The following is a 72,089-nucleotide window of genomic DNA, read 5'->3' on the forward strand; positions in this document are numbered from 1 at the left end:
AGAGGTGGACGGGCAATCCCTGGAGGTTCTTGAGCAGTCGGGAAGCACGGACTGAACATTTCTGTAGAAAAATGATCCAGGCAGCAGAGAAAAGTTTGGAGTGGAGTAGGGAAAGAGACAGGAAGCAGGGCAGTCAGCAAGAAGGCTGTTGCAGTAAACAAGGCAGGATAGGATAAGTGCTTGATTAATATGGTAGCAATTTGGATGGAAAAGAAAGGGCAGATTTTAGTGACGTGAAGACTGAACTGTCAGGATATGGTGACACGATGTGTGGGTTGAATGAGAGAGATGAATCGGGGGTAATGCCACAGGCCTGTGAGACAAGGAAGATGGTGGTGGTGTCTACAGTGACAGGAAAGTCAGGGACAAGACAGGGTTTGGGTAAGATAAGCGGGTCTGTTTTGAATATGTTAAATTTGAGGTATTGGTGAAACATCTAAGTAGAGATGTCCAGAAGGCAGGAGAAAATATGAGACTGTGGAGAAGGAGAGGGATAACGGCTGGAAGCAACAGATTTGGGAATCAACTGCATAGAGTTGGTAGTTGAAGCCCTAGGAGCGAATGAGTTCTCCAAGTGAGTGGTTGTAGATGGAGAATTGAAGGGGAGCCAAAACTGAGCCTTGAGGAACCCCTACTGTCAGAGGATGAGAGGCAGAGGAGGAGCCAGCAAAACAGATTGAGAATGAACACCAGAGATATGAGAAGAACCAAGAGAGGAAACTTGTCAGTGAGGGCAGTGTTGGATAATGTTTCCAGGAGAAGGGGGTGCTAGACAGTGCCAAAGACAGCTGAGAGGTCGAGAAGTATTAAGGTTAGGGTCGAAGAGGATTAGGAGTTGGCAAGAAAGTTATCTTTGAGAAGGCAAGTTATGTGGAATGAAGGGTGCAGAAGTCAGATTGGAGGGGGTCAAGGAGAGAATTGGAGGACAGGAACTGGAAACTGCAGGTGTAAGTAACTGACAAGAATTCTGAAGAAGAATGGTAGGAGAGATATATGGGTTAGGAAGCAGCATGGTGTAGTGGATAGAGCATGGGCTGGGAGTCAGAAGATCATGGGTTCTAATCCTGTCTCCACCACATGTCTGCTGTGTGGCCTTGGCCAAGTCACTGTGTGGCCACTGTGGCCAAGTCACTTAACTTCCCTGTACCTCAGTTACCTTATCTGTAAAATGGGGATTAAGACTGTGAGTCCCATGTGGAACATGGATTGTGTACACCCTGATTTGCTTGTATCCACCCCACCGCTTAGTACAGTGCCTGACACACAGTAAGTGCTTAACAAAATACAATAATAACTGGAGGGAGCCTTGTAGTTAAGGGAGGGTTTTTTTAAGAATAGGGGACACATGAGCATGTTCGACAGCAGTGAGGGAAAAGCCAATGGAAAATGAACAGCTGAAGATAGCAGTCAGGGATAGAAGAAGGGAGGGGGCAAGTGTTTTGATGTGGTGCATGATGATGGGGTCAGTCATTAGGGGGAGGGGCTAGATTTTGAGAGAAGGTAGAAGAACTGTTGAAGATACTGTTGAGAAAGATGGGAGAGTTGAAGAAGGAGGGAAGGGCTGGAGAGGAGCAGAGGAGATTGAAGGGAGATCATGCCTGATGGTTTCAATTCAGAGACAAAAAGAAGGCATGAAAAAACTCACTCCTAAGTTTTCTAGACTATTTTAGCCTTTTGAAGAGTCTGTAGAGGGAAATACTGATATAGATAAAAAATATGAAAATGATAATAGTAGTTATCCCCAATCATCAAGTAAGAATATGAGCACCCACAGAGATGTCATCTATCGTCCCGTAACTACACAGCAAGTCAGGAGCATTGTCTGCAAGAAAAGCCAATTGTAACCTGGATTTCCAACGTGATCAATGACTGACCAACATATTTATTGATACTGACAAACAGATGATAGTGTCTAATTTCAAATGAAGGCAGTTTACCAGTTGAGGAACTGGTGGAATAGCAAAAATAATCTGATGAACAAAAAACACAAATTTGAAACTAAGGGATAATAGGATAAGTATTCAGGACTTCACATTAACACTTTATATTTGAAATTGCTCTAAAAATAGAATATGATTTACACTAATAAACTTTCAAGCATTCTTCATTGGATCCCTTGCTGTTCTAATCAAGGGAGCCAGAGCTTAAAAAAAGAATAAAAATAAATCAAGGATCCAGGTATTCTGATTGTGGAATTAACAGAACCTCTGAAGGAAGTTCCACTGTCATTTGCTCTAATTATTCCCAGTAGTTTTGTGATCAAATTAAAAGTGTCCCTGAAGAAACAATCTTTAGCTTCACACCTTGTATTTTCCAAAATAAGGATAATAGACTATAATAAGGCACAACAACAAATATGACCATCTAAAAATCAACCTAATAATGTGTAGTCAGTGATGAACTTTCCTAGATTACCTGTTATCTAATAATGAGTGATAAATTGCTTTATATCTTACTTTACTCATTTTTCCTTTCATTTGTTCTTCTACCTTTGCAAAGAATATAGTCATTGAATCTGGAAAGTCTAAGATGATAACTAAAAATCAAAAAAAAGTGTCAATCTTGAAAAGTAGCAACTAAAATATTCTAGTAAAGGTCATTACTTACTATAAGGTATTAACCACGCTCCTCCTAACTTAAGACCTATTTGTAAAGCTGAAATAACTTTGAAAATCAGTCTAAAAAATGTCCCTTCCTTCGGTAGAGTCAAGAAAGGACTATTGAGCACTGAAACTATTGCCTTTGCAAGCAGATCTTCATTGACCTATTTATTTCCTTGTAGTTCTATTCATGAATGGGCTATGTAACTGAACAGGTAATGTAATGAACCCAATATTTACAATGTTAAAAGCCTTACAAAAGTAAATCTAGCCTTTTCAGAGTTAAATCCACTCTGGCCATTGGGGGATCTAAGATGGATAAAATGCATGATTTTTAGAAAGATGCTAAAATGCATTGTTAACTTTAAAAAAATCTTTAATGCTGTAAGTTGCCTTTAAAAAGTCCTACTTAAAAGGAGAAGATTAGTTACTTTTTGATCAATTATACCTTAAAGATGTTAAAGTGAATAGGAGGGATAACTTGGAATTATGGCAAATTTTTGAGAATATATTCGTGAAACCATTCTAGGCATTTTTAGGGCACCATACTAATATTAGGGGTCAAACCTATGAGTTCAATCTCAGGTCTCAGCTATTCACTGGGCACTGTGAATGCAAAGCCAAAGGGGTTGGCGAACCAAGTGGGACAGAGCTTGAGAGAGATAGATCATCTTCAAAGAGAACAGCCATCAATCTTATTTGCTCTAGAAATGTGTTTATTAATAATAATAATAATGATAGCATTTATTAAGCACTTATTATGTGCAAAGCACCGTTCTAAGCACTGGTGAGGTTACAAGGTGATCAGGTTGTCCCACGGGGGGCTCACAGTCTTAAACCCCATTTTATAGATGAGGTAACTGAGGCCCAGAGAAGTTAAGTGACTTGTCCAAAGTCACACAGCTGGCAATTGGCAGAGCCAGGACTTGAACCCATGACCTCTGACTCCAAAGCCCGTGCTCTTTCCACTGAGCCACCCTGCTTCTCCCACACTGTTTACCCAGAATAAACTTCTAACCTAAGAACAATTGTTTTTTTACATATTTATTACTCTATTTATTTTGTCCATATTTATTACTCTATTTATTTATTTTACTTGTACCTATCTATTCTATGTATTTTATTTTGTTAGTATGTTTGATTGTGTTCTCTGTCTCCCCCTTCTAGACTGTAAGCCCACTGTTGGGTAGGGACTGTCTCTATATGTTGCCAGCTTGTACATCCCAAGCGCTTAGTACAGTGCTCTGCACACAGTAAGCACTCAATAAATACGATTGATTGATTGATTGATTGAATCTGAAGGTAAAAAGGTGTAAGGAGGAATGAGAACAAAAGGGAAACATTCCAACTTGAATATTCCAGAATTTCTGAGGGAATTCAGTTATTTTGTATTCTCCCCTCTCTTCTCCTCTTCCTATCCACTAGTTCTCCTGTTTCAATGAAGTCAGTCATTAGTGTTTACTGAGTGATTATTATGTGCAGAGCACTGTATTGAGCACTTGGGGAGTAAAATATAACAATAAATGGACACAGTCCCTGCAACTTCCTCCCTGGGAGAGCCTGTATCTGTCATGATAGGGTATTCTCTGAACCTTTCTACCCTAGCATGCACTGCTATCCCTGTTTAAAAAAGTAATCTTTAATTTCCCCCTGAAAAATTGGTAAAGGACATAAATTATGCAATTTACAAATAGGCAATTATATAAGTATGGTATTCTGGGTGAGTGTGATTGTATCATTCATTCATTCATTCAATCGTATTTATTGAGCACTTACTGTGTGCAGAGCACTGTACTAAGCACTTGGGAAGTACAAGTTGACAACATATAGAGATGGTCCCTATCCAACAACTGGCTCACTTCAAAAATATCCTTGGTTTTTCTAGAGAATTGGAGATGTTTTGCTTTCAAAGAGTGCCATGGAATCTAGTTCAGTTTGTTTTGATAAATAACCAAACCACAATATTTTCTTTTGTCTATCAAAATGGTTCGGCTGAAGTACTCCCTCCCCCATAGCCAGGTCTTCCTCCATCTACACCTACCTACAACCCAAACCCCAACCAGAAGTATTCATTCACCTGTTCCAAGCCAAAATCCTTCTGAAAGAGCAGAACAGCAGTGGCCAGAGTAAGCGATCATCATCATCATCAATTGTATTTATTGAGCGCTTACTGTGTGCAGAGCACTGTACTAAGCGCTTGGGAAGTACAAGTTGGCAACATATAGAGACAGTCCCTACCCAACAGTGGGCTCACAGTCTAAAAGGGGGAGACAGAGAACAAAACCAAACATACTAACAAAATAAAATAAATGGAATAGATATGAACAAGTAAAATAAATAAATAAATAAATAAATAGGGTAACAAATATGTACAAACATATATACATATATACAGGTGCTGTGGGGAAGGGAAGGAGGTAAGATGGGGATGGAGAGGGGCACGAGGGGGAGAGGAAGGAAGAGACTCAGTCTGGGAAGGCCTCCTGGAGGAGGTGAGCTCTCAGTAGGGCCTTGAAGGGAGGAAGGGGGCCTTTCCCCCTCTGCCTGTCGCTTGGCAAAATGGGGCAACGATGTTTAATAATGATAATGGTATTTGTCAAGCACTTACTCTGTACTAAGAGCTGGGGTGGACACAAACAGATCAGGATCAGGATGCTGCCAACAGAACCAACCCTGTAGCTCACACCTTATCAGAACAATTTCTCATTTTTCTGCCCTTGCTACTTGGCTCCCAGTTTTCAGGTGCTGCCACAACTGGATCCCCAATGATCCTTTTAAGTGTCCTAAAAAAGTACACACCTACCTCTGGTTATGATTTCTAAAAATGAAATCTTCTCTACTTGCATCTGCTGTTTCTCTCGGATGTCAGTTTCAGTATAGGTCCTCTCCTCTGGATGATTCTAGTTTGGTCAGGTACATTCTACGCCTTTGTTTCCTTTGAGCCCTGGGGGAAGAGAGCATGTGGAACTCCCTTTCCCCCACAACTCCTACCACATTAGAGGGCCCAAGAACTTGGATCTCTTAGGAGGCATCTGAAATTTGTCCTCTAGTCACTAAGAGGCTCTGGGACTTACCTGCTTAGTTCACTGCAAATGAGTTCTTGTACTGATTGCTCAGAGACACAGTAGCACATGAGGTAATCTAGCTTCAATCAAAGGATCAGGAATGAGGGAAGAGGGAGCTGCCCCTCCCTTCTCAACTGCTCTCCAGGAGCTGCCCATCAGGGAATCAGGCTCAAGAAAGTTTAAGGTAATAACCAACAGCAAAAGTGCGTTTTTTTAGGAAGCAGCGCTCAAATGCAGGCTTCCTAACCTATGATTTATATTGTGATTCCATCTGTCTCAATTAGCTCAAATCTCCCTGAAGAAGTATGTAGTCTCCTTCTACCAGGGAAATTCTTTATTAGGTTTCTGGCATAAAATGTGGAGATTTTTGTAAAATGCAATATGCACTTTTTCATCTGAGTGAGGAATATGTACATTACCAAAAAGACTTGGTATGACAGTAGATAGAATATAGTTTTATACTTAGTGTATTCCAAAACACAAATATTGCTGGTTTACCTTGATGATAGCTCTTGCCCAGTAAAGGCCAGAAGATTATAATACTATTAATGCAAAGGATCCTCCTTAGTTCATGGTGTTCCTTGGCTTCTTGAAATATACAACTTGAAGAAAACCTTTTAAAGCAAATCTATTTTCCCCAAAAGAATTGATTTAAATATCAGTAGAGTTGGTCAGGACAAGATCTTATCTGAAGCAATGCTAGGATAAAGGTACCATTTACAATGAAGGCACAATGGAGACTGTTAGATGGCAGGCCATCCCAAAGCTTTGAAGCTAGGCAAAGTCACACAAAGGAATATGGTAACAAAGTGGACAACAGAGAGAAAGAACTCTTACCATTCATCTGGTGATGAGTTTCCAGAGCAGATTAGGAGCTACCACCCTTGTGGAAAGTTCTTGCTATAGGGAAAGAATTGTTTGCTAATAGATTTAAGCAAAGCAGAAAACTTTTTTATGGCATTTATTAAGCTCTTAATACGTGCAAAGCACTGTTCTAGGCACTGGGAAGGTTACAAGGTGATCAGTTTGTCCCACGGGGGGGCTAACAATCTTAATCCCCATTTTACAAATGAGGTAACTGAGGCACAGAGAGTTAAGTGACTTGCCCAAAGTCACACAGCTGACAATTGGCAGAGCTGGGATTTGAACCCATGACCTCTGCCTCCAATGGGCAAAGAAGCCTCCTAAGACTCCCATGGAAAATGTATACAGAACCGCCCTTAATAAGTCCTCACAAGTTGACTTGACTATGCCTGCAAAGGAGAGCTCAGTGTCAATAAATGAAAACTGGTTTGGGCTTTGCAAATAGCCTTTGGTGACGGAGGTAATGGCTCAACTGAATACAAAGTTACCTTTGCTGGGCTGGTGACATCAGTGCTCTGGACTCTGCTTGCATTGGGACAGCAGCCAAACCTTTTTAATAGAGATGATGTGCCTTTGAAATGGATTGTTGCTAATAGATCAGCACTTTAACAATAAAACAAATACACTGTGAAGTTGTTAAGTGAAAGATACCAGGGCATGGTCTATGGAGCCCCCACCAAATTTTAAAAGACTTGTGTTACAAATTAAAAAGGTGAATAGACTCAGTCAATCGACAGAGAAAAGTGATTGGCAGTGGTCCAAGTCTTGTAGTATAGTGCTCTGTTATCAGTAAGCACTCAAATACTTTAGGTCGATTGACTAGAAACCATCGGGGATCACAGGCAGTAAAAGATGTTAAACAATGGGATGCATTCCCGAGAAATTGTGGATTGCTCCCCTCCCCTCTGGAGATCTTTTTTTTTAAAGTTTCTCACTTCTCAGGTGTTTTAGAAACGTGTCTGTCTGGAGGCAAGTGGTGGGCTAGTTGACCTCTCAGGTCCCTTTGTCAATTTTTCTGCAAAGATGACTTTAAACATATTTCCTCCCTGTTTTTGACTCTGCCTCTTGCCATCTCAGATTCTGGGAACCTGTACTATTGCATTTCAGTGAGGCAAAGTTCTCCTACAGCAAAAGCGTAGAAGGTTGGTGATAGATGAAAAGCCCTATACCAATTCAATAAAGCAAACGGCTGCTGATTTTACTGAAGTTTTCACTGCACAATGGCACGAACCCCAGGAATCATCTCAACCCCTGTACTGCCACAAGAAATATGAGGCTCATTTCTCATAACCTTCATATAGAAATCTATGTTGTTTCAAATTGCTGCATAATAACCACAGCCTTTCCTTATTCACTCCTTTCTGAGCAATGACCCGTTGCAATAGGAGAGATGTGTGATCCCATTTTGGCTCTTCACTCAGTCTCTTGAGCTATGCAAAATACTCTTCAAATAAATTCAATTTTTATCATACTGCAATTCATTCTAACACAGGCCTTCAAGCTCAAGGTTGCTTAGATAAAGAGGAGGAATGGAGGAGAGATTTCAGCTTAAATCACCTCAAACCTACAAACCATTAAGAGCTTTTAAACTGTAATGGTGAAGTGGTATTTTTCTTAATATTAACCAAAATCAAATGCAAGGAAGAAAACCATAATTTTAGCATAATGCAAACCTAAAGTCTGAGAAGTTATATCCATTGGCTTGAATATATAACTCATTCATATGAATGATGAAACATTAGTGTGATAGTGAAGGGAATAAGAAAGCTGTTTGTATGACTTTCCTCAATAAAAGCCCTGAAATACTTCTGAATTCAAATCCTGTCCCTAATTTAAAGTGGTAAATATTCAGATCTCAATGAGGCCTATATGGTGTTACAGCTGCAAAGTATTTAGTCAAACAAAAAGTAGTCAATCAACTTTAGTAGTTCTGAACTGCTGAAAATTTCACTTAAGCTTCTTTCAAAAACACCCATAAGATAGAGAAGCAGCGTGGCTCATTGGAAAGAGCACGGGCTTTGGAGTCAGAGGTCCTGGGTTCAAATCCCAGCTCTGCCAATTGCCAGCTGTGTGACTTTGAGCAAGTCACTTAACTTCTCTGGGCCTCAGTTACCTCATCTGTAAAATGGGGATTAAGACTGTGAGCCCCAAGTGGGACAACCTGATCACCTTGTACCCTCCCCAGCGCTTAGAACAGTGCTTTGCACTTAGTAAGCGCTTAACAAATGCCATCATTATTTTTATTATTATTATAATTTTTCATATGGATCGTGGGTCCTAAATGGAGGAGATGTAAGGTGTATAAAAGGTACATGAGAAAACAACCAGAAACAGCAAGAAAAGAAAGTCAACATACAAACACGCAACAAAGTCTAACATGCAACAGCCCCAGAGAAAGTCATACACCCACCCTTACACAGCTGGATCAAGCTCTAGATGGTTTTACACTAATAACATTTTTGAGGCCCACCACATGGTGTGACATCATAGAACAGCATATTATGTTTTTGGGAGGTGGCCATATATAGAAAGAGGATATAGAGGGAAAAAGAAGTTCCCCTCATACTGAGAAACAACATGACCAATTGGAACCTAGGAGGGAGAGAACCTGGGCTCTAATCATAGCTCCACCACTTGGCTATGTGACCTTGGGCAAGTCACTTAAGTCCTTTGTGCCTCAGTTACCTCATCTGTAAAAGGAGAATTAAGACTGTGAGTCCAACCCGATTAGTTTAGAATCTACCTCAGCACTTAGAAAACATTGCCTGGCACACTGTAAGAACTTAACAAATACCATTAAGAAAAATGTCCTCCCAATCCTGCCTCCCAACAAGCAGGCTACACTGGGAACCAGAGCTGGTGGAAGAATGCTTGATTCCCAAGGATAAGTATTCTCCTAATGCATGTGGGTAAACATACACATTCAGCCAGCTAAAGTAACAGACCTAAAGCCAGAAAAGCAGTTGGGAGCAGAAAAATATGGGGAATGAAGAGTCAACCAACAGAGAGAGCTGAAAATCAGAGCAAACAGTACAGAGGGGCAGGAAAGGAAAGAGATTAGAAGCAGAGGAAAGGGTGACAGATAAAATGTAGAATGAAAGAGAGAAGAGGCTTACCTCTAAGGCAGTCCTCAGACAACATCTATTAGCAGAATGAGCTGTGTTGGGCTGATTCACTCCTGCTGGGTGAGTAAAACAGGGGTAGGGCTGCTAGTGTAAGACACCTGGGGAATGCTTGGGGCTTTACCTTGATCTATCAATTTAGCAAATTCTGAGTAACTTTACCTGTATATTTTAAGGAGAAAAAGTGCTCAAAATGTACCCCTAACTCCTCAGACTGATATGCCACTAATACTTCTCCATTAGTATGTAAGCTTCTTGAGGACAGGGATCTTGTCTACCAACTCTATTGTGTTCTCTCAAGTGCTTACTACAAATGCTCTTGACAGTCAGTGCTCAATTAATATCACTGATTGATTGTCAGCAGCAAACTGCAGGAATGAGAGTGTTTCCCTTGCTATTAGTGTGACAAAATTACTGCTGCCTCCTATTTCTAAGAGTTGACAACTTAAGGGTGAAGACCTTAGTATCGTCTCTTTAGCTGTTGATCATGTGGGCTATCAACTCTAAAGAGTTGGTGCCTTTGTGCCTGTATTCTCACAAATGTACAAACCGAAGTCAAGCACACACAGGAAATTTAGAATTGAACTATAAACTACAAAGAATCACGTAAATGCAAGATGCTGCCATGCTAAGAAAATAAACACTTGAAGTTAAATGCTATGGTATCAAATGACTCAACCAAGGAGTTCAAAGTAAAAGAGAGAAAAAGTGATGAAAACTACACCATCATTTTCATTCATTCATTCAATAATAGTTATTGAGCGCCTACTGTGTGCAGAGCACTGTACTAAGCGCTTGGGAAGTACAAGTTGGCAACATATAGAGACAGTCCCTATCCAATAACGGGTTCACAGTCTAGAAGGGGGCGACAGACAACAAAACAAAACATGTGGACAGGTGTCAAGTCATCAGAATAAATAGAAGTAAAGCTAGATGCACATCATAGTAAAGCTGGATGCACATCATAATCAATTTATCTTTATCATTTATTCTAATCAATTTCTTTCTCACAAAAGGGAAACCCTTAATGACATACAAATCTCTCCAAATGAAAATCATGTAAGCAAATCTGAGAATGTCATTGTGGATAACTTCAATGATAATAGCTCAAGAGCCTTGGAATTTTAACTGCTTTACGCTGTTCTCATCTTGCTTAGATTTTCCACAATATAATTGCCAATATTAAATTTAAATGGTGCTTTTCCTCTACAAATCTCAGGGTTTTGGAACAGATCTGTCAAAAATCCTCAGTCCGTTTGAAATGTATGTGTTTATTATCAGTTGTCCAGAATACGACATTCCAATTGCAGAATAATATCAGCCCGTTACTCAGATAGAGCTTGCATCAGTCCAGGGTGGACTATCCAGTCATCCCTGGGACTGCTCAAGGAGAAGGTTTAAGCATACAACCATCAAAACAAACGAATTCCCATATATTATCATCAAAAGAAGAAGGAACCAGAACTTTTTACATCACCAAAAAAATAATTCTGGAAAAAGCATTCCCATGTTCATCATCAAAAGCAGGATGAATTGCTCTTCTCCCACAACACTCTGTTCCTCTCAGGCCAACCTTCTCAAGTGTATCACTATTCCTCTCATCAACAGTCCTTTGATGATAACATCTTTTCTTCCTGGAATTCCCTCCCCCTTCACATCCGGCAAACCACTGAAACAATGTAAAAAACAAAAAGAAATCCAGGAACTGGGACACGGGTTAAAACAATGACTAAAAATGTATAATTATAGTAATGAGAATGATTGGAGTAGAAGGTAAATGAATCAGGACTGTTAACATCACCAGAAGAGAACTTCCCTTTTCCCAAATACCATTATCAAAACAAAGGAGGAACTTGCTCATTGTGCAGGACTGTTTGATGGACTGGGAACAAAGCGGAGGAGGAGTTTGGATAGCATTTGGGAGCTTGAATTTCTCAACATATAAAATGTGCAAGAGTATATTGAAACGTGGCTCAGTGGAAAGAGAACAGGCTTGGGAGTCAGAGGTCATGGATTCTAATTCTGGCTCCGCCACTTAGCTGTGTAACTTTGGGAAAGTCACTTAACTTCTTTGGGCCTCAGTTACCTCATCTGTAAAATGGGGATTAAGGCTGTGAGGCCTACATGGGACAACCTGATTACCTTGTATCACACCCAGTGCTTAGAACAGTGCTTGACACATAGTAAGCACCTAACAAATACCATTATCATTATTATTATTACTAGGTTATGCTGGAAGAGTACCCTCTGGCACCACTGGCCGTTCTAATAAAGACGATCTGTCATGAGTGTTTTATTCTATTTTGTTAGTATGTTTGGTTTTGTTCTCTGTCTCCCCCTTTTAGACTGTGAGTCCACTGTTGGGTAGGGACTGTCTCTATATGTTGCCAACTTGTACTTCCCAAGCGCTTAGTACAGTGCTGTGCACACAGTAAGCACTCAATAAATACGATTGATTGATTGATCCTGACCTGTGATCCCTTCAATAATTGTTACTAAGTGGGGTAGTTCTGTTACCTGAATACACTCAGGGTAACAGTTTTCACTAGGGATTTCTAATAGAAAGTGATCCAATGTTAAAAGAAACAGTTGTGCTTATCCATGCAGTTGTCCAGTATGGGTTTTCCTTAGTGTAAGGTTTGTTATGATCATAACCCCCAAATTAAATTGGAGATCTGAATGCATTAAACATTAAGCAATAACTTCCCTGCTTCCAGTTTTCAGTCTCCAAATACACAATTTGGAGTGCATTTGTAGACTTCAAATACAGCTGTGTGTTTATCTCACAGCTAAATATAGTGAAATTCAGGCTATACTTCACACTTCTAATAGGATCAGGTTTCTAAAACATTGTCCTTTACCTCTGCACAGAGTAAGCGCTCAATAAATATGATTGAATGAATGAACTAATGAGTTCCTACTTCTCGAAAAAACTCCAAAGGTTGGTCATTTCTCTCTGCATCAAGCATAATCAAATTGGCCATCAGCTTTAAAGCATGACTCAATCAGATCTTTCCCCAACCATTGTCCTTGCTCTTCTCCCACAACACTCTGTTCCTCTCAGGCCAACCTTCTCAAGTGTATCACTATTCCTCCCATCAACAGTCTCTTGATGATAACATCTTTTCTGCCTGGAATTCCCTCCCCCTTCACATCCCGCAAACCACTGAAACAATGCAAAAAACAAAAAGAAATCCAGGAACTGGGACACAGGTTAAAACAATGACTAAAAATGTATAATTGTATTAATGAGAGTGATTGGAGTGGAAGGTAAATCCATTAGTTTTTCTATTGGAGCCTCACTTTCCCCGGATGACAATAAGGGATCACTTCATTTATTTCCAGTTTTGAGGCTTTGAAGTCATGATCTATCACTTGCTTCAGCCAACGAGAAAGATACACTAGAGATATTATCTTTTTATAAGGATTATATTTAGAACTCAAATTGGTTTTGATCTTGGCAAAGTAATATAGAGAGGAAAGTATGTGAGAGCTGACCTTCAAAAATATGGGGGAATATTTTACCACAGGCCTTGACATTACAAAAATGGGGGCAATTAATTTCTAGCCCTGAAATGAGGTGGCAATAGAGCATAGAACTACTTTTGAGCGTCCCCAACTCTTATCATCAGAAACAGGGAAACAAAATGAATACAATTACAGCAGTGGAGGTATTTTAGTTTTGAATCACGTTTGGGAATCTATTTGGGGTGACTAAGTATAAAATAATTTACTAATATTTCTATGATTAAGGTGAGTATGCATGATGAGTTTTGTGAAACACAAATTAAATTCATGTTTTGCTTGATTCCTGATGGCAGACAAAATTCAAATCTTGAATTACCAGTGCAACACTGCTGTAGAAACTACAAGGTAAACACACACACACACACACACACACACACACACACACACACACACACACTCATATACCAGGCACTTTTATTCATCTCCTAAAAGTTCTCACTAATTTTTAATTACATATAAAATGAAGGGCATACAAATCCATAGCCCTACTGGATTATTTTTCATACATCTTGACATGTGCTTAAATAATGACTTTCATTTTTGGTACCTCATTCCTGAAATAGGGTATACAGGATGAAATTTAATGCATTTGGACTGCTACAACTTAAAATATACATTGCTATTAGAACATGTGTTGCTAATAGACACATTCTGAAGAAAAACATATCAGTAAAACTAGCAAAAGACCCAAGGAAAAAAAGAATTTATACTAGTTTACCTTGCAAGCAATTAAAAAATGGCAGTCAATAAACTCGTCAGATGGTAGGACAGTTAGAGTGTGAAATGGCAATCAGTTGGAACAGTACTGGATAACAAGAAATTCAATCATCATATCACATATCATGAATATGTAATATTCATAGTGTTTATTGAGCAACCATTTGTACAACACACTGTATTATGAACTTGTGAGGTACAAAAAGAATGTGCTGTGTTTCCTGTTGTACAAGGAGCTTATACTGTAGTGGAGAGACACACAGAAAACTATTTACAAAAATAGTCATCAAAATAAATAGTTGAGTAAACATTTATGCAAAATCAATCAATCAGTGGTATATATTAAAAATTACTGTGTACTAACTGCTTGTTGGAGTACAGTACAGCAGAGTTCGTGAACATGTTCACTGCTCAAAATGAGCTGAGAGTCTAGAGGAGGAGGCAGACAATAATATGAATAATTTATAATATGTAATTTATGTATGTGTTGTGGAGCTGAGGGGGAGCAGAGAATAACAAATGCCCATAGGTCACAGATCTAGGTGCATAGATGAGGCAGAAGGGAAAGGGAGTCAGGGAAAAGAGGAAAAAAGCAAGGGAGATTTTAGGGACAGCACACCTGATGGTTTCAATTTTGTTAATAAAGTATCTGGCCAGATCATTATGGGAAAGAGATGGTGGGGGCTGGGAGACAGGAGGTTTGAGGAGGGAGTTAAATTTGTGAAACAGCTCAAAGGGGTAATGGGTATGGGAGTGAACTAGGAAGAAGAAATGTTGTTGTTGGGTATAGGAGAGAGCAGAACTGAAGCACGTAAGAAATTAAGGTAGAAAAGATCAGACGGATGTCTGGATTTCTGCCAATAGCACTCCACAACTCTAGTACGGGAGCAGAGGGAGCATATGTGGAGGTGATCCAGGGTTTTGGTTTAGTGGTACAAGATCGGTGGAAGGTGTGATGAGCAAGAGTGAATCCATTTTGTAACGCAGAAGCCATTTTATAAAAGACTGTTCTTTGACCCTGTGAACAACCAACATCAAAGGAGGAATTTGAGGAGGAACTGAATTATCTTGCTGTCAGGCAGAAGAAAGACTGCCGGGTGTGTGCACTAGATAAGCTATCTTGCAAAAACAGCCTGTGGGGAAGGCATGGAGGAAAGAGTAGCTATCCCTAATGGCTTGAGAAATCGAAGCAGAGAACCAGGACCCACTGCACAGCGCAATCGCCATAAGCTAAGAACTGGACCCCAAATGGAGGCAAAACCACCAAAAACTTGCACCAAGATGCCTATAGCGTGGCTGCTGGAAACCACCTAAGAATCATGCCAGGAGGCCATGCTGTGGTCAACCAGACTCTCTGAACTTCTCTGACAAAGAACCATCTGTACGAACTTGGGGCAGACAGACAAGTAGCTACATATTTGTGTGTGTGTGTGCGTGTGTACCTGTGTATGTGTGCATTTACCCTTTTAATGAGACAAAGAATTGAATAAAGCTTTTTGCTATGGTGGTTTGGTTTTACTTTGAACTTGTGACTGAGTGCCTGACTTAAGTTTAGGTTTGGCTCCGTGGTGGAGGCCAGGTTGGGTCTTGGGATCAAACATAGAGGAGGATTTTTAGAGGTTCAAAGCCAAACAGGTCAGAAGGGCTAGAGGGTTTGGGGCATCTTTAGCTGCCTCCAGGGAAGGTTAAGCTAGGCAAGGACCTCAGAGATGAGCTCATAATTTGAGTGCCTGAAAATAGGGTGAGGAGACTCCCAGAGATGGGCTCATGTCAGAAGGAAGGGAGTTGATTTCAGTGGAGTTGGGTCAATTTGTGCATCAAGAGAAGGTAGTTTGGGTATGCAGACCAAACGAAGCCTGATGCCTTTAAAATAGAACAGTGCCTGGCACTAGTAAGCACTTAACAAATACCATAATTATTATTAATCTTGGAGGGGGACTAGAGGGGATAAGAACAGATTCATAGAGGGTGGGTATATAGGAAGTAGAGAAGGGAAAACTGCTGAGGGTGGGCATAAATATATTCAGAAGTTCTAGGAATAATAATAATGATGGTATTTGTTAAGCGCTTACTATGTGCAAAGCACTGTTTTAAGCCCTGGGGGAGAAACAAGGTGATCACGTTGTCCCTTGTGGGGCTCACAGTCTTAATCCCCATTTTACAGATGAGGTAACTGAGGCTCAAAGAAGTTAAGTGACTTGCCCAAAGTCACACAGCTGACAAGTGGCAGAGCCAGGATTAGAACCCATGACCTCTGACTCCCAAGCCTGGGCTCTTTCCACTGAGCCCCGCTGCTTTGTTCCCTTCCCACAAGGAGCTCAGTCCAGAGGAAGGAGTGGTGGGAGTCTATGAGGCTGAAGAAAAGTGAAGCTAGTCTACATTTTGATGCCTCACCGTTAGGCACACACAGCACTTACAGCACATGTGCTTACTATGAGCCAAGCACTGTTCTAAGCACTGGGGTAGACACACAGAAATCAGGTTGGACACTGCCCCTGTCCCACATGAGGCTTGCAGTCTTGATCTCCATTTTACAGATGAGGTAACAAGCACAGAGACATTAAGTGACTTGCCCGAGGTTGCACAGCAGACAAGTGACAGGAGTGGGATTAGAACCCAGGTTCCTCTGATTCCCAGGCCTGGGGCTCTATTCACTAAGCCATGATGCTTCCCATGTCCCACAGGGGGCTCATGGTTTTACAGTCCTCTAGATGATAAGCTCATTGCGGGTAGGGACTGTATCTACCAACTCTGCTAATAATAATAATAACGTTGGTATTTGTTAAGCGCTTACTATGTGCCAAGCACTGTTCTAAGCACTGGGGTAGATACAAGGTAATCAGCTTGTCCCACATGGGGCTCACAGTCTTCATCCCCATTTTACAGATGAGGGAACTGAGGCCCAGGGAAGTTAAGTGACTTGCCTAAAGTCACAAAGCTGATAAGCGGCGGAGCAGGGATTTGAACCCATGACCTCTGACTCCTAAACCCATGCTCTTGCAACTAAGCCATGCTGCTTCCCTAATTCTATTGTATTCTCCAAGGCACTCAGTACAGTGCTGTGCTCTCGGCAAGCGCTCAATAAATACTCATTCATTTGTATTTATTGAGCACTTACTGTGTGCAAAGCTCTGCACTAAGTGCTAGGGAGAGTACAATATAACAACAAACAGACACCTTCCCTGCCCACAACACGCTTACAGTCCAGTGGGGGAGACAGGCATTAACAGAAATAAATAAATTACAGATCAGTACAATGATGTAAATATGATGACAGATTCCTCCCCATTTTACAGATGAAGGAACTGAGGCCTAGGGAAGAGAAGTGACTTGCCCAAGGTCACACTGCGGACAAGTGACAGAGCCAGGATAAAAAGCCAGGTTCTTCTGACCCCCTGGCCTGGGCTCTACTCACTAGGCCACACTGCTTCCCTTCTGCCTAGGCTCAGAAACATCCGCGTTCCTATAGCCATGTCCTTCCGGCCTCTGTTGGCGACAGCGAAGTTGTTGTTGCACAGCGGCACTAGGGACCATGACCTTATAATAATAATAACAATAATAATGTTGGCATTTTTTAAGCACTTACTATGTGCCAAGCACTGTTCTAAGCACCGTGGTAGACACAAGAATGGCTGATGGGTTTACATAATTTAAGAGTGCTACAAATTCACTGGGAAAGGCTTGTTGGAGGAGGTAGGATTTTATGGGGACTTTGAATGTAGGGAATGCCAGGGTCTGTTGAATTTTGAGAGGAATGGAGTTCCAAGCCAGAGGAACTTGTATGAATAGGGATACAGATGTAGGAGAGCTGCGAATGGAGTATAGATAGAAGGTCATCTTGACAAAAGAAAAGAGCAGGTGAAGAGAGCAGAATGGCAAGGTGGGTTATGTTGACAAAGAGCCATGAAGTCTATGGTGAGGAGATTTTTCTTGATAGATTGAGGTTCAGAGAGCCAGTGGAGAGTTTTAAGGAGAAGACGTACGTTCAAGACAAGACATAACCAAACTGCCTCTAAAAACACAGAGGAAAAAGGAAACTTTCAGCATCAAAGCATGGCCTGGTGGAAAGAGCTCAAGCCTGGGACTCAGAGGACCTAGATTCGGGTCCTGGCTCTGCTACTTGTCTGCTGTGTGACTTTATTATTGATTGATTGATTACTCCATTTATTTTACTTGTACATATTTACTATTCAGTTCATTTTATTTTGTTAATACGTTTCGTTTTGTTGTCTGTCTTCCCCTTCTAGACTGTGAGCCCGCTGTTGGGTAGGGACCGTCTCTATAATGTTGCCAACTTGTACTTCCCAAGCGCTTAGTACAGTGCTCTGCACACAGTAAGCACTCAATAAATACGATTGATATTGATTGATTGATTTAGGCAAGTTATTTAACTTAACTGGGCCTCAGTTTCTTCATCTGTAAAATGGGGATAAAATACTTGTTCTCCCTCTTTCTTTGACTGTGAGTTCTATGTAGGACAGGGACTGTGTCCAACATGATTATCTTGTATAGATCCTAATGCTTAGTACAGACCTGAGCACAAAGTAAGCACTTAAAAAATACCACAGTTATTGTTATTATTCTTCAAATAGTCACTGCATGTACATCCCTAAGTGAGAGTAGATGTAACTCATTCCTGCCAACCTGGCTATAGACAGAGAAGGATGTTTGTGCTAACTTGTCATTCTGTTCATTTTAAACTAAACCATCTACTTATTATCAGTCACTTTAAAAGGCACATAAAATGCTAGCCTTGGCAACCTTAAAGGTAGTTATTTGGGGGGACCTACAAAGATATGTATGGTTACTAATTTTACAACAGCTTTTCAAAACAATCAAAAACTTTTAAAAATAGTTTTTTTAAGCAAAAAGTCAGAATGAGTAGTAGGTTAAAAGGACAGGGAGTAAAACACCACGAAATCAGTCTACCATGTTTTAAACACAACCAATTTTATCACCTTCCCCAACAGAAAATTCCCCTCTCTAGGCTAAAAACATATGCCTAGCCTCTCAGTTTGGTAAATATCACTGAAAGAAAATGACAGATAATCTTTCTTGCAACATTTGGGACAGAAGGTTTTCTAATAAATTGTTTTCTCTAAAGGAGAATGTTCAATTATAACATCCTGGCACATTCTACAGGCAAGCAAAACCATGACACAACCCTGCTGCAGGTCACTTTTGCACCAGAAATGTTCAGAAACAACCACGGGCTGGCTGATTATTGTTTGAAAACCATACAATGGCACATCAAGTACTTACTGGTGGTAGAACACTGAGACTATATTGGATATAGTTTTAAAACATCACAAGCCTTTTCCCTTCTAAATTCACTGTTATTATTCAAGTGTTGGCATGCAATGAATGGGATCCTGGGACAAGGTTCTGTAACAGTGGCTTTAATCATGAGAATGAATCATATTGCCAGTGTAAAATGCAGCTGCCCATTCTGTACTCTTTCAATTAGTGTTTAACAGCAGTAATTTTGTTTTGTCTAATGTAGCATGTAATTATATACACTAGACCTGTCCCCATCCTCTTCCACACACATATACCCACTTAAAGAAACATACTCATGAACATAAACAACTAACATACATCCTTTATTTATTTTTCCAAGTATTTTCCTAAGTTTAGTTGGTGCCCAGGAGTGTTCCAAAAATCATCTTTCCAATCCAATACTCCTTTCCAGTTCTCATTCTCCCTTCAAATGCTTTGTACATCTCTATCTTCAGTCCGCATCCAAATTAAGAGAAGAGAAATGCAGATATGAGTGGAAAAGTGAGAAATAAGTGAAAATAAGATTGGGGTTCTTTCTGCCATGATAGTAACTTGACTTCTCGTGTCTTGATTTTCCAGCTTTCCCATGTGGTTAGTTTACTTCTTACTTCTATATTTGGGCTCCTAAAGGTGCCATTTTCTTGCATTTTTTGCATGGTGCCAAGTCATTACTGCACAGGGAAATTTCATACCATACAATGAAATTCTTAAAGAAATTCCAGATAGAGACCCAGAAGTAACTATTAGAAATTCTTATTCCAGTTGGATTATGAGACTATTTAGGATGATGTAAATATTGCCCTACACAGGCACAGACTTCAGGTTACATCAAAGTAAACACAAACATTCCTTTCCATTTATGAGTAATCCATCTATCAATCATATTTATTGAGTGCTTACTGTGTGCAGAGCACTGTACTAAGCGCTTGGAAAGTACAAGTTGGTAACATATAGAGACAGTCCCTACCCAACAGTGGGCTCACAATCAATGGTATTTATTGAGTGCTTACTCTGTGAAGAGAACTGTACAATACCAAGTACAAATCTAATATTCTTTATGACTTGTTCACATAAACAAGGACCATATATCCTCACCCACTGAGAGATTTTTTTTGTCCCAATATTCCAAAACAGACAAAGAATCTCCAAAGACTCTTAAATTCTAGATTTCCTTTTGACCCATGTGATTGGGAGGAAGAGTGGACTAGTAAGAAAAAGCATGAGAAGTGGAAATCAGGAGATCCAAGTTCTAAACCCGGTTCTACCATTCGTTTGCTGTAAGATCTTTTTCAAAAACTTATATTTGCTAAGTGCTGTACTAGTCACTGTTAGTCACTGTACTAAGTGCTGGGATGGTTACAGCTGATCAGGTTGGACACAGTCCATGTATCCACTCTCACAGTTTTAATCTCCATTTTACAGATGAGGTAACTGAGACACAGATGAGTTAAGTGATTTGCCCCAAATCGTACAACAGACATATGACAGAGCCAGGATTAGAACCTGGGTCTGCTGATTTCCAGTGCCTGTTGTCTTTCAAACTAGTCTACACTGATTCCCCTTTGGACAAGTTAGAGCTTGGAACTTTGACAAGTTGCTTAACCTCTCTGTGCCTCAGTTTCATCACCTGTAAAATTATTGTTCCCCCTTCCTCTTAGACTGTGAGTTCAGGGTGAGACAGGGACTGTGTCTGATTTGATTATCTGGCATTTACTACAGTGACTAACATGGCACTTGGCTGCTAGAGAAGCAGTGTGACTTAGTGGAGAGAGCATGGACTTGGGAATCAGAGGTTGTGAGTTCTAATCCCAGTTCACCATGTCAGCTGTATGACTTCGGGCAAGTCACTTAACTTCTCTGGGCCTCAGTTACCTCATCTGTAAAATGGGGATTAAGACTGTGCGTCTCACATGGGACAACCTGATAACCTTGTATGTATCCCAATGCTTAGAACAGTGCTTGGCACATAGTAAGCACTTAACAAATACCATCATTATTGTAGTAAAAGCTTAATAAATAATATCATTACCATATATGCACTTCAAAATAGTATTGCCTAATGGAAAGAGCAAGGGCCTAATTCATTCATTCATTCATTCAATTGTATTTATTGAGCGCTTACTGTGTGCAGAGCACTGTACTAACCGCTGGGATACATACAAGGTTATGAATCCTAATCCCATGCTCTGCCACTTTATCTGTTGTGTGGCCTTGGGCTGTAGCTCCCTCATCTGCAAAAATGGGATTCAATACCTGTTCTCTCTCCTACTTACAATGTGATCTCCATGTGGGACTTGATTATCTGTATCTACCCCAGCACTTGATAGTATAGTGCTTGTCACATAATAAACACTTGACAAATATCATAATTAGTATTATTACTCCAGTATCCATAATTTTCATAGCTCAATCCTCTTTACCAACTTCACTATGCCTAATGCCAATAAATTCCTTTAAGGTCTTTGAAGGAAATAAAAACCAATTATATGAATTCTAGAGAGAATTCTGATTCACTTAAATAGCATGCATATCATATAAATAAAAAAGAGTTATTTCTATGTTCCTGCTCTTCAGTCTCTGGTTTTATAATTGAGGTTTACAAAAATAGGCAATTACTTTGTACTTCATTATAAAGAATTTCAAACATTCATTTTAAAATTACTATTCCAATCAAATCACTATGATAGAAGTGAAGTTCACTGGCTCTTCAAGAAAGAGATTATGGCTTCCCAAATGCAACCTTTGAAAATTATTTAGTTCACCCCAATCCAAACACCACTTCAATGTGAATTGTAAACCGTGGATATGCTCATGAATACATGTATTGTGTGAAATAATGTCTTTCCATTTTCAACTGTTAATAAATCTTTAAAAAAAGGAATTAGAAGGTCTAAACATTTCAGCAATATCTTTTCACTAAAGAGCCCTAAAGTCTATGGATTTATGCGTGCTTATGTTCTTAAAAATAGACTTAGGTGAAAGGTCATTTGTAAGGCAACATTTCTCCCAGGAAGACAAATCACTTTCTATACCTCAATTAACCTTCAAAACATTCCATGAGGCAGGTTTTCTGAAAACATTACTGTTCTTTAACAAAGATATTAATTCGTTCTGAAAAGTTTGTCCATTTTATAGCAGTAAAGGCATTCATGAATTTTAAAAGCATGAAGGAAAAGGAGAGGTACTACAGGACTCATTCAATCACCTTGCCCTTCCTACTCCACCTTGCCACTCTTCTACAGCTCAGCCTGCACACTTCACTCCTCTAATGCTAACCTTCTCACTGTACCTTGATCTCATCTATCTCACCAGCCAGCCTCTCACCCACATCCTGCCTCTGGCCTGGAAAGCCCTCCTTCCTCATATCTGACAGACAATTACTCTCCCCCGCTTCAAAACCTTATTGAGGGCACATCTCCTCCAAAGGATCTTCCCTAAGTCCTAATTTCCTTTTTTTCAACTCTCTTGTGTGTCATTCTGATTTGCTCCCTTTATTCATCCCCCATCCCAACCCCACAGCACTTGTGTATATATCTGTAATTTATTTATATTAATGTCTGTCTCCCCCTCTAGACTGTAAGCGAATTATGGGCAGGAAATGGGTCTGTTGTACTCTCCCAACAAGCACTTAGTACAGTGCTCTGCACATAGTAAGCACTCAATAAATACAATTGGCTGGCTGACTGATTGACAGGAGAGCAAAAGAAAACCAACTGGCTTTCCTAATTCTTCTACATTTCCAACACCATAGATTTAGGGGTAGGGACTTGCACAGGTACAGTGACTGCATTTGTATCCATTCAAAACCAGGTCAACCACTCATACCATCCTTGAAAATCTCCTTTCCCAACCTGACTCCCAGGTATTGAGTTAGCAGACAGATTGGGAAGGTGACTTCACCTTAAGGATTAGGGGCAGGAGCAGTGGAGGAGCTGAGAATGTTTGGCAGGTGTGGTAACTCCATCTATAATTAATTCATTCATTTGCTTCAATCATATTTATTGAGCATTTACTGTATGCCAAGCACTATACTAAGCTCTTGGAAATTACAATTGAGCAACAAAGAGAGACAATCCCTGCCCACAATGGGCTCACAGTCTAGAAGACGGGAGACAGACATCAAAACAAATAAAAGTATCAACAGCATCAATATAAATGAATAGAACTAGAGATATATATGCACACCATTCATTCATTCATCATTCAATCGTATTTATTGAGGGCTTACTGTGTACTACGCGCCTGGGAAGTACAAAGTGGTAACATATAGAGACGGTCCCTGCCCAACCACAGTCTCACAGTCTAGAAGGGGGAGACAGACAATAAAACAAAACATATAGACAGGTGTCAAAATTGTCAGAATAAATAGAATTATACCTATATGCACATCATTAACAAAATAAACAAGTAAAACAGACATTAATATAAATAAATAGTATTATAGAGTTGTACATATATATAGCCCCCTCTCAGGGTCACACCTGGAGAGTTTCCAGTACTCTAGCAGTCATGATTACAGGAGGGAGAGTCAAGCATAGGCATACCCATTCCACTACTAGCTTAAGCAGTGGCTAGTGAGTGGAAGGCAATCTGCTACAACTCAAAACTCACCTGTGCTGGGCAGCAGCAGCATGTGAGAAAATCGAGGGCAGAGACTCATTTAATGTGCAGAAGGAGACAATGGTAAACCACTTCTGTATTTTTACCAAGCAAACTCTATGGATACACTGCCAGAACGATTGCAGACGTAAGCGAGGCATTCTGGGAGAGATGTGTCTATGGCATCATTATGGGTTGGACACAACTCTACAATATAAGATAACAACAACAGCATACATACACAAGTGCTGTGGGGCAGGGAGGAGGGTAGAGCAAAGGGAGCAAGTCAGGGCGAGGTGGGGGGGAGGGAGAGCTGAGGAAATGGGGGGCTTATTCTGGGAAGGCCTCCTGGAGGAGGTGAGGCTTTATAGGGCTTTGAAGGGGGAAGTGTGATTGTTTGGTGGATGTGTGAGGAGGGAGGGCATTCCTGGCCAGAGGTAGGGCATGGGTCAGGGGTTGACAGCGGGACAGGTGAGAACAAGGCACAGTGAGAAGGTAAGTACCAGAACAGTGCAGACTGGGATGTAGAAGGAGAGAAGGTAGGTGAGGTAGGAGGGAGTAAGGTGATGGAGAACTTTGAAGCCAATAGTGAGGAGTTTTTGTTTGATATGGAGTTTGATAGGCAACCACTGGAGATTTTTGAGGAGCGGAGTGACACGCCCAGAATGTTTCTGTAGAAATATAACCCAGGCAGCAGAATGAAGCATAGACTGAAGTGGAGAGAGACAGGAGGTTGAGAGATCAGAAAGGTTGCTGATCCTATCCAGTCGGGATAGGATGAGTGATTGTACTAATGTGGTAGTGGTTTGGATGGAGAGGAAAGGGCAAGCCTTGGAGATGTTGTGAAGGTGAGACTGGCAGGTTTTGCTGATGGATTGGATGTGTGGGGTGAATGAGAGATCAGAGTCAAGGATGACATCAAGGTTGCAGGCTTGTGAGATAGGAAGGATGGTAGTGTCATCCACAATTATGGGAAAGTCAGGGGGAGGCCAGGGATTGGGAGGGAAGATGAGAAGCTCAGTCTTGGACATGTTGAGATTTAGGTGATGATGATGGCATTTATTAAGTGCTTACTATGTGCAAAGCACTGTTCTAAGCGCTGAGAAGGTTACAAGGTGATCAGGTCATCCCACAGGGGGCTCACAGTCTTAATCCCCATTTTACAGATGAGGTAACTGAGGCACAGAGAAGTTAAGCGACTTGCCCAAAGTCACACAGCTGACAACTGGCAGAGCCGGGATTTGAACCCATGACCTCTGACTCCAAAGCCCGTGCTCATTTCCACTGAGCCACGCTTTGGGTGGCAGGAGGACTTCCAGGTGGAGATGTCCTGAAGGCAGGAGGAGATGTGAATTCATTCGATTGCATTTATTGAGCGCTTACTGTGTGCAGAGCACTGTACTAAGTGCTTGGGAAGTACAAGTTGGCATATAGAGACGGTCCCTGGAGGGAGGGAAAGAGAACAGGGGAGGAGATAAAGATAAAGATTTGGGTACCATCCACTTAGAGATGATAGTTGAAGCCATGGGAGAGAATAAGTTCACCAAGGGAGTGAGTGTAGATGGAGAATAGAAGGGGACCAAGAACTAAGAGTAGGGCTTGCCTTGTCTTATACTGTTGACGCATAGCAACTTCGTGTCTCTCCCAGAACGCCCAGCTCGATTTGCAATCATTCTGCTAGTGTATCCACAGAGTTTTCTTGGTAAAAATATGACAGTGGTTTACCATTGCCTTCTTCAGCACAGTAAACTTGAGTCTCTGGCCCTCAATTCTTTCCCATGCTGTTGCTGCCCAGCATAGATGAGTTTGACTTGTAGCAGATTGCCTTTCACTCCCTAGCCACTGCCCAAGCTAGGAATGGAATGGATATATCTCTGCTTGACTCTCCCTTCCATAGCCAAGACTGGTAGAGTACTGGAAACTCTCCAGGTGTGATCCTGAGTAGGGTTAAGAGTGGGTGTGCAGACTGTAACGTGGATTTGCAAAACAATCAGTAATTCTATCATAAGGAAAATGAAATTCAATTACATTCAAGAAGTTTTAAATGAAATGTGAATAGCTAGGTACTAGAAGTTCATTGTAAGTGGCTTTCTTCTTTCAAATTGACCGCCATCTGCTTTACCTATCTGCTCTCTTCACCATCTATTCTTCAGCTCTCTGTCTTCATTCCTTTCAAGTCAACTATTTAGAAACAAGGCCTGAACATTTTCACAGAAAATTTGTTGAGCACTTGCCATGTGCAGAGCACTATACTCAGCATTTGTCATAGTCCAATACAATGAAGGTGGTAGGTTTGTTCCCTGCCCCTAATGAGCTTAATCCAGAGATTGTTGAGAGAGAGAGAGAGAGAGAGAGAGAGAGAGAGAGAGAGAGAGAGAGAGAGAGAGAGAGAGAGGTTGGTGGTTGGGGGGGTAACCGGGCCTTCCCATCACATCTGGGGATGAGCCTGCCTATGGATGAAGAAAGGCCACCCATTTAATTATTGGGATTGGAGAAAACACCAATAAGAACAAATAAAAAGTCTTTTATTTCACTGCTTGAAAGGAAAGAGAGAGAGAGAGAGGGGGAGAGAGAGAGAGAGAGAGAGAGAGTGTGTGTGTACATACATGTGTGTGTTGTGTAACTGAATCACACATGGTATGCTTGCATACGTATATATTTGTATTTCAGTGTGCGCTTGTATGCCTATGAGTACATGAGTGTGCATGTATGCCTATGCGTGTACATGAGTGTGTGCTTGTATACTTATGTGCATGCATGCAAGTGTATGTTGGTATATAATAATAATAATGGCATTTATTAAGTGCTTACTATGTGCAAAGCACTGTTCTAAGCGCTGGGGAGGTTACAAGATGATCAGGTTGTCCCACGTGGGGCTCACAGTCTTCATCCCCATTTTACAGATGAGGGAACTAAGGCCCAGAGAAGTTAAGTGACTTGCCCAAAGTCACACAGCTGACAAGTGATGGAGTGGGATTTGAACCCATGACCTCTGACTCCAAAGCCCGTGCTCTTTCCACTGAGCCACGCTGCTTCTTCAGGTATATGCCTGTGTGTGTATGTTTGTGTTTGCCTATGTGTGCATATAGAGAAGCAGTGTGGTTTAGTGGCAAGAGCACGGGCTTGGGAATCAGAGGACATGGGTTCTAATCCCAGCTTCACCATTTGTCTGCTGTGTGACCTTGGGCAAGCTACTCAACTTCTCTGTACCTCAGTTACCGCATCTGTAAAATGGGGATTAAGACTGTGAGCCCCACGTAGGACTACCTGATTACCCTGTATCTACCCCAGTACTTAGAACAGTGCTTGACACATTGTAAGTGCTTAACAAATACCATTATTATTATTATTATTATTATTTAATATCAGCTCCACCACTTTTCAGCTGTGTGACCTTAGGCAAATCACTTCACTTCTCTAGACCTCAGTTCCCTCATCCATAAAATGGGGATTGAGACTATGAGCCCCACATGGAAAAGGGGCTGTGTCCACCTGAGTTGCTTATATCCACCCCAGCTCTTAGTACAGTGCCTTGCACTAAGTGCTTAACAAATACCATAAGAATTATAATATTATTATTCCTATTCATGCACCGTTTTCTTTTGATTCCTCTAACTCTTTAACCTCACTCACTCTATTTCCCTGGAATGGACATCCCACAGACCAAAACCCTCATAAAATCCCTCCACCTCCAACAAACTTTCTCCAGTTAATTTCCCAGCACCCTGAGCCATATCACACCTTCAGCTATCTCTAGCATTTATGAACATATTTACACTCATGTATATATATACGTGTGTTCAATTACTCATCTTCAACCACTCTAGTTGTAAATATTTATGCTTGTCTCAGATTGAAACTCCTTGTGGGCAAAGAATACTTCATTTCTCAATTCTGTACTCTCCAAGAGTACAGTGCACCATATCAACTGAGCACTCAATAAATACAACAACTACTACTACTACTACCACCACCACCACAGTGCTTTGCATATAGTTAGCGCTTAATAAATGCCATTATTATCATTATTATTATTATTATTATTACTACTAGGACCCTAGTGAGTTGAAAGAGACACAGCATAGGTCTGGGACTCAGAAGGGCTGACTGACTGATCAGGGTTCTAATCCCGACTCCTCAATATGTCTGTTCTGTGGCCTTGGGCAAGTCACTTTACTTCTCTGTGCCTCAGTTACCTCATCCGTAAAATGGAGAAAAAGACAGTGAGCCCCTTGTGGGACAGGGACTGTGTCCAACCTGATTAGCTTTCTATATACTCCAATGCTTAGAATAGTTACTGACACATAGAAAGAGCTTAACAAATATGTCCAAGACTGAACTCCTTATCTTCCCTCCCAAACCCTGTCTTCTCCCTGACTTTCCCAACACTGTTGATGGCACTACCATCCTTCCTGTCTCACAAGCCCACAACCTTGGTGTCATCCTCGACTCCACTCTCTCGTTCACCCCTCACATCCAGTCTGTCACCAAAACCTGCCGGAATCACCTCTGCAACATCGCTAATATCCACCCTTTCCTCTCCATCCAAACCGCTACCCTGCTCATTCAATCTCTCATCTTATCCCAGCTGGATTACTGCATCAGGCTCCTCTCTTATCTGCCATCCTCCTGTCTCTTCCCACTTCAATCTATACTTCATGCTGCTGCCCAGATCATCTTTGTGCAGAAACGCTCTGGGCATGTTACTCCCCTCCTCAAAAATCTCCAGTGGCTACCAATCAACCTACACATCAGGCAAAAACTCCTCACTCCCGGCTTCAAGGCTCTCCCTTACTTTGCCCCCTCCTACCTCACCTCCCTTCTCTCCTTCTCCAGCCCAGCCCGCACCCTCCGTTCCTCTGCCACTAATCTCCTCACCGTGCCTCGTTCTTGCCTGTCCCGCCATTGACCCCCGGCCCATGTCCTCCCCCTGGCCTGGAATGGCCTCCCTCCGCACATCCACCAAGCTAGCTCTCTTCCTCCCTTCAAAGCCCTATGAGAGCTCACCTCCTCCAGGAGGCCTTCTCAGACTTAGCCCCCTCCTTCCTCTCCCCCTCCTCCCCTTCCCCATCCCCCCCGCCTTACCTCCTTCCCCTCTCCACAGCACCTGTATATATGTTTGTACATATTTATTACTCTATTTATTTGACTTGTACATATTTATTATTCTATTTATTTTATTTTGTTAATATGCTTTATTTTGTTGTCTGTCTCCCCCTTCTAGACTGTGAGCCCGCTCTTGGGTAGGGACCGTCTCTATATGTTGCCAACTTGTACTTCCCAAGCACTTAGTACAGTGCTCTGCACACAGTAAGCACTCAATAAATACGATTGAATGAATGAATGAACAAATACCATAAAAAAGGAACATCTGGAAAGCCCATATCTACTTTCAGAAGGTAATTTACCCGCTGAAAATAATTATTTGTGTCTTTTGGAGTCAGTTTATGGTCTGAAGGACAAAAAACTGACCCACTTCTTTTAAAATATTAATGATCAATTTGGGTCTTATTCAATAGTTTCAACACTCTAATTTGATATTATCGATTTCTTAGTTTAAAAATCTAAGTGAACAATGTGACCACTGTTCAAACATGAATTTTCACATCCTCACACTTCTCTCCACACTTGACATGCTACACTTGTCCAAAGTGCTTGGCTAAGTTATTTTTCATAAATGTTTTACTTAGATTTTATTTAGAAATATTTGATATCAAAAGGTCATTTATTCTATTTCAAAACTAATATGATTTAGTACAGTATGAGTGGGTAATCACTTGGTTATAATTGCTCCATGTGGAATTCATTTTGGCCACCTTCCTGCTTGATATCTGTGCTCGATGAGTGTGTATTTTATGGTGAAAGCTTCACCTCTTAATCTATATGAATGTTGAACTAATCCCACTAGGGACATCTTCAGCAGGTAAGAGAATATGAAGAAATCATTTTTAACATCATAAAAGCTAAGAAATATACCAACTTGCATAGCAAAACTAAAGAAATATATTTAATATGCTGCACAATACACATCATGACATTTACTGCCAGGGTAGTAGTGGAATAACTCTGTTAAAGTAAAGAGAAATTGATGTACATTTATCTTTCTCAGAATGACATTGTCTCTCCTCTGCTCCTTTACCCCAAATGAATAAAATTTTTAATTATGCAAAGCAAACTGTTGACTCCAGCAAGTTTAACAAACGTCATTACGTATTCTCACTCAAGAAGAACTGAAAAATCGTAGTAGATATTACATACTACTCTTCAGACATCATGACTAATGAAAATGATAGTGTGGTACCTTTATGAGAAAAAATAAGGATTTCATTATTAGTAGCCTAGTTTGCATGAACAAAACATAGTTCCACTTGGGTTTAAGAAAAAAATTGTCAAACCTGACAACTCTAAACAGTAGGAACACATTTCAATATTTTTAGAGCAAAGACTGGAGTATTTGAAATGACAATTATGTTGCCATGTATTAATTGAAGTGAAAATTATTTGTTTGATGTTGCACACATGGGGTTTCTGAATAAGCCTCCTACTTGACTCCAGAGTCTTGCTTTTCTGTGGCCAGAGATACTGTCCTCCTTTCCCTCTTTAGAAACATGTTTGTTTAATTCTTTCTAAATTTAGAATGTATCAACTTATGACCTAATGAAATAGGACAGTTGAAAAGATTAGTAAGTTTGAAAAGTGTTCAATATAAAATCTACCAACTCTGTTGTACTGTACTCTCCCAAGCACTTAGTACAGCACTCTGAACTCAGGAAGCACTCAATAAATACCGTGGCTTGATGCATGAAACATATATAAAGGAACCCACCTTATTAATAGGAGATAATTTATAATTTGGTGGGTCTGCCAACCCAAGCAGCGTGGCTCAGTGGAAAGAACGAGGGCTCAAGAATGCCACTTGTCCGTTATGTGACCTTGGGCAAGCCACTTAACTTCTCTGTGCCTCAGTTACCTCATCTGTAAAATGGGGATTAAGACTATGAGCCCCAAGTGGGACAACCTGATCACCTTGTATCCCCCCCAGTGCTTAGAACAGTGCTTTGCACATAGTAAGTGCTTAACAAATACCACCATTATTATTATTATTATTGTTATTATTCTGCTTCATCCAATAGGTCAGTTTTTACATGCCTTATCCATTCTTCTCAAAGGAATTATCTACACGGTTTTTACAAACTTGGTGGACACAAAGTAATGCTTAAGCAGGTAAAAAACAGTCCAGGCATCATTTCATAGACTAGGCTAGTACGGTGACTAAAGAAAGAATGAGGAATTAATCTTAAAAGAAAAAGCAAGCTGAAAGGGCGAATCTGGAGTGACCTTTGAAATCTGGGAAGTTAAACACTCTTCACATCATTAAGCATTTGAAATGAAAAGTCATTTTTTTCATGCCAAAATCGGACACTTGGTTTCTGGCATTCTTCATCTTTCAAAATTGACATTAAAGGAAAACTTGATTGCTCAGCCAACCAGCCTTATTTGACTCCCTGAGCCACTGATTGCATTCATATGGTTTTTAAGGTGGTATTTCCTCAAGAACTCACCAAGGCCATTGAATAGATGCACACTTTTCCCCTAAATCTCAGATTATACTACCATTTTGCCCTGTCAGGGAGTAAAGAGCAGAATTAGACAGATCAATCGATTAATCAGCGATATTTTTGTAGCACTTAATGTGTGCCCTAGGGAGAGTACAATATAACAGAGCCTGTTGAATGTTTCCTGCATACAATGATCTTATAATCTAGAAAAGGAGACAGACATGGATTTTATAGTCTAGAAAAGGAGACAGAAATTAAAATAAAATTCAGATATGCACCTATGTGCTGGGGATCTAGAGTGACAGAATTAAAAAAGAGCTCTATCTTAATTGAAAAGACGAACTGACCCCTTCTAGACTGCATATGTACCATCTATTAGTGAAAGAGCCCTAAACCAGTCTGTAACTAATTTTTCAAATAAGCCACATAATGTCACTCTGTGACACTTCCCAGTCAAGGAGGCATTTTGCCATCAACTTTTTATTACTATTCCATAATTGATAGGGCTTCTGACATTGTACTTTTCATTTTATCAATTTAGCAAATTTCCAGTGGAATGAATTTGATATTTTCTGTCACATCTTTAATACTTTAAGGTCCTCTCAAAACAATTTCCTTCAATGTTAGCAGCATCATTCACTTGTTCTATCATTGTTTCATCACCTCGGCATCAACTCGGTTCACCATCTCCTTAGTCTTTGGTGAAGCAGTGATTTTTATTCATTCATTACAGAAAAACTGATCATTATAAACGTGGATTTTTCCATCAAGTCTTTGAGTATCACCACTTCTTCTGGATTCTCTATAGTAACCATCAGGCCCAGATATTGGCTCAGCATATAAAATCCAAGTTTTTGGGAGAGTCAAAATTTGGGCAATTTGTTCCCTTGATCACATTAAAAATGCGATAGGAAGCCTCATATCTCAGAGCTGGACACATAGTGACACTTGGGGGAAAAGGAAACCCCTCCGACTCAGGGATTCACTGTTTAAACTAAAATAATGCTTCAGTGCTATGTAAACTAGAACTGGGTATCATTTTTAAAAGGATTTAAGTGTAAGGGATAGGTACACCCTCAACATGCACTTTGTTAAACCAACAACTCGAGTCTAAATACACTGGGGTCTACAAGCAGCATGGCCTAGTGAAAAGAGCAGAGGCCCAGGAGTCAGAGGACCTGGATTCGAATCCTAACTCTGCCCCTTGTCTGCTATGTAATACTAGACTTTTCTGTGCCTCAGTTTGCACATCCGTTAAATGGGGATTATATCCTACTCCCTTGTTCACAAACTGTGAACCCCTTGTAGGATAGAGACTGTGTCCAACCTGATTATCTTGTACTTAATACAAGATCACTTAGTACAGTGCTCTGCACACAGTAAGCGCTCAATAAATACGATTGAATGAATGAATCTTGTATCAATCCCAGGTCTAGATACAGTGCTTGACTCAGTAAGCACTTAACAAATACCACTTAAATTTTTTTTTTGAAAAATGAACATGCACCACAGAGTAAAATAAGATGAATACCTTTACCCTGTTGATACATACTGTGAAACTAAAAATGCAACGCTTGTTTTCTTATCTGATCTTATGTGCTATTAGAAGCAGGTACTGAGAAGCAGCGTGGCTCAGTGGAAAGAGCATGGAGTCAGAGGTCATGGGTTTGAATCGCTACTCCACCACTTGTCAGCTGTGTGACTTTGGGCAAGTCACTTAACTTCTCTGTGCCTGAGTTCCCTCATCTGTAAAATGGGGATGAAGACTGTGAGCCCCACATGGGACAACCTGATCACCTTGTATCCCTCCCAGCGCTTAGAACAATGCTTTGCACAGAGTAAGTGCTTAATAAATGCCATTATTATTATTATTATTATTATTATTAACTTCTGGGAAACCTAAATTGAAAGAAGGGAGAATGTGGTTCATCTTCTAGGATCCTTCAAGGAATTGAGTTAAATTAGGAGTCAATTCTACTGTCCTTATTTCATTTTATATCTGATAAAATGCTGCCGCCCAGAATTTATACAGACATAACTGTCATAACTTTTAACTATTTACTACAGTATTGCATATTGTGGTATTTCTTAGGAGCTTACCAAGTGCTGTACTAAGCACTGGGGAAGATGCAAGATAATCAGGACCCACATGAGGCTCCCAGTCTCCTGAACAGTTATTGAAACCCCATTTTGCAGATAAGGGAATTGAAGCACAGTAAAGCGAAGTGACTTGCCCAAGGTAACACAGCAGGTCATCTGATCTTGGAAGCTAAACAGGGTTGGGCCTGGTTAGTACTTGGATTAGGAGGCCATCTGGGAATACCAGGTGCTGTAGGGTTTTAGAGAAGCTGCCTGGGGTAGTGGATAGAGCATAGAGTGGGAGTCAGATCATGGGTTCTAATCCCAGCTCCACCACTTACTTGCTGTGTGACCTTGGGCAAGTCACTTCTCTTCTCTGTGCCTCAGTTACCTCATCTGCAAAATGGAGATTGTGAGCCCCTTTTGGGACAACTTGATTTGCTTGCATCCTCCTCAGCACTAAGTATGGTGCCTGGTATTAGTAAGCACCTAATAAGTACCGTTATTATTTAGGCTAGTAGTGGGGCTGGGATTGAAACCCATGTCCTCTGATGACCAGGAACATACCCTTTCTACAAGGCAATGCTGTTTCCCAGATCAAGTAATTTAAAATGCAGATGGAAGCATTTGAGTCACAAGCCAAAAACTCCTGTTTTTTGGGCATGCTAAGAAAAAACATGCAAAATGTTCAAAATAGAAAATCGTTACAATATCACTAAAAGTGATTATTAATTTCTGGCTCAATATAATGAGAAGTTTAACTTTAGAAAATGGAATAATTATTTTACCTTAATGTCCTCTTCCCTGAGCTCTACTCCCAGTGGAAACATGATCATGCTTTCAAAATATCCACTTCCATTAATACTATTTTGAAGAAGGGTAGGATGCACAATTATTAAAAAATATATAAATAATTTTCTTTGCCATCTGGATGAAGGAATTGGCAACAAGTGTGAAATATATTGACCAAGACATAGTAAAACAAGTGGAAAATTGTACTGGGCATCCACTGTCTGCAAAAGTGGCAAATACAGTAAAAATGTAAAAACTGTATTTATGGTCATAAAAAAGGAAATGACTGCATGGTTATAAAATTAATTTACAACAAACTCATTGCCAGGGTTTTTCTATGTTTTTATTTGAAAACTGGATCTTCAAGTATCAGGGTTTTTAGCTAAATATCCCTGCTTATCACATACATCTCTTTCCAGCACTTTCCCCTCTACCCGATTCAAAATCTCCCAGCTTAATCTCACAAATTGCCTGTCAGTTCGATCACTTTGAAAAGAAATGACTGCTACTGGGCTGACATTGATACTCACGCATTGCCCATCACAGCAGCTTGGAGTCTTGAAAGTTACCAACTTTGCCTCTTGTCTGTAGAGCTATGAAAAGCCCTGGATAAAGCCCATTCCCTTCTTTCTCCTGACCCAAGCTTCCACTGTTTCTTGCCTTTCCTTCTTTCTAATTGTAGCATTTATTTTTCAGCTGCTTCCGTACTGTTGGGTCCCATAAGCTATGTTCTTTCCACATTTTTTCATGGTATTTATTAAGTGCTTCTCTCTGCCAAGTACCATACTAAGCATTGGGGTAGATACAAGCTAATTAGGTCAGACACAGTCCCTATCCCACATGGGGTTCACAGTCTAAGTAGGAGGCAGTAGGATTTAATCCAGATTTTACAGATGAAGAAATTGAGGAAAAAAAGGAAAGTGGCTTGCCCAAAAACTGGGGGGATAAGGGGAGAGCAATTGGAAGTGATGATGGTAGAAGAGAAGGATGGCATGGCAGGGATCAGGACTGCTGTCTGCTTTCTCCCCATCCCAACTTGATTCGGTCCTATCCCCTTAGCTTTCTAGCCCTGGAAAGTGAGAACACCAGGATATGCAAGGAACTGGGGCACAGAGTGGTAACAGTTATATCTCCACATTTAAATTGTATCTACCTCAAAGCTGAACTGAGTACTTAAACACAAGTATACTTATTATGCAAGTGTATAAGTACAAGAATTATTATTATTATCCCAGAAACTTTGGAGGGCTAGAAAAGATAAATAAAAGTTAATATAATATACAGAATAGAGGCCGGAGTGGGGAGATTGGAAGACAGTGGGGCAAGTTCGTTGTGTGAAGAGGAGAGCAAGAAAAACTGGTGGTGAACTTGCAAAAAGGAAACCTAAGCTTCCATCACTTGGAGAGGAAGTGATTTTTTGCTATTTGATGTGGGACTCATGCCACCATTAATAAACTTACAAATTATAGGGAACAAAGGGTGACAAAAGAAAACAGTTCCTGAATGCCTCAAAACTTAGGGAAACTCTTTCATTACTGTTCTTGACTGCTGCTTCTTGCCACTGGGCTCGTGAGTTCTCACGATGTTTATCAATCATCCTCCCAAATAGCTTTGAAATACAGGGGAATATTCAATCATTTTTTGGCAATCATTGCATTAAGTTGTATCTGTTAAAGAATTCTAGCTATTTCCTCCTATTGTCACCAGCTGGTCAATGGCATTTGTTGAGTACTATGGTACACAAATCACTGCATTAAGGACTTTGGAGAGTGCATTGAAATTTAATTAGTAGACATGATCCCTGCGGACAAGGAACGTAGAGTCTAGAAGAGACAAACATTAAAATAAATTACAGATAGAGGATAGGGACAAAGTATTAGGATGTATACATATGTGTTGTGGTCCTAGAAATGAGGTAGTAAAAATTATGGTACTTGTTAAGTACTTACTATGTGCCAAGCACAGTTCTAGGAACTGGGGTAGATGCAAGTTAGATACAAGTTGAAAGGTGTGTATCAAAGGTCTTAAGGAGTACACACCTGAGTGCACAGACAATATAGAAGGGAGAGTAAACGGAGTGGGAAAATGAGAGGTATTCAGGAAAGGTTTTCAGGAATGCAGGAAAGGCTTTCTGGAAGAGATGTGATTTTAGTGGGGCTTGGAAAGTGGGTTTGGAACACTACCTTTCCTTCTCCTACTTAGACTGTGAGCCCCAAATGGAACCTGATGATCTCATATCTACCCCCGCACTTGGTACAGTTCTTGGCAATAAAAGCCACAAAGCCCACAAGAGTGCTGGTCTGTCAGCTATGAATGGGGGAGGAATTGATAATAATAATAATAATAATGGCATTTATTAAGCGCTTACTATGTGCAAAGCACTGTTCTAAGCGCTGGGGAGGTTACAAGGTGATCAGGTTGTCCCACGGGGGGCTCACAGTCTTAATCCCCATTTTACAGATGAGGGAACTGAGGCCCAGAGAAGTGAAGTGACTTGCCCAAAGTCACACATCTGACAAGTGGCGGAGTCAGGATTTGAACCCATGACCTCTGACTCCAAAGCTCGGGCTCTTTCCAGTGAGCCACACTGCTTCTCCAATTGATACGATTGAATGATTGATTGATTGATTGAATTCCAGGCCAGAGGAGGTGAAAGTAATGAGATATTGAGGAACAGTGAATAGGTTGGCGTTAGAGGAGCCAAGTGTGTGGGCTGGGTTGTAGTGGGATACAGAAAACATTCAAATAATTTAAGTCAGTTTTGACATCTTTAAATCAGAATTATTTCTCTTAGGGTCATCATTTTACAGAAAAGCACTCATGTCAACTATATAGCATATATATGCATTTCCAATAAACATATCATTAATCATATTTTGAAGGCTGCAGGAACTGCTGGTCATAAAATAATTAATCAGCCTGGGGTGCCAGGGTAATTGGTGGTGACAAATAGGTGTTTTAAACTCAAATTATAGCCATAAAAGCCCTTTATAGGAAATCAGGCCATTCTACTGATTTTGCCATGAGTGATTAAAAGGAATATATTGAATAAAACTTTGGATTTCATTATTACAAATACAGTCTGGAACTAAAGATGATTATCATCTCTCAAAAAACAGCGTGGCTTGGTTGCTAGAGCACCGGCCTGGGAGTCAGAAGGACCTGGGTTCTAATTCCAGCTCCAACACATTTCTGCTGTGACCTTGGGCAAGTCACTTCACTTCTCTGGGCCTCAGTTACCTCATCTGTAAAATGGGGGATTAAGAGTGTGAGCCCCATGTGGGACAGGGACTGTTTCCAACATGATTACCTTGTATCTACCCCAGTGTTTAGAATAATGCTTGGCATAGAGTATGTGCTTAGCACGTATTATAATTATCATTATTATTATTATTTGGTCTCCTTCAAAAACCAGGAAAAGGTTATTCAAGGATTAGGAACAGGATGATGCTAGTAAGGGGAAAACTCCTCTAGTCTATTTAGTTAGGCTTTAAAATTATGGAATCAATCAATTAATTGTGTTTATTGAGTGCCTACTATTTGCGTGCCAAGAGCTGAGCTAAGCACTTGGGAAAATACACTATACAGAGTTGGCAGGCATGTTCCTTGCCCACAACAAGCTTAAAATCTATAACGGAAAAATCTTATCATCACTTTGACTCGTGACAGACTTAAGGTTATTTTTCTGTGTTATTTCGTGTAAGTGTTTTGTTTCTATCTATATTATAAAACTTGGAATTCATTAGAATTCATTTTTTCCAAAAAAATTTTATAGATTCATGCACTAGCTTTGTAAAAAGAGAGTTGTACCAGAAAATCTTGTGCACACAGAGGTCTTGAAGAGAAAAATGCTAAATTCCTTAAAGCTAGATCTTCGTTTTTTGTAGAGGTATTTTTTTTTATTCTTATTAGCCAAGAGCTTTGGTGTTATTATTTTTTGCCATGGAAAAAAAAGAAAAGAATAAAAATTCAAGATTAAAAAATAATCTAGATTATGAACAGTAAAAACAGGAGAATAAACTGTAAAAATGATTACAGTATTCTTACCAATAAATGTCCCCAGTTTGAATTAAAAAGGGATTTGAAAAATCACAGTTGCATCAAGAGTTCCATTTTCCAGATGGTGAGTTCCATTCTGAAGTTTTCCTAAGTGAAGAAAAGCAAACACCTGGATCTGGCTACCTTAGTGGAGCATGTAGACCATTCATTTGCCAAAGCTCTTGGCAACATCATGTCTTGGTATTGGGAGAGTTCCTTAGGGCATCCAGTGAAGCTCTAAGTGAGGCTGAGGAACCTACTGGGCATTGAACTCATTTAACAATCTGAATGACAGAGTAATTTGGGGAATAGTGAAAAGTAGGTGTGTTTACTAACTGAAATTATAGCAAAAAAAAAAGGCCTCACAAAAGGAACTGGGCCATTTTACTAATTTTGCTGAGAGAAAAAGAGAATATACTGAAAGACACTTTGTATTTTGTCATTTCTACAAACCAACTGGGAGCAAAGATATCATTACGTTGGGTGTCAATTAAGGTAGTACCTTCAGCATCTACTGTTTAATAAATCATTTTCTAGAAATTATTTCCCACTTGGCCTGATTTATTCCCAGGGGAAAATTTGATGATAGGATCTCCTGCTGAGAACAATGTACAAGCCTTGACTCTGAGACTTCGGGACCAAACATCTTTGTGAGGGATTTGATTATAGTGCTAGTGGTTTGCACAGTGCCATTCACACTCTTTCTTCTCTGATAGTTTTATTACCACTGGAGCATGGACTGCAATTTGCAAGCATCTGGGCTAGGGTACCCTCTATTGCCAAGTACATGCATACTGTAGATGTGGGGGTGGTTCTGACTCAAGTACCAACGCTTGTTTCACAATTTAGAAAGTGGTTTTCATGGTAGCCACCACAGTCTTTGCTAGCCATGTTGGCTACTTATTTTTTCAGGATTTCTGCTGGGCCTGTGTGCCTGGAAGAATGCCCGAGGTGATCTTTTGGTAATTAAACTTTCTCACTGATTGCATAGTGCTTAGAACAGTGATTTACACAGAGTACATGCTCAACGGATACGATTGAATGAATGAATGAATGAGTGAATCAATGAATAAATAGCCCCAGCAGGCATTGGTGGAAGTGGCATCCACTTGGGAAGCAGTGTGACCTCGTGGAAAGAGCATGGCATGAGAGTCAGAGACCTGGATTCCAACTCCAGCTATGCCACTTAAATGTTAAATGACCTTGACCAAGGCACTTAACCTTTCTGTGCCTCAGTTTCCTCATATGAGCTCCTCATCCTTAGACTGTGAGCCTTATGTGGGGTTGGGACTCTTGGGACCTGATTATTCATTCATTGAATCGTATTTATTGAGCGCTTACTGTATGCAGAGCACTGTACTAAGCGCTTGGGAAGTACAAGTTGGCAACCTGTAATACTAGAGGTATGATTATTATTGCATCTTAATTTCCAAAGCCATGGTCTTTCCACTGGATCAAGAGCGGGGAGGAAAGAATTTACTAATTGAAAGGACCTGTCAGGTTTGCTCACACAGATGTTAACTAAGGTCGCTTCTGAAGTTCCCTTCCCTTCTCAAGAATATACAGAATTCAATTTGGTAATGTGGCTCTAGACGCACTCAAATTCAAGTTAGCATAAATATGAGTAAATGCCCAAGCCCCAAAAACATTTGTATTACAATGTATATTTAAATTGGGAAAGTTTTCAAAAAATATAATAAGCAATCTCTTTCAAAATTGTTTTTAATGTTGACAATTTTGCATTTGAAAAATTAACTTTAGCATTCTCTAAATTCATAAATGCAGGTAAAAATTTGCATGTAAACTGTTAGAAAAAAGGCATGGAAACTGGATTTTAAAAATCATAAGGATTGTGGTTTCATGGCTGTGTCCACCATGACTTTCACTCGCCAGAGTTTACTTTTCTGGCAGTCTGTTCTCCATCACTCTGTCTCCTCCCAGCCTGATAAGGCTCTTTGTCTCCAGAGCAGTCAAGCACTGCCATTTCCCAGACAGTGCTGACCAGCTTGGTTTCAGAGAAGAAGGGTGTGGTGGAATTGGTTGAATTCCTGCCCTCTCAAAAGTCACTAATGATCTCCTTCTTGCCAAATCCAAGGGCCTCTACTCCATCCTAATCCTCCTCGACCTCTCAACTGCCTTTGGCACTGTGAACCACCCCCTTCTCCTGGCAGTGTTGTCCAACCTTGTCTTCACTGACTGTGTCCTCTCCTGGTTCTTCTCATCTCTCTGACCGTTCATCCTCAGACTCCTTCACAGGCTCCTCCTCTGCCTCCCACCCCCTAACTGTGGGATCCCTCAAGGTTCAGTTCTCAGTCCCCTTCTATTCTAATAATAATAATAAATACTCATTCCCTTGGAGAACTCATTCGCTCCCAGGGTTTCAACTTCCATCTCTATGCAGATGATACCCAAATCTACATCTCCTCCCCTGATCTCTCTTCTTCTCTGAAGGCTCGCATCTCCTCCTGCCTTCAAGACATCTCTACCTGGATATTGTCTTGTCACCACAAACTTAACATGTCCAAAATAGAGCTCCTTATCTCCCCACCCAAACCCTGTCCTCTCCCAGACTTTCCCATTAATGTAGGCAGCACCACCATCGTTCCCATCTCCAAAGCCTGCAATCTCGGTGTTATCCTAGACTCCTCTCTCTCATTCAATCCAGATATTCAATTCATCACCAATTCCTGTCGGTTCTACCTTCACAACATCCCCAAAATCCACCCTTTCCTCTCCATCTAAACTGCTACCACATTAATACAATCACCCTACCCCACCTGGATTATTCACTCAATCGCATTCATTGATCATTTACTGTGTGCAGAGCACTGTACTAAGCACTTGGAAAATACAACTCAGCAATAAATAGAGACAATCCCTGCCCACAACAGGCTCACAGTCTAGAAAGGGGTAGACAGGCATCAAAACAAGTAAGCAGGCATCAATAGCATCAATCAAGCACTTAGTACAGTGGTCTGCACACAGTAAGCACTCAATAAATATGAATGAATATAAATAAATAGAATTATAGATACATACACACATTAATATAAATAAATAGAATAAATATGTACATATATACACAAGTGCTGTGAGTTGGGGGAGGTAGAGTAGAGGGAGGGAGTAGGAGTGATGGGGAGGGGAGGGGGAGCAGAGGAAAAGGGGGGTTTAGTCTGGGAAGGCCTCCCAGACAAGGTCAGCCTCAGTAGGGCTTTGAAGGGGGAAAGTGTGATTGTTTGGTGAATTTGAGCAAAGAGGGCTTTCCAGGCCATTCATTCATTCAATCATATTTATTGAGTGATTACTGTGTGCAGAGCACTGTATTAAGTGCTTGGGAAGTACAAGTTGGCAACATATAGAGACGGTCCCTACCCAACAGTGGGCTTACAGCCAGAGGTAGGATGAGGGCCAGGCATTGATGGCGGGATAGGTGAGAACAAAGCACAGTGAGAAGGTTAGCAGCAAAGGAGCAGAATGTGCAGTCGGGGTTGTAGAAGGAGAGCAGGAAGGTGAGGTAAGAAGGAGAAAGGTGATGGAAAGCTTTGAAGCCAATAGTGAGGAGTTTTTGCTGCATCAGCCTCCTTGCTGAACTCCTGACTTCCTGCCTCTCTCCATTCCAGTCCATATTTCCTCCGATGCCTGATCATCTTTCTTAAGAGATATTCAGGACATGCCACCCCACTCCTCAAATATCGCCAGTGGTTGTCTATCCACTTCTGTATCAAGCAAAAACTCCTCACCATTTGCTTTAAAGCACTCCATCACCTTGTCCTCTCCTGCCCCAGCTCACTTCTCTCCTTCTAAAGCCCAGACCACATGCTTAGCTCCTCTGTTACTAACCTCCTCACTGAGCCTCGATCTCGCCTGTGTCACTGCCAACCCCTAGCCCATGTCCTGCTTCCAGCCTGGAACACTCTCCCTCCTCAAATCGACCAGACAATTACTCTCTCCCACTTCAAAGCCTCACTGATGGCACATCTCCTCCAAGAGGCCTTCCCAGACTAAGCTCCACTTTTCTTCATCTCCCATTCCCTTCTGCATCTCCCTGACTTGCTCCCTTTGCTCTTCCCACCCTCCTATCCCCAAAGACTTATGTATATAGCTGTAATTTTATTTCTTAGTATTGATGTCTGTTTATTTGAATTTATGTCGGTGTAGGCAAAGGATTTTCATTGTTTATTGTTGTATTGTAATAATAATAATAATAACGATGGCATTTGTTAAGCACTTGCTATATTCCAAGCACTGTTCTAAGAGCTGGGGTAGACAAGGTAATCTTGTTGTCCCACGTGGGGCTCACAGTCTTAATCCCAGTTTTACAGATGAGGTAACTGAGGCACAAAGAAGTGAAGTGACTTGCCCAAAGCCACACAGCTGACAAGTGGAGGAGCTGGGATTAGAACCCATGACCTCTGACTCCCAATCCCATGCTCTTTCCATTGAGCCACACTATACTTTTCCAAGCATTTAGTATTGTGCGCCACACACAGTAAGTGCTTAATAAATACAATTGAATGAATGAATGAATGAACATGGAGGAGCTCTAAAGGGTGAAGGGAGAGAAGAGTCCCAGTAGTGTTTTGCTAGGTTTTGCACAACCTTCAAACTGTCTCTGTGTAGACAGCCCAACTGCAATAGAAAATTCTAACTGCATGGCAATTTGAACAGACCAGTAGCAACCACATCTAACAACCACATGATCGTGTCCTGAAGAAGTCGCACAAATGTTAATGCCAAATTCAAACAGTTCAGTCACAGAACTTGCTGTCAACATAAAACTAAACCTCAAATGACCTTTTAACTCAAGATCATCATCATCATCAATCGTATTTATTGAGCGCTTACTATGTGCAGAGCACTGTACTAACAGCTTGAGAAGTACAAATTGGCAACATATAGAGACAGTCCCTACCCAACAGTGGGCTCACAGTCTAAAAGACTTAATCACTCTCAACACATTATCCAAATTTGCATGGGCAAACAATGTCAATTGGAGGGAAAGTGTTTGTAGAATAAGGAGTCCAAATAAGGCTAATAAAAATCTGCCTCAATTGCCAGATGATAGAAAATTACTTCTAATATTTTTGATTGCAATTCTGCCAAGGAAGCCTTCACCATAAACCCTCCAAATTTATTTAGATTAGGTGAACAGGCTAGTTTGGTTGGTTTTATTAATTTATACCCTTGCCCTGTAGTCCCATTCCTCTTATTGTATCCTACAAGACTGAGCTAATGTGGCCAATATATTACACATGAGTTCAGAAAGAGAGAGAGCAAAAGTAAAATACAGAGAGAGAATGAGAGGGTGGGGGAAAGGTGGAAGGGTACAGAGAGAGACAAAGACAGAGAGAGAGTATGTGTGTGTTCCAAAACCTGGGAATAGAAACTATCTCCTTAGGTAGGTGTGATCTCACTTTTCACTCTGTTGCATTTACAATCATAATAGTTCCTTGACTTTGTAATGTGCTTTTTCTATTTTTCCGGAGTGATTTCACAATCTTTATTCATTAGAATGTAAACTCTTCAGTAAATATTTATCTGACTTATGTTTTAACTTCCCTAGCAGTTAGAAAAATCTACTGCACTCACCTATTACTTATATCATTTCGTCCTCACTACAGACCCAATGTGCTCTACTGAATAGAGCAGGGACCTAGGAATCAGAGGACCTGGGTCTAATCCCAGTTCTCACTGGTTTGAGAGTAATAAAGACCTGTGTTCTAATCCCATCTCTGTCACTTGTGTTCTGTAAACCCTTGGGCAAATCCCTTCACATCTCTGTGCCTCAGTTACCTAATCTGGAAAATGGGGATTAAGTCTTTGAGATCCATGTGGGACATGGACTGTGCCCAATTTAATTAGCTTGTATCTACCCCAGTGCTTAGTACAGTGCCAGGCACATAGTAAGCACTTAAATACCATTTAAAAAATGGAAAACTGAAGCCTAGAAAGATTAAATTAGATTAGAAAGGTTAGATTCTCTAACTTGCAAATCTTGAGTTGTTAGCAGTAGACCATGATATCTAGATGGTGGATGTGATGTTTTCTGACACACCAGGAGAAAGAACCAAAGCAGCAAGAGCAGTGATAGCGGCCTCTCCCAGTCTTCTAAGGTACCTGATTTTCCCCAGCCTCAACTGTCACCAGATAGCCTGGATTCTGGGAACTACCTTAAGGTCTTTCAATTAAGGTAGCAATGCTGGAAAACATTGAGATGTGTAGTCTGTCGATCAGAGAAGAATCCTGTTTCCAAGTTCCTAATACGGCCTTGGGTGGAACTAATCAAAACCCTTGAAGCATTGTTTTTATCTACCCCACAAATTCCTGCTAATGTTAGCTTACTGTCCACGAATAATTTTGGCCAAAGCAAATTTGGGTTAAAAGAGGAATTCCTCATTAGAAGACTTCTTTCACTGGCTATGCCTAACCCTCTGCCAACTTAGTTACAAAGATATTGAAACCTGGCCTTTCATCCTGGAGAACTGCTACATCTAGTTTTGTGACCAAGTTAAAACTTTACAAAATTCATTTTGGTGCCAACATCTTCCCAAATGCCCAACGGCTATTTATAAATACACATATGTGTGTGTGCATGCATTTAGGTATATGATTCATTCATTCATTCAACCATATTTATTGAGCACTTACTGTGTACAGTAAGTGCTTGGGAGAGTACAATACAACAATAAACAGTCACATTCCCTGCCCACAGAGAGTTTACAGTATACATAGTGGAAATTAACAATAATAATAATGATAGCATTTATTAAGTACTTACTATGTGCAAAGCACTGTTCTAAGCGCTGGGGAGGTTACAATGTGATCAGGTTATCCCACAGGGGGCTCATAGTCTTAATCCCCATTTTACAGATGAGGTAACTGAGACACAGAGAAGTTAAGTGGCATGCCCAAAGTCACACAGCTTGCAATTGACAGAGCCGGGATTTGAACCCATGCCCTCTGACTCCAAAGCCCGGGCTAGATAGAGCTGAGGCCTGGGAGTCAGGTCATGGGTTCTAATTCTGGCTCTGCCACTTGTCTGCTGGTGTGACCTTGGCAAGTCACTTTACTTCTCTCTGCCTCAGTGACCTCATCTGTAAAATGGGGACTGAGGCAGAGCCCCCCATATGGGACAGGTACTGTTTCCAACTCGATTTGCTTGTATCCACCTCAGTGCTTAGTACAGAGCCTGGCACATAGTAAGAACTTAACAAATACCATCATTATTACAATTATCAGTACAACTATATGAAATTACAGATATGTACATAAATTCTGTGGGGCTGGTGGGGGATAAGAGCAAAGGGATCAAGTCAAGACAACGCAAAAGGGATTGGGAGATAAGGAAAAGTGGTGTTTAGTCTGGGAAGGCCTCTGGGAGGAAATTTGTCTCCAATAAGGTTTTGAAGGCAGGAAGAGTAATTGTCTGTAGGATTTGAAGACAGAGGGCATTACAATCTCGGCTCTGTCAATTGCCAGCTGTGTGATTTTGGGCAAGTCACTTAACTTCTTTGTGCTTCAGTTACCTCATATGTAAAATAGGGAGTAAGACTGTGAGCCCCCCGTGGGACAACCTGATCACCTTATAACCTCCCCAGTGCTTAGAACAGTGCTTTGCACATAGTAAGTGCTTAATAAATGCCATCATTATTATTATTATTATTACAGGCCAGAGGCAGGACATGGGCTAGGGGTCAGTGTCAAGACAGGCGAGGCACAGTGAGAAAGTTAACACTAGAGGAGTGATGTGTGCAGGCTCAGTTGTAGTAGAAGTGAAATGAGGTGGGAGGGGACAAGGTGGTAGAGTGCTTAAAGCCAGTGGTGAGGAGTTTTTGTTTGATGTGGATGTGGATGGGCAACACCTGGAGTTTTTTGAGAAGTGGGGTGACATGTCCTGAACATTTTTGAAGAAAAATGATCCAGGCAGCAAAGTGAAGTATGGACTGGAATAGGGAGAGACAGGAAGCTGGGATGTCAGCAAGGAGGCTGAAGCAGTAATCCAGGCAGGATAGAAAGAGTGATTGTATTAATGAAGATGGAAGGGAAAGGGTTAGTGATGTCGTGAAGGTGGGACCCACAGGAATCAGTGATGGATTGAGTATATGGGTTGAATGACAGAGAGGAGTCAAGGATAAAGCCAAGGTTACGTAGAATGGTCTATGAATAAAGCAGCTTAAGTTCTAGTCTTGTCTTCTTCTTCCATTCTATTTATTTTACTCTATTATCCTATTCTATTCTATTTATTTCATTTTGTTAGTATGCTTGGTTTTGTTCTCTGTCTCCCCCTTTTAGACCGTGAGCCCACTGTTGGGTAAGGACTATCTCTATATGTTGCCAACTTGTACTTCCCAAGCGCTTAGTACAGTGCTCTGCACACAGTAAGCACTCAATAACTAGGATTGATTGACTGATTCTTTGATAGGCTATGTGACCATGAGCAACTTCTTTTTTGAATGTTATTTGTTAAACACTTGTTATGTGCCAGGCACTGTACTAAAACGCTGGGGTAGAGACAAGCTAATTGGGTAGGACACAGTCCCTGACTCACATGGGGCTCAAAGTCTTTTTTCCCATTTTAAAAATACATTAACTGAGGCCCAGAGAAGTTAAATGACTTACCCAAGGTCACAAAGCAAGTATGGGTCACACAGCAGGTATGTGGTGGAGCCAGGATTAGGTCCTTCTGACTCCCAAGCCAGTAATCTATCCAATAGGCGATGCTACATCTCTAGCCTTAACTACTTTGCTACTTTGTAACAGAAGCTATAACTTCTTAGTAGCTGTAACTTCTTAGTTACAGCTAAGAAGCTGTAACTTCTTAGTAACAGAAGCTACTTTGCTTCTGTTTGCCCGTCTGGAAAATGGGGATGATAATTCACTCCCTTAAAGCACTCCATCACCTTGCCCCCTCCTACCTCACCTCACTACTTTCCTACTACAACCCATCCCTCACACTTCACTCCTCTAATGCTAATCTTCTCACTGTACCTCAATCACCTCTACCTTGCTGCCAACCTCTTGTCCACGTTCTGCCTCTGGCCTGAATGCCCTCCCTGCTGACTGTGAGCCCATTGTTGGGTAGGGACCGTCTCTATATGTTGCTGACTTGTACTTCCCAAGTGCTTAGTACAGTGCTCTGCACACAGTAAGCACTTAATAAATATGCCTGAATGAATATCTGACAATTATTCTCCCTCCATTCAAAAATTTATTCAAGGCACAACTCCTCCAAGAGCCTTCCCTGAATAAGCCCTTTTTTCCTATTCTTCAACCCCCTTCTTCATCACCCTGACTTGTCCCCTTTGTTCTTCCCTCCTCCCAGACCCAAAGCACTTAAATATGTATTCATTCATTCTATCATATTTATTGAGCACTTACTGTGTGCAGAGCACTGTACTAAGCACTTGGGAAGTACAAGTTAGCAACATATAGAGATGGTCCCTACCCAACAACGGGCTCACAATGTAGAAGGGGGAGACAGACAACAAAACAAAACACGTGGACAGGTGTCAAGTCATATCTGTAGTTTATATATTTACATCAATGCCTGTGTCCCCCTCTAGACTGTGTTGTCATGGGCAGGGTCATGAGGATATTTCTGAAGACAAAAATTAAGTAAATGATAAAAAGAACTTTGCAGTTAATATTAGGATCAAAATTCATATATTTTCCAATTGATAATCTCAAATCATTTTCAGAGAGAAGATACATGCTATTCCCGCTGACTGTAAAAAGTAATTACACCTTGTGTCAATTTGTAAATTAGCCTCTGCTTGATGTAAAAACTGACTCTTTTTGGTGAATTTCTCCTTAAAAAAAAGAAGGGAAATTTCCAGTGAATATGCCAACCCAACAGGGCTACCCAATTCAAACCTTGGCTTATGTAAACAGAACTCAAGGCAGGGTGGATGAGAAAATATCTGTTTAACAGATACTTTCCTCTCATCTCTCTTATCTAGTGAGAGTGCAGATTAATGAAGAAACAGAGCCAAATACTGTAAAAATCACAGTTCCCCTCAAAAATTTGCTTTTCAACTTGTTCATTTTATAGATTTCTTTCTCTCCTGAACACTTTCAGTGAGCTATTATAGTTGTTAAGCTTTCACTGGGAAAGGGGACAAGTAGACCTCAGCTTCAGTCAAATTCATTTATTAATCACTTAGTACATATTAGGGGACTGGTTTTAGCTAAGGACCCAGTGAAAAGTAAACCTGATTTTAAAAAATAAACAGGTATTGTGACATATATGTCATTAGACAAACTACTTGTTAACTAAAGTGACGAGTGTTAACTGAACTGTTGATACTAGGGGGAAAAATGTTCTTGAACATAGTCACCTAGCATGGAAGCTATACCCACCTTGACAGAGTTTCTCTTGTAGAGAGACATGTGCAGAGAATGAGTGACAGCAGAATAGCCAAAACAGCTGCTGAAGAGAGATGAAATTGGGGTGCAGAAATAAATGAGAGGAAACAGTTAAAGGATATGGAAAATAATTGTCAAAAAAAAGCTGCATCCTAACTAAACACTGGGAATCAATTTCTGAGAACAGACCAGCATAGCATACAGCAATTAATAAAGAAGCAGATCTTTTTTAGTAAAAGCTTTATTAAAAAGCTCCATAAAGAATAAAAGATTAGGAGACAAAAGGGAACTTGGCTTTTGAGAGAAAACAGGCTCCAAGCTCCTCACTGTCCCTTATCAGTCTTACCAAAATGGAGAATGCAAGCTTTGGGCTTTCTTGCCCTCATGGAACAGATCTTTTTTCCAGCAATGATGGAAGAGGTAGTGCTGCTTTCCACGTGCTGCTCTTGGGAGCCTTAGGGGTGGTGGGCAACTCTGTACACCACAACTACAATCTCATCCTTTGCCCACTCTGTGTGTTCCAGCAGGATGGGTCTTCTTATCTAAAATGGCAGGGAGGCAGCATAGTAGTTGGTGCCTGGATCAGTCATAGCCCCTTGGACCCTAGCTGATCCCTCCAGACCACGTGTCTGCTGAAGTTCCACCTTTACAGATGTGATAATGAGAGTCCCCCAAGAAAAAAAAGTATAATAATAATAACGATGGCATTTGTTAAGTGCTTACGATGTGCCAAGCACTGTTCTAAGTGCTGGGGGGATACAAGGTATTCAGGTTGATCCACGTGGGGCTCGCAGTCTTAATCCCCATTTTACAGATGAGGTAACTAAGGCACAGAGAAGTGAAGTGACTTGCCCAAAGTCACACAGCTGACAAGTGGCGGAGCTGGTATTATGAATTTTATAAATAATTTTTAAAATCATTTTATAAATGATCAAACCTAACAGACATTAAACTCCAATATATGTGTTGATTTCATTGACAGTAGTGGAAATAGAAAATCCATCATGAGGATGAATTCAATCCTGTTGAACTGTTAGCTCGCTGTGAACAGGGAATGTGTCTACCAACTCTGTTTTACTATTAATTGTTATTATTATTAATCATATTTATTGAGCACTTACTGTGCACAAAGCACTATACTAAGCACTTGGGAGAGACAGTCCCTGCCCACAGTGAGCTCACAATCTAGAGGGGGAGACAGACATTACTATAAATAAATAGATATATTTAAAATATTGATAAATTACAGATATATACTGTAAGGAAGGGAGAGAGGATGAATGAAGGAGCAAGTATGAGTGACACAGAAGGAAGTGGGAGAATGGGAGAGGAGGGCTCAGTCAGGGAAGGCTTCCTGAAGAAGATGGACCTTCAATAAGGCTTTGAAGTGGGGGAGAGCAATTTTCTGTCTGTTAAGAGGAGGGAAGGTATTCCAGAACAGAGGTAAGATGATTACCTCTGGGTGGGTGAGAGGTCGGTGGAGGGATAGACGAGATCAAGGTACAGTGACTTAGCACCAGAGGAACGAAGTGTGCGGGCTGGGTTGTATTAAGAGAGCAGCGAGGTGAAGTAATCAATCAATCAATCAATCAATCAATCGTATTTATTGAGCGCTTACTATGTGCAGAGCACTGTACTAAGCGCTTGGGAAGTACAAATTGGCATCACATAGAGACAGTCCCTACCCAACAGTGGGCTCACAGTCTAAAAGGGGGAGACAGAGAACAGAACCAAACATACCAACAAAATAAAATAAGTAGGATAGAAATGTACAAGTAAAATAAATAAATAAATAGATAAATAGAGTAATAAATATGTACAACCATATATACATATATACAGGTGCTGTGGGGAAGGGAAGGAGGTAAGACGGGAGGATGGAGAGGGGGACGAGGGGGAGAGGAAAGAAGGGGCTCAGTCTGGGAAGGCCTCCTGGAGGAGGTGAGCTCTCAACAGGGCCTTGAAGGGAGGAAGAGAGCTAGCTTGGCGGATGGGCAGAGGGAGGGCATTCCAGGCCCGGGGGATGACGTGGGCCGGGGGTCGATGGCGGGACAGGCGAGAGCGAGGTACAGTGAGGAGATTAGTGGTGGAGGAGCGGAGGGTGCGGGCTGGGCAGTAGAAGGAGAGAAGGGAGGTGAGGTAGGAGGGGGCGAGGTGATGGACAGCCTTGAAGCCCAGGGTGAGGAGTTTCTGCTTGATGCGCAGATTGATCGGTAGCCATTGGAGGTTTTTGAGGAGGGGAGTAATATGTCCAGAGCGTTTCTGGACAAAGATAATCCGGGCAGCAGCATGAAGTATGGATTGAAGTGGAGAGAGACACGAGGATGGGAGATCAGAGAGAAGGCTAGTGCAGTAGTCCAGACGGGATAGGATGAGAGCTTGAATTAGCAGGGTAGCGGTTTGGATGGAGAGGAAAGGGCGGATCTTGGCAATGTTGCGGAGCTGAGACCGGCAGGTTTTGGTGACGGCTTGGATGTGAGGGGTGAATGAGAGAGCGGAGTCGAGGATGACACCAAGGTTGCGGGCTTGTGAGACGGGAAGGATGGTAGTGCCGTCAACAGAGATGGGAAAGTCAGGGAGAGGACAAGGTTTGGGAGGGAAGACAAGGAGCTCAGTAAGAGGGGACAAGGTGGTTAAGTGCTTTAAAACGAATGGTGAGGAGTTTTTGCTTGATGCAGAGGTGGATGGGCAACCACTGAAGTTTCTTGAGGAGTGGAGAACGTTTTTGAAGGAAAATGATTCAGGCAGCAGAATGGAGTATGGACTGGAGTGGAAAGACACGGGAGGCAGGGAGGACAGCATGGAGGCTGATACAATAATCAAGGCAGGATAAGATAAATGCTTGCATTAATGTGGTAGCAGCTTGGATGGAGAAGAAGGGGTGGATTTTGGCGATGTTGTGAAGGTAGAACTGATAAGATTTAGTGATGGCTTAATATAAGGGTGGAAAGAGAGAGAGGAGTCAAGGATTATATCTAGGTTATGGGCTGTGAGACAGGAAGGATGGTGGTGCCGTCAACAGTGATGGGAAAGTAAGCAGGAGGACAGGGTTTGGGTGGGAAGATAAGAAGTTCAGTTTTAGCCATATTAAATTTGAGGTGAAATTTGTATTGTATTGCATTCTCCCAAGCACTTAGTACAGTGCTCTGAACCCACTACATGCTCGATAAATACCATCAATCAATCAATCGTATTTATTGAGTGCTTACTGTGTGCAGAACACTGTACTAAGTGCTTGGGAAGTACAAGTTGGTAACATATAGAGACAGTCCCTTCCCAACAGTGGGCTCACAGTCTAGAAGGTGAATCAACAAAGCCAACTTCCAAGGAAACAGGGAGTATTGTTTAAGATACTTAGATCCATGCTAGCAGTGAAAATGTTAATAAAACTCAACAAAATATTGTCTTAAATTGATTTAGGTGGACTTCATTGTGAGGGAGAGGAGACTAGCCCAATTTAAAAAATTATGGAGGTAGAAATAGATAAAACCTTAAAATCCCATACAATGTTTTTACATCCTCCATTATATTCATTACATCCAAAACATCCCCATCCCTACTGTTTGTAGAGTTTGCAGTGCTGAAGCTGGGGAGGGCAGAGAATGTGTCTGTTTATTGCTGTATTGTATTCTCCCTAATTCTTATTACAGTGCTATGCACACAGTAAGTGCTCAATAAATAACATTGAATAAGTATACATTCAACAGTGCCACGGTTTGAGAGGAGACAACAATTCCCAATTTTCAATTACTTCCATCCCCCCCCCCCCCCAGTGTTTCTGGGAAATGGGTATTAAAAAACAAACAAACATGAAAAATCCCCCATGATTGGGGTGAGGAAGGAGAATAGAGATTTTTCCTCTTCCTCAGTCTCTAGGCTATTGTAAAAAAAGACCAAAAACAAATTGTTTTACAGATTAACAGTAGATAAATGTGCTAACCCTTAAGCCAGGTGACAGTTGGCTGGTGACAGAAATGACTTTTGCAGAGGCATTGCAGCCTCCTAAATTTGGCCTCTATCACAGTTCTGTTAATACAAGCCCAATCTCTTCCCAGGGGGAGGAGGAGGAAGAGGAATAGAGTACTGCACAAGTAATACAAACTGTTGGTGAAGTTAACTTACACAAGTGCTAAACAATATTTCAAGTAAAGTGTCCTATCTGCTGAAAATGTAAAAAAGTGGCATCTGAGATTATCTAAGTCTGAAAATGTATCGAAAGAAACAGCTGGTTAGAAGACCTAATTTTCCCTGAACATTTAATTCTTTTTCTTGACAATTCCCTGCTGCATATTAACTTTTACTGTCAGCTCCTAACAGCCCTTTCTCTAAAATTGGCTTTAATTTTAATTTTTAGGATCATGCTCATATTACCGGAACATTAAATTCCATTTTTAAAGAGATTTCTTCTGTCTCAGTCTTTTTGTCCAAAATGAGAAAATAATCTTCCAGATTACTGTGGTCTTTTTTCATTTTTTTCCCCCTATTGTACCGTAGATGAGACAAGAAGACCATATCCAATCTTTTTCTGGGTCAGACTGATGGTTCATCATACCCTGAATTCCCTTCTGGTAGTGACACCAAATGTGTTTGGAGGAAAAGTGAGGTAGTGGAATTTCTTTCTTCTTTCTCCATATTTAGGGATGTACAACCCAGCTACCTTATCTTATTCTTTAATGCAACATGGATCTTATCATGTCCATGAACGTATTCATATTTACTCCTTAAATAACCCTGATCACTTCCTTCCATCCAGTCCCACAGACTCCATTAGTCATGTGTTCCAGAATTGGTACTGGCTGAATCATAAAATCCTTCTTGTATGTGAGGCATGGCCTTGGGTACCCACTGCCTACAGGCCTGCCATTTGTAAACACATCTCCACAGGATTGAGGCTAACCAAATATTTGCTCATAATTAATTTAGCTATTGGATTTTAAAAGTGGGCCTTGTCTTATATAACTAGATAGACTTGGCCAGGAGTCATTGTAGATAGTGATTTTCATTAAATGATATGTACATTTGAATTATATATATACTCAAATTTTCAACCAAGTTAAAATCAAGTTTGGCCTGAATTTTGGGAAGGAAATACTTTTTTTTTTCGTTAAATCTTTAAGAACATGTATTTGAAACATTTTCTGGGGAATTTCTGTAAGGAAATTGATGTCAATTTAAACATCTGTGTCAACATGTTCTTGTACTCTGGAGTATTTGAGGGAAGGGCCTATCTGCTTGTTACCAAGCTATTGGGATGTTTTCTAGGCATTGAAAATAAGGTGTACTATCAATTTTGACTGAATTGGTTTTCCAAGTTGGGTAAATTGAAACAGAAATGCTAACATCTTTTCTAATTATTCCGTATGTTAGTTTTTAAAATAGCACAATAATGAATCCCACCATCTGAAAGTGAATTTTAAATATTGGTCAAAGGCTAGAGTCTTCAAGAGAAAAATGATGATAATGCAAAAGAGTTTAGATTTTAATCATAATAACTGTGGTATTTGTTGAGCACTTACTATGTGCCAGGCTCACTGTACTAAGCACTGGGGTAGATCCAAGCAAATCAGGTTGGACACAGTCCCTGTCCCACATGGGTTGACAGTCTCAATCTCCATTTCCCAGATGAGGTAACTGAGGCCCAGAGAAGTGAAGTGACTTATCCAAGGTCACATAGCAGACTAGTGGCAGGGTCAGGATTAGAATCTGCTACCTTCTAACAATAATAATAATGATGGCATTTGTTAAGTGCTTACTATGTGCCAAGCACTGTTCTAAGCACTGGGGGGTGGGGGATATAAGGTAATCAGGTTGTCCCACATGGGGCTCACAGTCTTAATCTCCATTTTTCAGGTGAGGGAACTGAGGCACAGAGAAGTTAAGTGACTTGCCCAAAGTCACACAACTGACAGCCAGGATTAGAACCCATGACCTCTGACTCCCAAGCTTGTGCTCTTTCCACTGATCCACGCTGCTTCTCCAAGACCTGCTGACCATGATACACTACATCATGTGGATTCCCACACTATCCTATTTATTCATTCATTCTTTCAATTTATTGAGTGTTTGTTTGCAGAGCACTGTATTAAGAGCTTATTTATTTAAATGGATTAATTCTGCCTCCTCCCCTGCCCCCCACTCACCTGTCCTTCAATTCCTTATTTCCCTGGCTTGAAGTTTTTCTGGTTATCTATCAGCCCCTATGATTTGTGCAAGTTAATATTTCTATCAATTTGATCTTAAACATATCGACATTTCTGTGCTCAGAAAATGTCCTTCTTGTAATCAGAATTCCAAAATTACCCATGAATGATCTGTAGAATGGTGGAAATAAAAATCCTTCAGATTTCTGTCGTGCCCATCAAAATTGTATGCCTTGAACAAAAGGTTATGGTATCACCATCTGAATAAACACATTTCTTGATCTTTTATAGTGTCTTAGCAACAGGAATATGAGAGTATTGAAAAATAATACTCCTCTAGAGGATGCACTGGTCAGACAAATTTACTACCACGCTTCTAAAACAAAATGAAGAGGAACTTGGAAAAATTAAAAGATTACTAAAATGGTCAAATCTAGGGGAATCAACTGAATCTGAGAAGACCGATGTAAGACTTGAACATTTTCTTATTTATAAGACTTCCCACTCTTTGCATATATCACAGAGAGAATGTGATTTGTCTTCTAGTCTGTAATCTCACTGTCAACAGGGAACATGCCTAACAACGTTGTTGTACTGTGCTCTCCCAAAGTCTTAATACAGTGCTCTGAGCGCGGTAGGTGCTCAATAAATACCATCAGTTGAACTGATTGATTTGAGATTCTTTGTGAAGTCATTTTATGGCAAATTATGATTTGTCACTTGGGTAGTACAATCTTTGTTCCCTGGATTAGCTGGCCTTCTTGTTTATGTCTACCCTATGGGTTGTACCAGTCATACTCCTGTTTCCTAAATCTGTAACAATACTAGTTGTTGTTGTTACTGTTGTTTGAATAGTGTCCCTAAAGTGATGAGTTCTTCTTGTCCTCTTGCCATGCTACGGGTGGCATACTAGCTATATTATTATACTAGCTATATTATAAGGCTAATCCAACAGTGGTATCAGCCGACATAATTTTGTGATTTGAGGATTTGCTATAGTCGACAATATTATTATTGTTTGAAGTTGAGCTCAGCAGTGATCCTGATGGAATTGATCTAGAAAAAAATGGGATCTCTGAGTTTTGCCCATATTTCTATCACATCTTACCCTGGAAAAGGTAGTCTTCTGTGGAACTTGATATTTTGGAATGTGAATAGTTGCCACACTAATTCTACAAATACACACCCTTTCTTCTGAAGTAATATGGTGGACTAGAGGAATTATTCATTTCTTTTCAACTCTCTAGCTGCATTCATTTTAAGGCTATTTAGTTGAAGCCCTTGTGTTTGTATGTATTGTTGTTATATGTTGGTGTTTCCAATTTTAAAATTGAAATTTCTCTTAAATCACCTAAGTCTTCAAAAGACCTGTACTATTTTAGTGTCAACAGCAACAATGATGATACTATCCTAATACCAATCCCTTGTTTCTAAAAAACAACATTGTCCACCCTCACATTGGTCTGTTTAAAAATGAAATGTAAATTGCTAAAAAATCTCATTAGAATCTAGCCCCATCTTTTTAAGAGTAACTTATAAGAATGTTAAGGTGCTCTCTAAAATATTCAAGAATTATTCTTCCCATCACCATTTTAACTGTAGTTGTCCCCTTCCCTTCCTCTATTTAATGAGAGGCTGTGTTGCCAAAGTGCAGAATTGGAAGACAGGAATTATATATCTTAACTACCAATTTGCAAAGGCATATTAGCAGGGATGGCATACACATTTAAAATATTTCATGAAGATTAAAGTTTCTCTTAAACTCAAAGTTTCAAACCTTAATGGGCTACTTAAATATTTTCATTTAACATATATAACACTGAACTCAAGCCGTGTGACAGATCTCAATGATGCCATCATTACCATCCCCACATTCAATGATAAAGGCAAAAAATATAAGACATCTCATTTTCTTCCATTAACAGCAAGATTTTAGCCAGAATTATTCTGGCCCAGTTTCTGAAGTCTATCATTTACTGAATACTCAAGGAACCATGATGTCACTTCAGATCAGCCAGTAGCATGGAGGTCATGATCTTTACAATAGTTTTCCCCCTCTACAGTGTAATTTCTCCTCTAGACTATAAGCTCATTATAAGTAGGGAACGTGCCTACCAGCTTTGTACTAAAGGCTTAGTATAGTGCTCTGAGCACAGTAAATGCTCAATAAATACATTGATTGATTGTTTGATTGATTTGACGTCCTTTGTGAAGTCTATAGTTAATTATGATTTGTCATAATCAAGTAGATTGGGTAGCATTCATTCAGTCAATCATATTTATTGAGCGCTTACTGTGTGCAGAGCACTGTACTGAGCACTTGAATCTACAATTCAATTCGATGTAGCATTCATTAATTCATTCATTCAATCATGTTTATTGAGCGCTTACTGTGTTCAGAGCACTATACTAAGTGCTTGGGAAGTACAAGTCAGCCACATATAGAGACGGTCTCTACCTAACAATGGGCTCACATTCTAGAAGGGGGAGACAGACAAAACATGTAGACAGGTGTAAAAATCGACAGAATAAATAGAATTATAGCTATATGCACATCATTAATAAAATGAATACAGTAGTAAATATGTACAAGTGAAATAGAGTAATAAATCTGGACAAATATATACAAGTGCTGTGGGGAGGGGAAGGAGACAGGGCATAGGGGGGGATGGGGAGGGGGAGAGGAAAAAGGGGGCTCAGTGTGGGAAGGCCTCCTGGAGGAGGTGAGCTCTCAGTCGGGCTTTGAAGGGAGAAAGAGAGCTAGCTTGGTGGATGTGTGGAGGGAGGGCATTCCAGGCCAGGGGAATCCTTCTGCCTCCCAACCCCTTTGCTTTCCCCACCAAACCACACTGCTTCTCAGGCTTGCAAGGAGCCCAGGAGGCAGCAGCAGGCTTCATTCAATCATATTTAATAAGCAGAGCAATCAATCAATCAATCGTATTTATTGAGCGCTTACTGTGTGCAGAGCACTGTACTAAGCGCTTGGGAAGTACAAGTTGGCAACATATAGAGACAGTCCCTACCCAACAGTGGGCTTACAGTCTAAAAGGGGGGAGACAGAGAACAAAACCAAACATACTAACAAAATAAAATAAATAGAATAGATATGTACAAGTAAAATAAATAAATAAATAGAGTAATAAATATGTACAAACATATATACATATATACAGGTGCTGTGGGGAAGGGAAGGAGGTAAGATGGGGGGATTGAGGGGGGACGAGTGGGAGGGGAAGGAAGGGGCTCAGTCTGGGAAGGCCTCCTGGAGGAGGTGAGCTCTCAGCAGGGCCTTGAAGGGAGGAAGAGAGCTAGCTTGGCGGATGGGCAGAGGGAGGGCATTCCAGGCCCGGGGGACCCTGTACTAAGCATCTGGGAAAGTACAATAATAATAATAATGGTAAAAGCATTGTGGCTCAGTGGCAAGAGCCCAGGCTTGGGAGTCAGAGGTCGTGGGTTCTAATCCCAGCTCCACCACTTGTCTGCTGTGTGACGCACAATCTATATTGTAGACTGCCCATGCCTAGTATGTAGTGAATGTTCAATGTATTCACATAGGCTCACAAAAACACACACAGACAAGCACACACAACTATCCATAGTACTAGATGTTACTAACGATGGCGAGAGTCCAATAAAACATATGAATATCACTGAGAAATGATCTCGTGTATGGAAGACAAGAAATTTTATTATATGCCAATTTTTAGTTAGCATTGCATTATTGGACCCAGAACTTAATAGCATTGTTGTCCCTACATCACTAAGAATCCAAAATGGGCCTTTGTACATTAAAGGAGTTTTGTTTGGAGTTTGGAAAAGGAAAAGATATATAAGGCCTACTCAGCAGAGCAGCATTTTATTGTCCAGGTTAAGGTCATGGACAATCTTGGATATCAGAAATCAGTAATATTTATTGAGTGGTGTATGTAAAGCAGTGTGCTAAGAACTTGGAAGGTACATTAGTTAGTAGATAGCATCCTTGCCCTCAAGGAGGCTACATTCCATCATAAATATCAATATTCATTTTAGGGATTGCTACTTAATAGAAATTTTCATTTTCTTTCTTAAGAAACATTTCTAAACAGCAATTTGGACATTAATGTACTTATTCATAAAAAATATTCAAGGGCAAAATTTATCTCAAACTTGGCTGAACAATTTTCTTTTAATTGTTAGCTTAATATATATATATTCAATTATATATATTATATATATATATATTCAATTTTAAAATTGTAATTTGGTGTTTGTAACATTTTTCAAAGACAATTGAAAATTACTATAATTTTTGCCTCTACCTTATTTTTCATCAAACCTCAATGAAGCTAGTAGTTCATGAAAAATATATAATGGAATTACTACCAGGTAATATAATATAAGCTTCCTTAGGGAATCAAAGGTAATTTTTTTTAAAAAAAGATATATTGAATTTTTGAGCTCTGGTTATTTGCAATCATAGAAACACTTATAGATGGAAACATTTATTCTCATTTTCCACTAATTCATTTTATTTGTATCCTTTAGAAAAATGTTTTGACTATTTCACTTGCTTTGGAATAACCCTTGTACATATTTATTATTTTATTTATTCCATTTTGTTAATATGTTTTGTTTTGTTGTCTGTCTCCCCCTTCAAGGCTGTGAGCCCGCTGTTGGGTAGGGACCATCTCTATATGTTGCTAGCTTGTACTTCCCAAGCGTTTAGTACAGTGCTCTGCACACAGTAAGTGCTCAATAAATACGATTGAATGAATGAATGAACCCTGAATGCTAGTCAGAGGCTGAAGTGGATTTTTGAGAAACTCAGGCAGTAATCAGTACTTGGAGGACCCAAGTAACGGTATTTTCTTTGCTGCTTATATGATCCCAGACCATGGTCAAGTTGTGATCTCCACATCACTAATTTATTTGAATGTAGCATTTAATGAGTTGTATTTCTTCGGCATGGTTTCATCACCTCTGCAAGAAAGCAAAGTTGTAGCAGAAATAGTATTATTAAGGGCCTACTGTGTGCAAGCACAGTATTAAGTCCACTAGAGTGCATGTTCATTGTGGGCAGGGAATGTGTTTACACATTCTTCTGTATTGTACTCTACCAAGTGCTTAGTACAGTGCTCAATAAATACCACTGATTGATCAAACTTGGGGTGGGTGGGGGGGAACCTAAGACACATAAGCCAATATGCCTTCCAAGGGTGCACAGTCAATCAATGGTATTTACTAAGCATTTACTGTGTGCAGAGCACTGTACTAAGTGCTTGGGAGAGTACAATATGACAGAGTTGGTAAACATGTTCCCTGGTCACAGAGGGAGAGACAGATATTAATATGAATAAATAGTTTATGGATATGTACATAAGTGCTGTGGAGATAAAACTGGGGTGAATACCAAAGGGGTACTGATCTAAATGTATACATAAAAATGCAGAAAGGAGAAGAAGGAGTCAGAAGAAAAGAGGGCTTAATAGGGAAAGGCCTCTTGTAGGAGATGTCTTCTAAAAGACATTCAGGACATGTCACCCGACTCCTCAAAATACTCCAGTGGTTGTCCAGCCACGTACACATCAAACAAAAACTCCTCACCACTGGCACTCCATCACCTTGCCCCCTCCTACCCCACCTTGCTACTCTCCTTCTACAACACTCCTCTAATGCTAACCTTTTCACTGTGCCTTGATCTCACCTATCTCACCATCGATCCCTAGCTCACATCCTGCCTCTGGCCTGGAATGCTCTCTTCAAAAATCCAGCAGACAATTACTCTCCCCCACTTCAAATCCTTATTGATGACATATCTCCAAGAGACCTTCCCAGGCTAAGCCCCCCAGTCTTCTTTTCTCCCACTCCTTTCTGCATCACCCTGACTTGCTCCCTTTGTTTTTCCTCCTTGCTAGCACTTATGTACATATTGTATTTATTTATCAATATTGATGTCTGTCTCCTCTCCTCTAGACTGTAAGTTTGTTGTGGGCAGAGAGTGTGTCTGTTTATAACTGTATTATATCATTTCAAGCACTTAGTACAGTTCTCTGCACACAGTAAGTGCTCAATAAATATGATTGATTGAATGAGTGATCTTAATGTCTTTTAAAGTTTGAAGCAACATCACGAGCTGGAATATATGAAGGTGGAGGGAGTTTCAGGCCAGACAGAAAATGTGGGAAAAGGGTAGGCAGCATGCTAGATGAGATTGGAGCACAGTGAGTAAATGCATACTAGAGGAGCAAAGTGTGTTGGCAGGGCTGTAGTAGGAGATGAGTGAGGTAAGGTACTAGAGGACAAGGTGGTTGAGTGATTTAAAGCCAATGGTGAGGAGATTTTGTTTGATGGTGGAAGAGCAATCAGTAGAGGTTCTTGAGGAGTGGGAAGATGTGGACTGAACTTTTTTTAGAAAAACAATCTTAGCAGCAGAGTGAAATGCTGACTGGAGTGGAGAGAGACAGGAGGCTGGAAGGTCAGTGAGGAGGTAGATGCTGTAGTCCATGTGTATTAAGTGCTTGGATCAACATAGTAGCACCTTGGCTGGAGAGGAAAGGAAAGATTGAATGATGCTGTGAAGATATAACTGACAGGAATTGGTGACAGAATGAATATGTAGGTTGAACAAGAGAGATGAGTGGAGAACAATGCCAAGGTTATGGAATATGAGATAGGGAGGATAGTGGTATTGTCTGTAGTGTTGGGAAAGTTATGGGAAGGATAGGATTTGGGTGGGACTACAAAAGGTTCTGCTTTGGATGTTTAGTTTGATGTGTCAGCAGAACATCTAGTTAGAAATGTGAGACTGCAGAGAAGGAGAGAGGTCAGGGCTGGAGATGTAGATTTGGAAATCATCCACGTAGAAATGGTAGCTGAAGCTCTGGGAGCTAATGAGTTCTCCAACCGAGTGGGTATACATAGAGAATACAATAAAACTGTGCAGCATACAGGGTTTGGTGAAGAACGATTATTTTAAACTGTAACCCATTTATTTGGCTAAGTCTTCCAAAAAGACCAGATAAGCTGCTGCTGTATCTTGCCACCTCATCCTTTGTCTAAGTAGTTCAAAATACGTTAGTCACTAGCCTAGTGACAAGGGGGCAGAACTGGGGAAAAGCAAGGTAGGACATTTGGTGAGCCCAGCTCCCACCCCTCCCGCAGTCAATCATATTTATGGAGGACTTACTATGTGCAGAAAACTGAATTAAGCACTTGGGAGAGTACAGTATAACAATATATCAGAAACATTCCCTGCCCACACCGATCTTACAGTTTATCAACTCTCTGTCCCTCTCCCAGAGACATCTTTTTCTTTAATGGTATTTTTTAAGCATGTACAATGTGACCGGCCCAGGATTAAGTGCTGGGGTATATGAAAGTTTATCAAGTTGCATACAGCCCATAATAATATTGTTGGTATTTGTTAAGCACTAACTATGTGCCAAGCACTGTTCTGAGCATTGGGGTAGATACAAGGTAATCAGGTTGTCCCACGTGGGGCTCACAGTCTTCATCCCCATTTTACAGATGAGGGAACTGAGGCCCAGAGAGGTTAAGTGACTTGTCCAAGGTCACAGAGCTGACAAGTGCGGGAGCCAGAATTAGAACCCATGACCTCTGACTCTCCAGCCTGTGCTCTTTCCAGTGAGCCACACTGATTCTCTAACCCACGTGGGACTCAGAGTCTTAATCCCCATTTTTCAGATGAAGTAACTGAGGCACAGAAAAGTTAACTGAGTTGCCCAAGGTCATACCTCGGGACTTTGTTACAGCTGTGTTTAGAATCCAGGTCCTTTGACTCCCAAGCCGTTGCTCTTTCCACTAGGCCACACAGCTTCTCCCTTGCCACCTCTCTGTCCCCCACCCAGGCAGTAACAAAAACATGACTTCTTCTGACAATCTGTAACAGAGCTGCCTCAGTTTATCATACTGCTCCTCCCCTCCATCTCAGTTGATGACAGAGGCCTGGACAATGAGATTGTGACAATCTAATTAGCTCAAACAGACATACATATGTTGACCATGGAAATTGCCTGGATCTGGGTCCCACAGTCTGTATTAGATTGGGTCATGTGATTGACAGATGTTCCAAATGAATCAGATCCCAGGACCAGGACCAATCAATCAATCAATCATATTTATTGAGCGCTTACTGTGTGCAGAGCACTGTACTAAGTGCTTGGGAAGTACAAGCTGGCAACCTATAGAGACAGTCCCTACCCAACAGTGGGCTCACAGTCTAGAAGGACCAGGGACCAGTCAGAAGATGCAGCTCATGAACATGTCATAAATGAACTCCTTGAACTGGGCCGAGTATTATCAGACTCGGGCACCCAGGAACATCCATAATACAGTCAGCAAAACCTTAGACTATTAGCTAACATACTACATACTTACATACAGTTTCAGAAATAGAATACTCTGGCAGCATTAAGCTCCATGAAACCAGTAAAGATCTTTGGTAGGGTGTAGTTTGGGTTTTTTGGTGCAGACTGATACTTTTCTTCAGGGTTATCTGGAGTCCATAGTATCTGGCTGTCTGTGAAAATGTTTAGCATCTTTTGGTTTTTTTCATTACTATGGGCATCTCTGGGAGACAGACACACATGTAGAATAACTTTAGAATGCCTCTCTCTAGGACTTAGGATAAGACTCATAGCCTATTAGTTTGGAAGAAATTCCTGGATGGCCAGAAGTATATTTTAACACCTATGCCCAGATTTCTCATTGCATCTGTGAATGTGTAGACTACATGGAACAGAACCTGGCCCATATACCACCCAGATTTATCCAGTTGGTATTGGAGAATAGATCAGTAAACCCTCAAATCTGACACAAGCAGAGTTTGGGAAGCAGTCTGTGAATTTCACTGAGTTTTTCAGGTCAGCAAAATGCACTAAACAATCTCCAGAATCTAGATCAACTGAATCCACAACTACCCATGACACATGTCAGATACTATAAAAAATCTGAATGGAGCGGTAAGGAAAACCAGATGACTACATTACAAGAGGTACTGCTCAAGAAAAACATTAAAATGTGAACTCAAAAACATAAAAATTGAGGATCTGTAGGATTCTGAACTAATGACATTAGAAAGCTCTCTTATTAGTGAGTCATTAGGAACTCAGCAGGATTTGATTGCCTTTAACTATTGAATAACTAAAAAGGCAGGATTGGTTTTCATAAGAATTGCAGGGGGTTTTTTTAGAAGAAATGCAAAAAGGTGTTTTCTCAGAAGAGGCTAAACAATTTAAAAACACAAATATCCTCTCAATAAATAAGAAACAAGTGATCCATGTTTACACTTAATTAGTCCAAAGAAACCCATGGGATTCCCTGAAATGGCTTATTTTCAAATAGTTATTGAGGCAAGCTAGATAGTTATGCTGCAAGCAGATAACAGGCCAAAAAAATTGGCTGAAATTCTTTGTACATGCTTTTGACAAGCTTTCACCTACAGGAAAAAATGTACATGTAAACTGATGTATCCAGTCAAGCATAGGAATGAGTAACTTCCAATTACATTATGTAGCTAAATTTACAAATATGGAAATTCTATGAGTACCCATATTCAATACTGGTGTCACAGATGCAATTACTAAACTTTGAAACCAAGAGTCATGTCCAAGGCACAACTCCTTATCTCTCCTCCCAAACGCTTTCCTCCCCATGATTTTCCCATCACTATAGGAAGCATCATCATCCTTCCCATCTCTGAAGCCGTAACTTTGGTGTTATCTTTGATTAATATCTCTCATTCAACCCACATATTAAGTCTTTCACTAACCCCCATCATTTCAACCTTCACAACATTGCTAAAATCCACCCTTTTCTCTCCTTCCAAACTCCTACCATGTTGATCCAACACATCCTATCCTGTCTTGATTACCATGCCAGCCTCCTTGCTGACCTCCCTGCCTCCTGTCTCTCCCCACTTCATTCCATGCTTCACTGTACTCTGTTTTTCCACAAAAATGTTCAGTCCATATTTCCCCACTCAAAAACCTCCAGTGGTTGCCCAGCCATCTCTGCATTGAACAGAAATTTCTTACCACCAACTTAAAAGCTCTCAATCACCTTGACCCCTCCTATCTTACCTCACTGATTTCCTACTACAACCCAATTCACACATTTTGCTTCTGTAGTGCCCATTTATTCACTGTGCCCCTGTGAATAAATTCACCTGCTGCCTCCCCTTTTCCCACATCCTGCCTCTGGCCTGGAACATTCTCCCTCTTCCTATCCATCAGATGATTACTCTCTCCACTGTCAAGCCTTGTTCAAGGCTCATCTCCAAGAGGCCTTCCCTGACTAAGCCCTCCCTCATTTACTCTTTTCCCACTGTTTTGCTCTGATTTGCACCCTTAATTCACCCCTCCTTCAGCCCCACAGCACTTGTGTACATATCCATAATTGATTTATTTAAATTAATGTCCGTCTCCTCCTCTAGCCTGTTAGCTCGTTGTGGGCAGAGACTGTGTCTGTCAACTCTGTTATTCTGTACTCTCCCAGGTGCTTAATACAGTTCTCTGCACACTGTAAGTGCTCAATAATTATGACTGATCGATTAGCTGATGTTCTAATAACAATAATAATAATTGTGGTATTTGTTAAGTGCTTACTGTGTGCCAAGCACTGTACTAAGCGATGAGGTGGATAAAAGCAAATCAGGTTGAACACAGTCCCACGTGGGGCTCACAGTCTCAATCCCCATTTTATAGATGAGGTAACTGAGGCACACAGAAATGAGGTAACTTGCCCAAGGTCACACGGCGGACAAGTGGTAGAGCTGGGATTAGAACCCAGGACCTTCTGACTCCCAAGTCCATGCTCTATCCACTATGCTATGCTGCTTCTCTAATGTACTTGATGGCATCAGACTCATCCCACCAACCTTAACATTACCACCAACAGGAGAGGTAGTGGCTGAGGTGGGAATACAAAGCTAGCTCCCTCTTTCCTACCTCATGTCAAGCAAAATCCAAGAAGATTTTAATGGATCTGGTAGAAAAGAAGGCATTATCTTTGTCTTTTCCTCCTTCTCTTGTTTTTTTGGTTGCAACACCCAAGGATCTTTGAGCGTATAATATGAACTATTGAGAAAAAGGAAATAGGGAATTATGCTCTAAAAGTCTCATTTATCATTTTCTAATAATTTCTTTGATAAATAAAATCTCTAATATCAATATGTTTCTATGGACCCATGTACCTTTGGGCTTCTGTCTGTTTTCCATTTTTATGCATGCCAAATGTGTATATGTGTGCATCCATCTGCACACAAGCCTGAGTCTATATGCGTGTTTGTGTGTGTGTGTGTGTGTGTGTGTGTGTATCTGTGTGTCTGTATTTGAGAGAAACTATGAGTAAATCTGTAGGAGTGTCTCCAAATAACTGAAAGAATGTTTCCATTGTGTGTGGAAATGCAGTTCTTTGTGTTTTACTATTGGTAAATAATTTTATTTGTGTATCTTATCCATTTCCCATTGTTAGTTCCTTGAGGACAGGGAATTTTTATGTTTTCTCAAGCACTTAAAACACTGCTAAACGCTAACTAGGTGCTTAATAAACTCAACTGATTAATTGTACATGATGTGAATGCCTACTTCCCTTCTGATTAGATTGTTTCAACTTAGAAAAGGTAGATTGCTTCTTTCTCTTCCCTGTTTCCAATTTACCTGTGTTGTTCCTGCTGCTTCTCTCAGTGGAAAAAAAAAATAGTTAACAAACTTCTGAGAAGCAGCATTGCCTAGTGGATTAAAGTACTGGTCTGAATGTCAGAAGGATCTGTGTTTAATAATAATAATAATAATAATAATAATAATAATAATAATGACATTTGTTAAGTGCTTACTATGTGCGAAGCACTGTTCTAAGGGCTGGAGAGGATACAAGATGGTCACAGTCTTAATCCCCACAGTCTTAATCCTCACAGTCTTAATCCCCATTTTACAGATGAGGTAACTGAGGCACAGAGAAGTTAGAGAAGCAGTATAGCTCAATGAGAATGAGCACAGGCTTTGGAGTCAGAGGTAACAGGTGCAAATCCTGGCTCTGCCAATTGTCAGCTTTGTGACTTTGGGCAAGTCACTTAACTTCTCTGTGCCTCAGGTACCTCATCTGCAAAATGGGGATTAAGACTGTGAGCCCCCCTGTGGTACAATCTGCTCACCTTGTAACCTCCCCAGCGCTTAGAACAGTGTTTTGCACTTAATAAATGCCATTATTATTATTATTATTAAGTTGCTTGCCCAAGGTCACACAGCTGACAAGTGGCTGAACCAGGATTCGAACACATGACCTCTGACTCCCAAGCCCGCGCTCTTTCCACTGAGCCAAGCTGCTTCTATCCCAGCTCAATCACTTGTCTGCTGAGTGACCTTGGGCAAGGCACTTCACTTTTCTGTGCCTTTCAGTTATCTCCACTGTAAAATGGGAATTAAAACCGTGAGCCCCATGTGGGACAGAAACTGTGCCCAAACTAATTAGTTGTAATTACCCCAATGCTTAGTACAGTGCCTGGCACATAGTAAGCACTTAACAAATACCATAAAAATACAATGCAGCAAAAATTTTTCCCTAATAGAAATAAAGGCTTGCTTTCTTTAAAAGTGCTAAGATCAAATTGACCACACTGTGCCAAGGAGTCCCCACTTTTTCAATTGTGGGGAAATCATCAACTGAGCTATGGCAAAATAATGTATAACAATAAATTTATTTTATTCCAAGATCTGCAAAGGCCTTGAGGAGGGGCTAAATTGCTCTGCTGGATAAGAAAAAGACTGCTGGATGGGGCTATGCCCGCAGGGGTTGAGCATGGGGGGAGGACTCGCTGTCCCCCTGGTTACCAAGTAAGGAGCAGAAGACAACAGACAATCCTAAGCAGCCCCCTGCCGCAATCCCTCCCTTCCCCCCAAAAAAACAGATAAAAGGGGGAAAGAACTGGCCCTGTATGAATCCACCTTGGACCTTGGGCAGTTCACTTCTCTGTGTCTCATTTATGTTATCGTTATCTGTAAATGGGGATTGAGACTGTGAGCCCTACATGGAACAGGTATTGTGTCCAACTCAATTTGCATGTATCCATCCTAGTGCTTAGTACAGTGCCTGGCACATAGTAAGTGCTGAACAAATGTCATTATTATTATGTCATCAATTTTTCATGAAACGGATACTTCATTTTACAAAGAAAAGCCAATTGCCATGCTACCTAGAAGCTCCACATAAAAGAGTTTCACAGAAAATCATAACATGAAAAAACTAGCTCAGAAAGAGTAATAGACTACTGGCTATAGTATCTAGCCATCTACAGGAATAATTTAGTAGAATATATTTAAACTATTACTATGAGGGAAAGAAACAAGCTGATGTAAAATAACAAATAAGAATAGAATGGAAGCATATTTTTTATCAGTGCATGCATCATGGTGTAACTTGTTTCAATATTTTCCTGAACACAGAATAAATCTATGGTTCTTAAGCACAAATGGGAAATGTGAATAGTGCTTCAGCACTACGAACAGTGCTCCAGACGGTGCTTAGCACATAGTAAGTGCTTAAATACCATTATTATTATTATTATTATTATTATTATTATTATTAATGATTATAATATTAATATATAAACTAAATTATAAATACATTGTGAGCTTGGTAATTTTTATCCCTATATATCTGCATAGATGCAAAAAATACTACATATATAATCAAAATACCTGTTACTGTATTCTTTGACTATTAAAGACACTACTTCTAAAGTGTGACTACACCTTTGTGCTACCATCTTTTCTGACTTCAATAATAATAATAATAATGGTGGTATTTGTTGAGCTCTGTACGGTGGATACAGGCAATTTGAGTTGGACACAGTCCCTGTCCCATGAGGGGTTCAATCTCCATTTCACAGATGAGGTAACTGAGGCATAGAGAAGTGAATAGTGAAGATCTATGTAATTATGAAATATTAGTGATAGATTTATCAAAATTCCCCTCCCAGGGTCCACCTGGAGAGTTGCCAGTACTTTACCAGTCTCGCTATGGGAAGGAGTATCAAGCAGAGGCATATCCATTTCATTCCTAGCTTGGGCAGTGGCTAGCTAGTGGAAGGCAATCTGCTACAAGTCAAAACTCACCTGTGTTTGACAGCAGCAGCATGGGAGAGAGTCGAAGGTGGAGGCTCAAGGCGGCGTGGGCCGGCGGCTGTGCATGCATGCCTGCCATGGCCTCCGCCTCATTGCCGGTCCTGCTCACCTGCGCAGCCCCCATCAACATTGCTGTCATCAAATACTGGGGGGAAATGGGATGAAGAGCTGATTTTGCGCATAAATTGCTCAATCAGTGTCACTTTTCACCAGGACCAGTTGAAAACGACCACAACAGCAGCCATCAGCCGTGACTTCAAAGAGGACCGAATCTGGTTGAACGGCAAGGAAGAGGACATGGGGCACCCACGCCTGCAGACCTGCCTGCGGGAAAGTGAATGCCCAGGGCTCAGAAACGGGCATCTCGGGGCACAGGACCCAGGATTAGCTTCCCCTCACGCTCTCCCTTCGGGTGAAGTTGGGAATGAACCATGCTCTGCCTTTTTAGAGGGTGCTAACCATCTCAGTGAAATAATTATGGTGGGCCTCCCCTGGGACCCATTTCTCAGATTTGCTTGTTTAACTCCCGAATGTGGGTTGGTTTATGGATGGTTTGTGATTTGCAAAGTGACTCTCTTTCCAAGGAGGAAAGAGAGTCACGATTTGTCACAGTTGGGGCAGTCTGGTTGACTTCTACGGGGCTGCTGATTTCCCTTCCTGAGCCCCCTTTTTCCTCTCCTCCTCCCCATTCCTCCCCACCCTACCTCCTTCCCCACCCCACAGCACCTGTATATATGTTTGTACAGATTTATTACTCCATTTTACTTGTACATATTTACTATTCTATTCATTTTGTTAATGATGTGCATCCTGTAGACTGTGAGCCCATTGTTGGGTAGGGATCATCTCTATATGTTGCCAACTTGTACTTGCCAAGCATTTAGTACACTGCTCTGCACACAGTAAGTGCTCAAGAAATACGATTGAATGAATGAAAGAAGGCAATAGAAAAATGCTTCTGTATTTTTACCAAGAAAACTCTATGGATACACTACCAGAAAAATTGCATTCATTCATTCATTCAATCGTATTCATTGAGCGCTTACTGTGTGCAAAGCACTGTACTAAGCATTTGGGAAGTACAAGTCAGCAACATATAGAGATGGTCCCTACCCAACAATGGTCTCACAGTCTAGATCTGTGAGCCCATTTAAATTATTGAAACTGTAGAAATTGCATACGGAGGTGAGGCGTTCTGAGAGAGTTGTGTCCATGTGTCGCTATGGGTCGGAGACAACTCGAAAGCATAAGACAAGACAAGACATTAAAACTGGGCCTAACAGTTCAACCAAATAGCTTTTCATTCTTTAAATCAAAGAGAAAGGTAAAACAGAGAAGCTCAGTGGAAAGACCATGGGCTTTGGAGTTAGAGGTCATGGGTTCAAATCCTGGCTCTGCCAATTGTCAGCTGTATGACTTTGGGCAAGTCACTTAACTTCTCTGTGCCTCAGTTATCTCATCTGTAAAATGGGGATTAAGACTGTGAGCCCCCCGTGGGACAACCTGATCAGCTTGCAACCTCCCCAGGGCTTAGAATAGTGTTTTTGACATAGTAAGTGCTTAATAAATCCACTATTATTGTTGTTATTATTATTATTAGATGTTAATCTCTTCCACTGGACTGTAAACTCTTTGAGGGCATAGATTGTGTTCTTTATCTCTTGTGTACTCTCCCAGGCCCTAAGTACAGTGTTCTGCACACAGCATGTGCCTAATAAATAAATAATATTGGTAGATGTCATGTACTTTCCTAGAGGATATAAGCAACTGTGACATATTAATTATTCACTTAATAAGCAACTGTGACATATTAATTATTCACTATCCTACTAGTTTCATCCCTATATGTTACCTTGCTCACCTTGTTACCTTGTATTCACTTGCTCAGCTGAAGCAAAGGAAGAAAAAAATCTTCGTTAATGACTTTAGTTTAGCTTTGACACACTAATTTTTATCTCATTTCAACTTACAATCTTCCATTACAGACAGTATCCAACCAGGGAAAATCATATACTGGAAGATGGAATCAGATAAGTACAAGTACAAATCATTTCAAGTTGCTGAAGCTTTCATTAAACACAGCAAGTTATATCACTTTCTGAAGTTATTTTAAGTAAAGGGAAAAGATTTTTCCATTGTGTTTATTTAAAGGATGAAAAAGCAATACTCAGATTCTAACAGTCAGCCTACTGAGTGGTACTACTTAAAACTGGATTTTGACAATGCCCATTGAGGGCTCAATCATGCCCTCTGAGCCCAAGTCGCAGATCACCAAACTGTTTAATAATCTGAGTGTTCAAGTAACTGCAGACTATCTATGATCCAGATAGTTTGCCAGAATTCTGTCAGTATCCCCAAAAAGAGGTATAGCACAGTGAACTTTCAACAACCTGGGAATATGGCTTTGTCAAAAGTGGGTGATGCTTATTACAGTACCACCTTGCCAAGTGCTGGGTTTTGACACTGGATGTGGGTCTTGTCACACAAGGGGCTGATAATATAGCACCCCATTTTACAGATGAGGAAACAAAGGCGCAGAGAGATTAAGGGACTTGGCCAAAATCACACAATAAATATGCTGTATATATGTATATATGTTTATACATATTTATTACTCTATTTATTTTACTTGTACATATCTATTCTATTTATTTTATTTTGTTAGTATGTTTGGTTTTGTTCTCTGTCTCCCCCTTTTAGACTGTGAGCCCACCGTTGGGTAGGGACTGTCTCTATATGTTTCCAACTTGTACTTCCCAAGCGCTTAGTACAGTGCTCTGCACACAGTAAGTGCTCAATATGACTGATTGATTGATTGATTGATTGATTGATTGTGGAGCTGGAAGTAAACTGGGGTCTCCTAACTCCCAGGCCTGTGCTCTTTCCATTAGGTCAAAGGTTATTTCCTATCAAAAGAAATATATTTTTTTAATTCAAAGAAAAAAACTGACCAATTTTCAGAAAAATCAGCAAAACCATAGAAACGCGATGCCATATGATCTAAACAGATACAAAAGGATAACGTATTCAAGTATTGCCTCGAAACATTTGTGCCTGATTTACTACATAATGGGCCAAGGAGAGATGGTCTCCAGCAGAGTGGGTAGAAAAAAATTTGAAAAAGAAATGGCCACTTGACAATTGATTGGGAAATAGCTACAATCCACAGACTGATTTGGTAGGCAGCTGAGAAGAGGTGGTTGACTTTGAGCAAAGTTGCC

At 40.6% G+C, this 72,089-nt stretch overlaps 2 non-coding genes across 2 annotated transcripts; one reads left to right on the top strand and one right to left on the bottom strand.

Moving 5' to 3' along the window:
- Positions 1-23,639: 23,639 nt before the first annotated feature.
- LOC119926354 lies at positions 23,640-23,777 on the top strand. Its single transcript, XR_005450239.1, has one exon. It is a non-coding gene; the product is annotated as a small nucleolar RNA SNORA7 (small nucleolar RNA).
- A 1,807-nt stretch (positions 23,778-25,584) lies between these two features.
- On the bottom strand, positions 25,585-25,723 carry LOC119926110. The gene has a single exon (XR_005450018.1). It is a non-coding gene; the product is annotated as a small nucleolar RNA SNORA7 (small nucleolar RNA).
- Positions 25,724-72,089: the final 46,366 nt, after the last annotated feature.

This window comes from Tachyglossus aculeatus, chromosome 3 (genome assembly GCF_015852505.1).
Source record: "Tachyglossus aculeatus isolate mTacAcu1 chromosome 3, mTacAcu1.pri, whole genome shotgun sequence".
Taxonomy (NCBI): domain Eukaryota; kingdom Metazoa; phylum Chordata; class Mammalia; order Monotremata; family Tachyglossidae; genus Tachyglossus; species Tachyglossus aculeatus.